Source organism: Alnus glutinosa, chromosome 12 (genome assembly GCF_958979055.1).
Source record: "Alnus glutinosa chromosome 12, dhAlnGlut1.1, whole genome shotgun sequence".
NCBI classification, from domain to species: Eukaryota; Viridiplantae; Streptophyta; class Magnoliopsida; order Fagales; family Betulaceae; genus Alnus; species Alnus glutinosa.
The window spans coordinates 11,025,165-11,097,253 of NC_084897.1; the positions used below are offsets into that span (position 1 = coordinate 11,025,165).

At 36.7% G+C, this 72,089-nt stretch overlaps 3 protein-coding genes and 1 non-coding gene across 4 annotated transcripts in view; 2 read left to right on the forward strand and 2 right to left on the reverse strand.

Moving 5' to 3' along the window:
* Positions 1 to 14,956: 14,956 nt before the first annotated feature.
* On the forward strand, positions 14,957 to 15,095 carry LOC133853099 (small nucleolar RNA Z247). Its single transcript, XR_009896218.1, has one exon. It is a non-coding gene; the product is annotated as a small nucleolar RNA Z247 (small nucleolar RNA).
* Positions 15,096 to 16,708: 1,613 nt separating this feature from the next.
* LOC133852054 (acyltransferase GLAUCE) lies at positions 16,709 to 19,220 on the reverse strand. The gene is made up of 2 exons (XM_062288724.1): positions 18,732 to 19,220; positions 16,709 to 17,693 (listed from the first exon to the last, which is right to left on the reverse strand). Exons 1-2 carry the CDS (start codon positions 19,173 to 19,175, stop codon positions 16,761 to 16,763), a joined length of 1,377 nt encoding a protein of 458 aa, XP_062144708.1. The 5' UTR covers positions 19,176 to 19,220; the 3' UTR covers positions 16,709 to 16,760.
* Positions 19,221 to 33,208: 13,988 nt separating this feature from the next.
* LOC133852334 (uncharacterized) lies at positions 33,209 to 46,502 on the reverse strand. The gene is made up of 2 exons (XM_062289076.1): positions 45,917 to 46,502; positions 33,209 to 34,023 (listed from the first exon to the last, which is right to left on the reverse strand). The coding sequence occupies exons 1-2, from the start codon at positions 46,393 to 46,395 to the stop codon at positions 33,762 to 33,764; spliced, it is 741 nt and encodes a 246-aa protein (XP_062145060.1). The 5' UTR covers positions 46,396 to 46,502; the 3' UTR covers positions 33,209 to 33,761.
* A 20,232-nt stretch (positions 46,503 to 66,734) lies between these two features.
* LOC133852399 (phosphoglycolate phosphatase 1A, chloroplastic-like) overlaps positions 66,735 to 72,089 on the forward strand; it is an 8,635-nt gene continuing 3,280 nt past the window's right edge. The window contains exons 1-7 of the mRNA XM_062289151.1: positions 66,735 to 67,081; positions 68,002 to 68,069; positions 68,253 to 68,345; positions 68,442 to 68,513; positions 69,309 to 69,380; positions 70,547 to 70,606; positions 70,799 to 70,851. Coding sequence (XP_062145135.1) covers positions 66,772 to 67,081; positions 68,002 to 68,069; positions 68,253 to 68,345; positions 68,442 to 68,513; positions 69,309 to 69,380; positions 70,547 to 70,606; positions 70,799 to 70,851 — 728 coding nt within the window. The 5' untranslated portion in view covers positions 66,735 to 66,771. The remainder of the gene's footprint in view (positions 67,082 to 68,001; positions 68,070 to 68,252; positions 68,346 to 68,441; positions 68,514 to 69,308; positions 69,381 to 70,546; positions 70,607 to 70,798; positions 70,852 to 72,089) is intronic.

Genomic DNA, 72,089 nt, shown 5'->3' on the forward strand with positions numbered 1-72,089 from the left:
ATTTATCCAACAATGCTTCCAAGTCGAGGGGGTTGTACTTAGGGAGAGTTGCTTCCCTCACTCTTGCCCATACCGTTTCGAGAGTATCGTCAGGCTGAATGTTAAGCTGGTTTCTTATTGTGTATCTCCAGCTCTTGAGCTTTGTGCCCATATCCTAGAATGCATCATATTTTACGGCTGCTAAATCACACATTGGCGGGATGTAGAAGTCCACTTGCAGAAGCTAAAAGTTGATAAATTAAAAGAAAATACCAATATATATATATATATTAACAATACGTTTTATATATTAATAATATGTTACGTACGTTTCATATAACATCTAATTGAAACATACCATCAAGGCATCCCAAACACCCTCCTTTGTACGATCCTCTACATGCGCCCAGTTGTCCTGCCCGTAGATGCACAGAGGTCTCGCTTCTTATTATCTTACCGATCTCCCTTCTAAATTTATTCGCGCTAAGTCCTATGGGTTGCGACGTTGCATTGTACTCCATGACGACCCTTTTCCCCGCGGAGATCCCCTACACCTTGTGCGGGTCAGAAATGGTCAGCACTTCGAAATAAGTGCTTCCATCCAGATTGGTACCTAACACATTAATAATTACCGATGTTAATTTTTTCGAATTGAATATTAACTACAAAACATATATACGTATATATTGGCATTTTTATAAAAATATGTACTTACTTATCGTTCGGATCTGGTCATGGTGCAGCACCTATGTAGCAGGGTCCTTGGGCTGCGCATCATGCATGTCACCTGCCCTTTCATGCAGGTCCTCCAGAGCTAGTGTCTGGCTATAGTCTGGAGGCTGTGTCTCGCTGTCAACTCCATCCGAGCTGCTGTAGGGGAATAGCCGTGCCACGTGACCAGGGGAACACACCCCTAACTCGCTCATCGTTGGCAGTGGAGTCAACATTCGAAATGAATCAAATGTGTCGTACGGCTCTTGATGATACTGGTACCCCAGTTGGGTCAAGCCTATATGATCACATGATCTAGTGTGTACAGGGGTCTGCCCTTCCAGATGAGCTGGAAGTACTGTTCGGTACCTGCCTTTATGTGCTTAGGGTCGCTAGATCCAGACCCTTGGGCCGTAGACAGTCTGATCTTGCGTGGGGACTTTTGTGCTCTGTGCTTTCCCCTAGAACTCATTGTAACCTGCGAAATATATCACGCACCCAAATTAATTAATTATTTATACATCGGTTGTCCGTTTGATCTGCCCTTCGAGCTCATCTCTGTGGTCTGTCCATCCTTTATCCTGGGTGAAATATGCACCACCATATATAAATGACTCACATATTTGATAATGAGATATATACCATTTACCAAATACAGAAATTAATTATTATCATTTACAAATGATGTAATAATTAGTGAACAATTACATAAAAAATGTAGAAATAAATAACAGGAAACCAGTCAATTAACACAAAAATCTATAAATTTTCACATTTTATTGAATCATATACGCTTGGATTGGATCTAAGTCAGGTCGGACGTGTTCGAAGTCATCCTGCGGATCATGATCCGTATTACTGAGCAATAGGAGTGGCTCGCACTCGTGGTAGTTAGCCTGTGCATCATGAGGCCCTTCACCTTGACCAACGTTGTATACGTTCCTGGGTTTAGTCCTTACAACGCAAGCCCAATCTGGGTCCCTTTCATCTTCGACATAAAAGACTTGGTCAACTTGTGAAGTTAGCACGTACGACTCATTAGTAATCAGCTCTCCCCTGTGGACAAGGTTTTCATATTGATCCTGACAAAAAAATAAATAGCAAAATCTGTATATGGAGAGAATTATTTGTCATGTAGGTGTACCATAGGAATTGATCTGTCGCCTTTTAACCCTAGAAAACTATTTGTCAAAAGGTCAAACTCTAGGGATCAATTTAACAATATTATCCAAAATAAATGTTTCTTTTAAAAAAAAAAAAAAAAACTTTGACGATCTTTTTTTTTTTTTTTTAATACAAAACATGAATGTTAGTCACAAAGCCAACATATAGTACACATCCCATAATATGTACCTAGTAAATCAGACTATGATATCTATGCAGCGAAATACAAATTTAAGCAACATAAATCAAATCTTATAAAACTATCAACTGTTGATCACAACAAAAGAGCTGTACAATAATCTATCTGTTTAAGACTTAATCAAATATTAATTATGTTAGTATTTTATATTGGCAACATTTTGGTTGACAAAAACATTTTATGTAATGGTTTCTTTTTAACAGGATTATCGGTTCTATTCAGAGTCTTCAAGTAATATGGACAGCATCTCATTTCATGCCATGTGTATGGTCACAAGTTTCTAAGAAGATGTCCATGAAGATTCCGTACAATTTCCAAGTCAGAACAGCCGGTTCCTGTACAACTGTCCCGACGGGCCTTTGAATGCGTCTGGATGCCCCGCAGTGTGTAGAATTATTAGCGTTGAAGACGTCCGGACGTCAGAGCAACATTGTCCGGACGCTAGGTCAAGCTTCTTCAATTTCCACACGGAGTTGGATTTCAGGAGTTGACACTGTTTGGAAAGTTTTTGCAAGACGTCCGGATGATGTCCAGTATTTCAGAATATTTCAGAGTTCCGTTTGAACGAGGAAAGGATTTTAGCGAAGACCGTCCGGACACTCGGTCAAGCCGTCCGGATGTAAACTTGATAAAGATAGAATTGCGCTGTTTCTGAAAGGATCGCAGAAAACCATCCGGACGAGGCTAACTTCCGTATGGATGCTCACCAACCAGATTCCGAATCTTAGTATTTTTTTAGGTCTCTTTAAGCCTATAAATAGGGGGCTTTAGGCTAGTGTTTTGTACAAAATTTGACAGTGAATTCCATAGTGCTTTGAGAGGGTGTTTAGGGAGAATCGAAGATCCACTAGCTCTCAAGCCGTTGCCGGTGTGTGCTCAGTTGTTCGTGTGAAGTCTATCTTAGGGGTCAGCCCTAAGGTAAAGGAATCCATAAAAAACCCCTTCAAGTGGATGATCTGGTTGGGAAGCGTTCGTGTTGGGTTACACGTCAGAGTTAGAGGTATGACTACTGCATAAGGGTATGTGAGTACGAGTGTCTTATAACTAGCTTTGTTTTTGGATAGTGGATTTCCTGGGTTTGGTTTCCCCGGAGTGTTTTTTTCTTCACAGAGTTTCCACTTCATAATAAATATATTGTCTTCTTTAAATTTCGCATTTAAAATATTTTGTTGCATACAAACACACACTTGGTTAAATTAGAAGTCAATAATTTATTAACAATTGGTATTAGAGCAGGTTACACTTGTGTTTTAGATTTATTTCTTGAGTGTGATCCATGACTTCTACTAACATAAATCTTCCTGAGTTCTCTGAAGATGATTTTTATGATTTCTCTAAAGATACCCTTTTGATAGGTAAACTCTTTATGAAATCCAATGAAGAACTCAAGAAGATTAAGCAAGAAAATGAGTCTTTGATTTTACAGTTATCTGAATCACATGTCTTGATTGACTCTTTGAAATCTGAGAATACCATGCTTTTTGATACTGTTGATGCACTAGAGAATAAATTAAAAGAATCAGAGGATCTCTTGAAAAAATTCTCTAGTAATAATTTAAAAGGCATGCTTTGTATTCATACAGATATTTCTAACAAACCTGATTTAATTGTTAATGATTTTAGTACTTCTACTTCAAATGCTTCTGATTTTGAATTAGATTCTATTGATATTAAGCCTGTGATAGAAGATACAACTTGTTTAGATAATTCTTGCTTTACTAATCATGTGATGCTTAACTCCAAGGAATCAGGAATACAAGGTAGGTTTATTCCTAAGTGTCATAATTGTGAAAAGATTAGTCATATTAGGCCAAATTGTTATTTGTTGAAATCCCACAAGCCTTGGATTAAGCAGGATGCTATGAGGAAAAGTAAAGTTGAAGATTCTTCCTTATAAAAATATGTCACTCCTCATTGGAGACATATAAAAGGTAAGGGTAATATTGTTTGTAAGAATGCTAACCATATTTTTGCAGAGAAAGTCAAGCAGCATTCTAACAAAAGAAGCCTGCCCACCTGTCATCACTGCGGCATCACCGGTCACATCCGACCTTAATGTCCACAGCTCTAAGCTCAGAAGAAGAAGGCTCAGAGGAAGTTGCCTACTAAGACCACATCAGGTACTCTACCTTCGGCGGGACATCAAGTTCCATGGCATCAGCGGCAACAACAACGGTCTGTTTCGAAGAACACATCAAGGCACTACAAGAAAAAGCCGCAAAAGCTCGATAGCAACCATGCCTATGAAGGGTTACTGAGCTTGTTACAAGGAATACTGAGGAGAATGGACAGTATGAGCAATACTTGATCACATCTACCACGGGTACACTAGGGTTGGGTCAGAAAGGACGAGACCATTCACCCCTTGAGGGGGAGTGGACTCACCTAGTATAGGTGCAATCTCACCATGCCTACGATTTTGGTTCCTAAATCCTAGTGCATACTAGGTATGTTTGCATTGCATTGATTGTCATATCTTATATATCCTAGTTTTGCCTTGCATTCTGTTTGAGGAACCACCTTTTCTATTCCTAGATTTTCTCTTGGTTGCCTTGAGAATTTTATGCAGCTACATTCTAAGGATGACAGAGAAAGCATGTCACTGCTTTTCTGTCTTAATATAGTAAAACCTCTCTCCCTGAGGTTAGGTTTGATCTTATCTTACATGCTTGGACTAAACTGTCTTCTTCTCTGCGTACGCATGTTTTTGTTGTTTTTCTATTTTATTGTTTTCAACAAAAAAAAAAAATTTTGGGGAGAAGTTGCAGAATTTTTATTTTTTTGAGAGTTACTTTTCAGATATTGTATGTGTTAGTATTTTGGCCTCATTCTGTGTTTGGACAAAATCACTTATGTGTAAATATGCTGTAAACAGAGATTCCACTTGTCAGAGCATCTTCAGAAGACTCTGCACTGCGAAAAAGATAGTAGATTTCAGATTCCCTGTTAGCCGTTCGGACGCCAAACAGACCAGCATCATCCGTCCGGACGACGTATCTTTCCATCCGGACCCTCTATTGTATCGAGAGGCTTCTGTTCCAGCTTGCATCTGTCCGGACGTCCATCAGTGATCGATCAGCTTCAGATTCTTTCCAAAGTTTAGATATGGGAAGATTGATACACCGTCCAGACGATGTGGTTTCCCGTCTGGACGCGCTAATAAATGAGGCAAGAATCGCAATTCAAATATCAACCGTCCAGACATCTTCCTCTCATGGTCCGGACGCACGTATAGTAGATATGGAAATTGCGTGTTAAAGATTTGCAGTCCGGACGTTCATCCCCCTTGGTTTGGACGCGCGAAGCCTTATATGGAATTTACTTGCAGCAGACGTGTGACCGTCCGGACGTCAGTGTCTCACCGTTCGGACTCGGCTCTAAAACAGGAAAGATTTTCAGCGAAATTTTCAGAAAATCCTGTCGTACAGTTGTCCGTCCGGACGGCCCAGGTTCACCGTCCGGATGGCGTCCGTATATATTACAGCAGTCGCCCATTCTGTACCTCAGCCTATAAATAGAGGCCCCTGGGCATTGAGAACTGCAAGAATTCGGTATTGAATTCCACAAGAGCTCTGAGAAGTTCAAGATCCCTCTGAAGCCGTTACAAGTGTGCTGTGCTACATCTGATGTCTATCTTAGGGGTTAGCCTTAAGGTAAAGGATTCCATTGAAGACCCCTTTAGGTAGGAGACCTGGTTGGGAAGCGTTCATGTTGGGTTGCACGTCAGAGAGTAAGGTACGACCACTGCATCGGGTTAATGTGAGTGTTACTATCTTGTATCTAGCTTTGTCTTCTGAATAGTGGAATTCCTGAGTTTGGCTGCCCCGGAATGGTTTTTTTCTTGATTGAGTTTCCACTTCGTCAACAAAAATCTATGTGTCTTTTATTTTCCGCTGTGCTTAATTTTTGTTGACACTTGTGCATACACTTTACTTTTAGAAGTCAATTTTGATTTTCAGTATGTGTTTTTGCCTAATATCTCAGTTCATTGTGCATTAATTGAGTATACTTATATATGATTAAGAGTTTATGTCTGATATCTACTAAGTTTTTCTGTGCATCTTAATACTAGATAGCTGCTTTTCTCATGCGATGAAAAATTGTGCACTATCCAAAGCTCCCTTAAGGTACATTTTTTCTCTTTGACTTTTAGCTTTTGAAAATTCTAATGAGAGAGATTTTTTTTGCTAAGATAGTCAAATTGACCAACTCGCTAGTTGAACCAAGAACCTATAAATTCTGGCATTCTTTCTAGGTTGCAGCACCAAGTGATAAAAAACATTCAAAACTGAAAAAAAAAAATATGGATAAATAAAAAGATCCACTGCTTTTGTGCTATAAATCTGTTCTTGAACTTGTCCCTATAGAAACAGTCAGTGACCAAATCATTGTGGAAATAGAGGGTCACTAAAGGACGACGTAAAAGAAAAGTGTTGTAGCTTAAGGAGAGTGTATTAGATGAGGGTGGCTAGGCCCTAGTAAAATAAGGTTTGACTTTTGACTGATCTAACATTGATTTTCTCTCTTATTTAGAAAATCTGGTTGCTTTAAGTCATATCAGTAAACTTCATACTTTATTGAGAAAGCTTTCACACACACACACACGCATTGTATAAGTTAAGTTTACTATTGAAAAATTTCTATCTGTAGTGAAATTTTTGTGCTTATTGACTCTTAACTCTCAATTATATCTTGGTATATTTTGAAATGCTATTTGACTATTTTATCAGTTATTTATACATGTGTGTTCCGAAGCTAACGTTAGAAGAAAAACTATTTTTGAATATTTCCCTCTGTTTTTCAGCTTCTAGTGTGAACTGTCCGGACAACCATGTTCTTACGTCCGGAAGTGCTCGGCTCTGTTGATCTGTTATCTGATAGCATGCCGTCCGGAAGAGTATGTTCCACGTTTGGACGGCAGCTTTTTGCTTTCTCTACCAAACACACACACACACTACTTTTTGCCTGTTCTATCATGTTGTGTTGTGTGTGTTTTCGCTCGAACTGATCCCGAGATTTTGGTATTCTCTACACATCTTTTCTCATTCCCAGGTATTTCTTTTGACTTTCCTTATTTTCTTAAGCTTTAGTTCTTTTTAGAATATTCGAATCTTTAATTGATTATGATTTGAGAGATTGTGCATGAATATCTTTTTCTACCTTTATGCTGGATGAATATTACTAATCTATGTTTTTTGGATTGCTATATCTACTTTTGTATTTCTTTATGCATCCAATTGATAGCCATCATAATATCACGTTCTTTTTGAAACTAACAGGATCTAATATTTCCTTGTGGTATTATTTTTGAATAGATTTCTGTTTAAATATTTTCAAGAATATGTTATCCAGTGGCTTCCAGCATAGTGTCAGACAGAGGGCTCTTTGGAAAACTGACCAGTGTTGAAATCATATGTTCCAAAGATCTCAAATTTTAGATGAGGTTATTCCCCCTGCTCATACAGAGTTTTCCGTAACCTTTTCCTCTAAGATCTGCACCAACTAGAGATTCAGTGGTGAATCTTCTTTATCATCTTGCAAACCACTTGTCTAGAGGATTTCTTTCTGTGGATGATCTGTTTCGGGCTAGAAGACTTAAGTGACTGAAAATTTTCAGTCTATGGTTTCTCGGCTTCAGGAGCAAGAAGCCGAAGTGGCTCAAATTCAAAGAAATATGATATCTTGAGGTTTTGGTTTTCTCTTATTGATTTGAGCTTTTGATGAGACACTTTACTATTATTCTTGTTGTTTTGAATTTTAGTAATTGTGGTTTTCTCTTATACTATGTTTACCCTTTGTCCTTTTGAGACAAAAAGGGGGAGTATTTTTGTTTTAGACCGGGAATGTATTTCCAAACCAGTTAAGTGTTTTTTGTCCTAGAATGGCCAAATGGGGAGTTTGTTAGTATTTTATATTGGCAACATTCTGGTTGACAAAAACACTTTATTTAACAGTTGCTTTTTAACAGGATTATCGGTTCTATTCAGAGTCTTCAAGTAATATGGACAGTGTCTCATTTCATGCCATGTGTATGGTCACAAGTTTCCAAGAAAATGTCCATGAAGATTCCATGCAATTTTCAAGTCAGACTAGCCGGTTCTTGTACAACCGTCCGGATGGGCCTTTGAAGGCGTCCGGACGCCCTGCAATGTCTAGAAGCTTTAGCGTTGAAAACGTCTGGACATCAGAGCAACACTATCCAGACGCTAGGTCAAGCTTCTCCAATTTCTACACGGAGTTGGATTTCAGCAGTCGACACTGTTTGGGAAGTTTCTGCAAGACGTCTGGATGACGTGGCAACACGTCCGGACGGTGTCCAGTATTTCAGAATATTCCAGAGTTCCGTTTGAAAGCGGAAAGGATTTTAGCGAAGACCATTCGGACGCTCGGTCAAGCCGTCCGGACGTAAACCTGGTAAAGATAGAATTGCGCTGTTTCTGAAAGGATATCGCAGAAAACCATCTAGACGAGGCTAACTTTCGTCCAGATGCTCGCCAGCCAGAGTCTGAATCTCAGCAGTTTTTGAGATCTTTTTAAGCCTATAAATAGGGGCTCTAGGATAGTGTTTTGTACAGAATTCGACAGTGAATTCCATAGTGCCTTGAGATGGTGTTTAGGGAGAATCGAAGATCCGCTAGCTCTCAAGCTGTTGTCGGTGTGTGCTCAGTTGTTCGTGTGAAGTCTATCTTAGGGGTCGGTCCTAAGGTAAATGAATCCATCAAAAACCCCTTTAGGTGGAAGATTTGGTTGGGAAGCGTTGGTGTTGGGTTACACGTCAGATTTAGAGGTATGACTACTGCATAAGGGTATGTGAGTACGAGTGTCTTATAACTAGCTTTGTTTTTGGATAGTGGATTTCCTGGGTTTGGCTGCCCAGGAGTGGTTTTTCTCTTCACTGAGTTTCCACTTCGTAACAAATATCTTTTCTTCTTTAAATTCTGCATTTAAGATATTTTGTTGCACACAAACACACACTTGGTTAAATTAGAAGTCAATAATTTTTTTCAAATTGCATTTCCAAAAGAATGGTTTTACAAAATAATGTGTTACAAGCGACACAAGCCATAAACAAAAGTTTACAAAACATGGACTATCCGTAAGTTCGAAACATATGACCGTCGCGAAGTGCTTCAATCTTAGTATCTCAAATACAGTGCGACTGGGTCATCATTTACATCTGTTGTACCTGTAGTCAAAGGAACAATATCTACATGGTCGTGGTATTAACCACGTCCGCATAGGTAAAAGAGTGAGTTCACCAACTCAGTAGTATAATACTCACTAAGTTTTCACATTCAACCGACATTTCTTATTCCATCATACATTTACAATAACAGCTACCATTTATAAAATCATTCCCTTCAAAACATTTCGTAGCTGATAATGTAAACACTGATATTTCATAACCAATTGAAATCATACTATGCAGCTGTAAATATAAATTTGTGTTCCAGTCTCCCACTTGGAAGTACATATATACAAACCCATCTACACATATTATCTTTTTACTTACATACTAGATGACTAACTATACTCGTATAAGAGCTTTCCAACCTTTGGGAAATACTAGCATATAAGTACATCTAAGTAGAAAGCATGTGGCTTCATACCTAACAATACAAAGACACGAATTTCCAAACCTTTGGGAAATACAAGTATCTAAGCACAATAAAGCTTAGAGTCTTTAAAACATCATATGCAGTCTAGCCATAACCATATACGTATGCTCTGTTCCATTCAAATTTTTATATATATATATATATATAATCTAGTCATGAAAACAACTTAAAAACATAAATCATGTCACACATCATCATCGTGCTACGCGTGCTCATCATCTGTACTCGTTGGTTTCTGTTTCTGATGCCTCAGGGCTTTATACCCGGTGGTCTTACACTTGCTCTAATACCTCGAGACTTTATACCCGGTGGTCTTACACATGTTCATTGTATCTGTTTCTGATGCTCTGGGGCTTTATACCCGGTAGTCTTACACATACTGTTTTCGTTATCTTGGTGCTAAAGGGGACGCAACCCAGTGGTCTTTCGTTTCATGCACATGGTATTATGCTAAAATCATCTTACATTTACTTTCATGTTCATGCTTTCAACACATATCTCTTTCATAAATCATAAACATTTCATCGGGTCATTTTCTCATCTTACTTTAAAGTTCAATCAGAACATATTTCAATCCATACTTTCATACTCATAACTTTAATCACATAAACCAAGTCTCATTCTCATTATACTTCAAAGCTCTTCGAATCATAGCTCAATTCATACTTTCAAACTCATATCTTAAACACATCAAAGATCATCATCATATCTCAACGTATTTGAAAGTATTCAAAACACTCGAACACTTAATATCAAAATATTATTGGCTCGAATTAAAACAACATATCAATAGGCAATACTATAAAATACCCAAAACATAGTAACTTTTCTCAGTGAGTAGAATACTTACCTTGGCTACTTGGTCCTGAGTTTAATTGTGGATTCCTTGAACACATTGCATGACATATTAGCATTTCTAACTTTAAACTTCTGAATAGCTCTTGAATCGCTCAAGGGCTATACCCATAGAATTTCTAGGATTCCATTTAACAATCCAACAATAAATAACACTAACCCATAAGATTTTCTTAGGGTTAGATACCAAAAACACCAACTTAAACTATTTAGACAAAACTAGAGTATGATATGTTAGGCAACCCGGTTTTTCAAAAACAAATTCTATTAGTTTTTTTTTTTTCAAAAACAAATCATATTTTATTTCACAAAGTCGAACCTCGAAATTTGCGCAGTAAATTATTGTTAAATTAGTTTTTGAAAAAATCGAACACCTAAACGTCCAGGGTTTACCTTTATTTCTCACCAAAGTAAAACCCAATGCTTGGAGATCATATAGAATGCTTTAAAGAACTTAAAGAAAAATGAAGATTAAACTCAAGCTTTTCAAGATTTACACCAAATTTAAAGAAACTTGAAATTTCGGATTTACCTCAAATCAATCGGTGGAAATGTGATTACAAAAAACGTAGATCTTTTTGCGTAGATTACGTTTCTGGGGTCGGATTTTTGAGTTTGTAGGCTTAGATCTTCAAGAACTTAGTGGTTTTGATGAAAACCCAAAGAAAAATCGTGAGAAAGTGAGAGAAGTTTGGAAAAATTGCCTAAAAATCGCCATTCAACGTGTTAAACTGAAGCCTGTCCGAACACGAAAGTGGCCTGTCCAAGCACGCGTCGAATAAGTCACAGAATTAACATTATGCAAGTTGTGTCCGGACACAACCCACAGGAAGTCATTTTTTGACTTCTTGATCAACCCGTCCAGACACGGTTCCAATTTGTCCGGACCCGATTATTAAAAACTCAATTTTAAACATTTTTTTAAGTGTTTTCTAGGTGTTTTCTTTCCCGTTAACCACGTACAGTAATATTTACTTAGTCTAAATGATGTTTTATTAATGTCTTGAACTTTACAAAAACAATAGAAAACGCATATGTCTTTATTTTCTTATTATGCTTCCTTACCTTCAAAAGAAGAAGAAAAAAATTGTTTCTCTTTGAACGTCAATTCCATGCCTCTAATATAAAATGAATGACGTTGTAGAGAGAGTAACTCATGTCTAATAGCAACTATGCATCGGTATGCGGTAAAAGAAGGGTCTAACAATGTGTAATGATATTTGCACAATAATCCATTTGTTTGATGATTAAAAAAATGCTGAAATATCATTCAGAAATGACTTCTGTACAACAGTTATGCACATATTGTGCAAGACTGTAAACACATGAGGTGGACCCATGGAGTAAGTCTCACCACATGAGTCCCAGCTCACGTGTCTATAGTTGTGCACATGTTGTGCACAACTATAATGTAATGATCACTTCTCAATATCAATAACCATATGGATTGTTGTGCACAAATTGTGCACCTAACACCCCCCGTCTAACAATAGTGACGTGTTTGTTGTACAACCTAAATGCACAATTCTTACACAACTCAAGACATATTAGTAAGACCCATATAGGGTGAGACACCATATATGAGTTTCACCAATATATCTTAAGTTATGTAAAAATTGTATATTTAGATCGTGCAAAAATCATTCTCTCTAACTATATATATTTACTGTGATTGGTGATAACAATCTGATTAATTATTTGCATTTACGTCACAGCTCCATACGCTTAGAAAAGTTTGAATCTGAATCATTCGGAATAAATATATAAGTCCATCACTTCAATCAATTACAAACTTTGTCACTGCCTTTACTTTTTTTCATCACCTCACGTGTTGTTCCGTGATTGGACTCCACACTTGCACTCCTAAAAATAAAGTAGAGTTTACGAATTTACAATGAAATACAAATATTTATGATGTCATTTTTTTTGTTAATTTATTTCTTTTAAATAAATTTAACTCTTGTTGATATTAAATAACTTTATGTTTATTTTGGACTTTCACATAGAAATAATGAATCGTGTTAGTCTCCAGTACCAATTTCTCTGGGAGGCTTCTTAATTAAATAAGCTAATTTTATTAACCATTGAGCAAAAAAATTATACTAGTTCGGTTTGTTAATGCTTTTAGTGTTATTAAACAAAGTCACTACTTCTCATTGCTATAATCACTATTTTGAAACTTAATATATATATATATATATATATATATATATATATATATAGAGAGAGAGAGAGAGAGAGAGAGAGAGGGAGAGAGATGGATGAGATGGGGGTTGGAGTGGTGATTTGGATGTATATGTGTTTTCCAAGGACGTGATGATTTGATGGTAAGAGTAGGTTTTTGTAATATGGTTGGTCAGATTTTCAAAGATTTTGTGGATGCTCTGAACCTCACCTAGTCACCTTTATCAAAAGTTTGGCCCATTACATCAAACCCTAGCCTTTATCGGCCCATAAAAAAGAATGAACAAAACCAATATATCTATCTAATCTGGGCAGCCCAAATGCCAAAACCCTCCATCAACAATTAATGTCCACTTTAACTCAAACCCCACCAAACTAGCCTGTCTGTTTTTTTTTTTAAAAAAAAAAAAAATTATAAATTCATGCAGCTGTTCACATGAGTGCCACGTAATGTGAGCTAGGAAGGGGTGACAAGAAAAAGGAAGGAAAGGATGTCTGAAGGTGTCGTCCAATTAAAGAATTTTAATCTTGTAGGCACAAGTTCAAATTAAAGAGTAATATATAAGCTATTGGAGAAAATAGTCCTATTGATGATCTATATCTCTCAAGTCTCAAATAAAAGGTACTTGAATGATTAAGTTAGATTCTTAGTTGCCTTATTTTGCTTGGGTTTGTCCCTTTTCAATAAACACATTCATGATGGAATTCAACATTCTCCTGAGAAAGTAATTAAGCAGATTTCATATACTTTGGGCTTGCATTGTGAGACTTGGTCTGATTCAATATTACCTTCTCTATGGACACCACCTTTTGCTGGATGTATCAAAGGAAACTTTGATGTTACTATCCATGGCAATTTTGTTGTGACACTTATTAGTGATGAAAAATGTAATATTATTCTATCTGTTACTCAAAAGCTGACTTTTACTGATGCACTTCTTGGAGAAGCATCTGTTGTTCTTTTGACTTCTCAGTTGGCTGCATCTTCTGGTTGTGGAAATTTATTTTTGGAGGGGGATGTTCTACTTGTTATTCTTGCTATCAACAATTAATCATCCTCTCTTCTCTTTTTGGTCTTTTGCTAATTGTATTTAAGATATTAGTTTAGTTTTATCTTCTTTTCATAATTGGAATGCTTTGAAAGTGTTTCGTAGTGCCAACTTTCGGGCACATTTTTTCTCAGTAGGCCGCTTCCAATCATGTTTTTAGATGCATTCTCATAGGATTTCCTATCTTCTCTTCTATTAGGATAAGAAGCGGGAAAGATCAACTCTTGTAACTATTCTCCTGTATTTAATTAGAAGAAAAAAAAAAAAGTTGGCTTACGTGGTATCCAAAACATTTTATGTTTATTGGGGGCATGGGTAGCGCGCTATTGTCTACATTGAAGAAAGTGACAAATTATCCAAGAGGACAAATACTACACCTGGTGTCCGGATATGGAGGACACATGTCCGGACATAAAAAGATCAGGGAGTACAAGTCCCCTGCCAAGTGCCTTGATGTCTGGACATGCTTGGTTTCTGAAAACTGATGTCTAGACATGGGCTAGGTAAGGGAGTACATGTTCTCTAACATGTTCGGACATGCCTAGGTCAAAAAGCATTACTAGAATGATTCCAAATATGGACGTCACATGTCCGAACATGGTGGAGATCTGAGAGTGCATGTTTCCTACCATCTGCACTGTTGTTCGTATAAAGACACAGTATAGTTGTCATCCTTTTCATTCCATATGGCCTCCATTTCCAGCCCCACCTCCCTCACCACTCTCAATCATCAAATCAACCTTAAGTTGTCTTGTGACAATTATATGCTTTGGCAATAATTTTTGGCCTCATATCTTGAAGGACGGAATCTTTTCGGGTATATTGATAATTCCATTCCTTGTCCACTAAAGTTTATATCTTCAACCACAACCCCCAGCTCCACCTCTTCAACCATAACCACCGACTCACCTACTTTAGTTCCCAATCCCGATTACGAAGTTTGGGTTCGCCAAGACAAACTCATCTTGAGTGTCATTATCTCCACAATCTCTGAAGATATTCTTGTCCATATCGTTGGTCTCCACACATCTCGTGATGTTTGGATTACCTTGGAAAAAATGTTTGCTACTCAGTCCAAAGCACGCATCATGCAAATTCGCTATCAGCTCGATACCCTCAGGAAGGGTGCTTTCTCTGTAGCTGATTATTTTCAAAAAGCTCAGACCTTGGCGCACACCTTAGCTGCCATTGATGAGCCTCTAAAGGAGTCCGAAACTATCTCCTACATCTTAGCTGGATTAAGCACGGATTATGATCCTTTGGTGACTTCGATTACCACTCGTGTCGACCCTATCTCCATGGAAGACCTCTATGGGCATTTATTGACCCATGAGCAGAGAATTGAAGTTCACAATTCTGCTCCAGATCTCTCTTCTTCAAGTGTCAATGTGGCCCAACGTCACACCTTCTCCTCCAACACCAATACTCGTGGTTCACACAGTTCCCGTGGGACCTCTTATGCAGGTCATGGTCGAGGACGTGACAAAGGACGTTCTTCTTCCCACAATCATTTCTCAAATTTCAATTCCAGCAATCGGCCTATATGTCAGATTTGTGGTAAGCCTGGTCATCTAGCTGCAAAGTGTTACAATAGATTTGATCATGCCTTTCAAGGTGGTTCTCAGGGTCCAACTGCTTATTACACTGCCCCACACGTGGCCTCTGATCCATCATGGTATCATGATCCGGGCTTTACTCATCACTTAACCAATGACTTGTCCAATCTCAATATGCGGGCAGATGAATATACTGGGAATGATCAGATAAGGGTTGGCAATGGGCAAGGTTTGCAAATTTCTCACACTAGTCTTGCTTCCATTCCTTCTGAAAGTAAAAACTTTTCCTTGAAAAATTTACTCTCTGTCAATAAGTTCACTTGTGATAATCATGTTTTTATAGAATTTCACCCTACGTGTTTTCGTATTAAGGATCTCAAATCGAGGAAACTGCTGCTCCAAGGCCCGAGTAGAGGTGGTCTCTACCCATGGCCCTCTCTTGTGCCTCGAACTCGCTCACCTCTTGCTCTCCTTGGTGAACATGTCTCTCTCAATAAATGACACTTTCGCTTGGGTCATCCTGCTCTTCGTGTTGTTCGTCAAGTTCTTTCTTCTCACTAGCTTCCAATCACGTCTAATAAAGCTAACTCTGTATGTTCTTCATGCCAACAGGGAAAGCTGCATAAGTTTCATTTTTCTCAACAGTCTGGACATGCATGCTTTTGACATGTCTGGACGCCACCATGCATAATCGAATTTTCAAGTCTAGCGTTCTAAAGGCAATTTTGCCTTCATTCATTCATAGAGCTCTCCTGCACAATTTTCAAGAACCTCCAGAGGAGTTTATAGAGCATTTTTGGGTACCAAGTCTCCCTTGACTATGTTGATACACAAAATACTTGGGGCTGTGTGCCAAGGCGATTGCTTGCTTGAAGTGAAGTGTCTTGGACTGAATCAAACCACGGTACTGCTGCATTTTTTTTTATTTTTTTATTTTTTTTTTATCAAAAACGAATAGAAAAAAAAAAGATGGAAAAAAAAAAAAAAAAAACAAACAAACAAACAAAAACAAAAAGTTCAAATTGCCAAAAATTGTTCTTAATTTTGATACTATCAAATTGCAAAAAAATCGATGATATATATACAAAAAATTCACGTAATTTTTTTTGTTAATATATACCATCAAAATCTTTGCATCGATCATATATATTTATAATACATATAGTCATTCATAATTACAAAGAGTTCAGTCCTGGCCTCTCAACTGATCACCACCACACTCTATATATATATAATATATATATATATATATATATATATATATATATATATATATATATATATAACTTGAAGAAGTATTCGTACAGTAGTTGAAATGATGGAATACATATGAAAGCAGCAAGCATGCATGCATGCATGCACTCTTAATTCACTCTTGCAATATTAATTAATTAATCATATATATATATATATATATATAAGAGATGGATGGATATGTATAGAGTTAATCTGTTGAGGCGGCCAGGAGGTACTTGTGGAAGAGGGTTTTGAATTTTTCCATTTCCTGGCTAGGGAGAGCCACCAAAACATTAACCCCAGCGCTACTACTACTAGTACTAGTAGTACTAGATTGACTGATTTCAGGAAACAGCAAAACAATGTCCTTCCTGTGATACACCACAGGGCAACTATACCTAGGCCTCCCCCAAGGATACGCCACCTCAGCAAATCCTAATCTCCACCACGATGAAACCAACAACTCCCCATGTGGAAAACCTTTGTACAACTCTCCCCAGTCTATTGCAGACCTTGCGTACTCACCTGTCATCCTTGTTGCCCCCTCACTCACCATCTCCACCACCCTCCCAAATCCCAGCTCCTTCAGCTCCTTACACGTGGCTCTCGCATATGCTGTCAGCACCCCGTTCCCTGAGTAACACCCCGGCAGTGCTGGCTTTACTCTCCCCCTTATGTCCACCGCATAAAGGACGGTCGACACTCTCTCCATCTCCTTCCCTGCATCGCCGCATGATAGTGCCTTGCACCGCCATACATGGGCGGTGACCACGTTAAACCCGCTGATACGCCCGCTGCCGCCTTTCGCCTTCGCCTTCTCCTTCAGGTTGGTGATGTCGGCGCCAGTGAGGCGGAAGATGTTGAAGGCTAAGTCTTCTTGGGTGGCTTCGAACACTCCAGGGTTCGACTGATCTCGGCCTAGCGGGGTCTTCAGCTTTAGCAGCTCAGGATGTGAGAATGTGACACGTGGTGGGGACCTGGCGGCCAGGAGTTGACGGTCGTTGCAGGGGGTGACGGCCAGGGGTTTGTCAGCAGCTAGGGCAGCCAGGTTGTCCAAGAAGGCTTTGAAGCCAAGGCCATCAAATGTTGCATGGTTGGTTGAAATGCCCATCGAAAAACCACCGCACTTAAATGAGGTTACCTGTACAATTATATATGATCGATATTGATAGAAATGAAGTAGCAATATTTGGACTTAATTACTCTAGTCTCCATCATACTGATTCACGAAAACAATATATATATATATATATATATATATATATATATATATATATATATATATATATATATATATATTAGCTGGAGTCGAAAAAGTAGAATATATAGTTAATGCTCCCTTAATTAACTTGTGACTCGCCGGCCGGTTAACATTAATAGCCCTTAACTTTGTTACCTACAACTTAGCTTCTTTCTTAAACTAATTAAATATTAAGGAAAAAAGAAAAAAGTATGTCGTCACTTATCAAATAAATAGCAATTAAGTATAATGAAACATGCTCTAATTTATTTTTCGAATTGCTAGTAATTTAAACAACAAATATGAGAGAGTTTTTATAGTTACGTAGGACATACAAATAGATCAATTAGGATCCTCTCAAATTACCTGCCCAAATTTGAAAGAATTTGGACGGGTGATTGTGAGAGACCACTTACATTATATATGTATGGATCAACCCACCTGATTGGATAAGTAATTGGACAACCCAATTTTTATTTGGTTAGGTAGATCCTATAAGTGGTCTCTCACAATCATCTGCTCGAATTTTTTCAAATTCAGATAGAAAATTTGAGAGGATCCTGAACCCATACAAAGATCTAGTTGAGTTTCATGTTTTGATTCGCTTAATTGCCTGAACAAGTAACTAGGGGGACAACTCAAAATTTTTTTATCGGAAACGAAAATCTAATAATTAGGTGGGCAATAAATTGTTATAAATGTGATACAATTAATGTCCACATATATATAACATGCGGTTAGAAAGCTATATTGTGGGTAGTTATGATCGATCATGTAGTAGTTGTGAGTTGTAAGTGAAGATGATGAGAAAGGGCAGGGCATTTATAAACAAACGCGAGGCACATGGATGGAAGCTAGGAACAACAACGACGTACAGTGGATGAAAAAGAGATGGAGTTGGAGATTAATTAATTTTGAAAGGAAATATTAATTAATTACCTGGAAAATAGCAAGTGGCTGATCATCTGGTTTGAAGATATCCAAATTCTTGGAAATAAGTTGTGCAAAAGCCGGGTTGGGATAAACCAAGTCTCCAATCTCATCCAGCGCATACTCACTGGAACCCACCGCAAAGCCCACCCCGCCTGCATTGCAATCGATCTCAAGACGCCCCGTTTCAGGGTTTAACTTCAATCTTCCGGCTAGGAAATCGTACGGCACCAGTACCTTTTCTAGCGTCTTTTTTAGCCTCTCCGCTACTTTCTCAGGAGGAAAGTCTTTGTTGGATGGAAAGAAATGCACGGTTTCCACGTTGAAATTCAGAACTTGGTCTATGTTTGACAAGAACATGGATTTTCTCTCTGTTTCTTGGCTGGGAAAAACTAGAGAGGAGCCATGGACGGTGACCTTGAGGTCTTGGAGGAGAGACGATGGAGGTCCCATATATGCCTTGCCTTGCCTTGCCTGGCCTGGCCTTCTTTTTTTGGGTTAATATATATTTTGTGTTCAATCTTGCATGCGCACATTTTATATATATATACATATAAATACATACAGAATTAAAGGTCCAATGAAAAGGTACGTACAGCCCATATCATGACACGTATGAGGGTGCACGAAGTTGAAAGGAATTAAAGGAGAAAAATGATTAATTTCTTTATCATATATGAATACAACAGGAGCAATTAAGTGTGGTAGGAAAGTGAGTATCATGATCGAATTGGACGGTTTGCTATTATTTCAAAAGTTGTTGAGTAGGTTTGTACGTGATGATGATAAAGGTGAAGGAGAGGCGGTTAATATAATTAATTTGTGTTGCATGCATGATGAATGATGCATGCATATACAGTTGCTAATTAATTAATAATAATGTTTTTTCTTTTTATTCTTATTAATTGTTTTAATAATAAAATACGTTTGTAAAACTTAAAGATCGAGGAGTACTGATGACTTAGTTTTACAGGCTAGCTAGCTAGCCAGCTAGATATATAGGCCGGATCGATTATACCAAAATATGAGGCAAATAATTGGCTGTAAAGGCCCTCCATATTAATGACTTGAAAAGGCCTCCATCACCCACTCCTAACGTAGGTGGAGACCAAATGAATGACAAATATATATATATATATATATATATATATATAGCTTAAATTGCATGGTTCTAACTTCTAAGAGGCACATGGAGAATATTAAAGCACCAAATCATGTCCAAACGCGTGGATCTGTTGATGTTAATAAAGCATTAATTAACAATTAAGAAATAAAATATACCATCCACTCCTTCAAATAACTAATTCATTAAAGGGCCCTTTTTTAAATAACACATCATCGATCCAACTTCAAAGCCACAATTAAAAACAAATAATATGATCGATCTTCAGTCCCTGGCCGTTCTTCCCTTCTTCCGCTTCTTCGGCCTAATTAAAGAAGTTGATCGATCACGTGTGGCAGTCGGCAGTCCGCATAGCAACCGATGGCCTTGGCCCAGGAGAGAGGTCCAAGACAATTATGGAACCCAAAATTTGTCGCTTTAATTGTTTTTATCTTTGTGTCGCGGATAAATGATAACATTTACATTTTCTATACATTTTTTCTTTTTTTTTTCTTTTTTTTTTTTCTTTTTTTAAGTACATTTACATCTAACCAAGTTTCAAATTCACCATTTAATCTGTGGGGCCCAATGTGAATCCCATAAATCTAAAGATATATTTAAAAAGGGAAAAATATACATTTCTCTCTCAAACTACCACTCAATTGTCAATGTCTCTCCAAACTACCAAAAAATGTCAATATCCGCCCTTAGACCAACAAAAATACAAAAATGACCATAATTTTTTTTCAATAAGACAAAAATGTCCTTTTAAATTAAAAAAAAAAAACTAAAACTAAAAAATTAAAAAAAATATATAACGAAAACAAACAAATTAAAAAAAAATAACAGAAACTTATAAAAACAATGTTTTTTTTTTTAAAAAAAAAAAAACAATTTTATTCTTTTTTTTTTTTTTGGTTGTATAACTTTTTGTTATTTAAGACTTTTTTTTTAATAACTTTTTTAGTTTTTTTTTTTAATTAAAATTTTAATAATTTTGTCAAGAGTATTTTTGTCATTAGGAGGGGACATTGATGTTGGGAATTTCCATTCAGACCGGCCCATTAAAAGAATCATGGGCCTTCAAGTTAGTATTGGCCCAAAGAGAAGATAGCAGGACTTTCAGGAAGTCCTATCTCGAGAGTGAGACACTAAGCAGCTATTTTCGAGAATACGTGACAAGAGGTAAATCCAGGTTAGGTCCCAAGAATACAAACAACCCGGGACCAAAATTCAACTTAGTCAGCTAAGGCTTGAGACAAGCTTGTCCCGAAAAATCAGGTATCAGTTACCCTAAGAAATCTGGATTAGATTATACTCCAAATTGAATTGAAGTAGGAGTCATAATCTGATCAGCAGTCCTATCCCTGGCAGAATCGAGATAGGACTCTTAGTCCAAATCTAGTTTGATCAGTAGTTCTATTCCCAGTAGAATCGGGATATGACTCCTTGTCCAATGATCAGATCAGATGTCTAATAAAGGATCAAAGTCCAATTAGAACTCTGACATAACTCATAGATCAAGAAGGAGTAGGAAACATAATCCAGGTTTGACTTTACCCCTTTGCCTATAAATAGGCCCATACCCCCAGGTATAAACTCAAACTGAACTTTTGTACATTAAGCAAACTTTTTCTCGCATAAGCTAATTTAGGCATCGAAGCGAGACCCCTAGAAGGGTCTCTTAATTTTTGTTGTTTTGCAGTGATCTTGGGAAGCGTGAAAAAAAAAAATCAAAGAACGTACAGCTCACACCATAGCGAAAACTATACCAATAGTTTGGCGCCGTCTGTGGGAACGATTATTTGTTTCTCATACAAAAAAGAAGATCCAACATAGTGATGAACACACATTCTAAAAGTCAGATCAACCGAGATACTAGAGTCCGACTAGAGCCGGTTATTCAGAACAACCCACAGTCTCCACTGTTCAATCCCCCTAACGGTGGAGACCAAAATCGCATAGCAACGCTGGAAGCCCATATCAAAGACTTAACACAGCAGAATACAGAATTGTTGCATAGGAGGCCAAGACAGCCCCATCCTGAGATGAGTTGGGATGAGCATGAGGAAGAACAGAGCAACAGCCATACCGACGGCCACAGTCTTCGAGAGGAAGATCATTGGGGGCACGATCACCAAGAAGATAATTTTTACGAAGTTAATTGTTGTGAATTTTAAAGTACTCGCAAGCGCACGAATCGTTTGCAATATAGTGTGTGCAAGTGCGAGATCGAATCCACAGGAAATTACGTTGCAAAAATCAATTTCTAATTAAATTAATCATATTTTAACCTAGTGCCGAATTTTGGAATTTTTATCAAGCAAAATAATAAACTAAATTAAAACTGAATAAGAACAATTAAAAAAAAAAAAAAAAAAAAACCTAAGGCTTTAGAATCCACGACGCCATATCAAACAACACATTCTTTATTTTATTCATACACCCGATAAACAATTATGCCTTATTGATTGTTCAAAGTCCAAAAAAAAATTGTATATTAAATCATTCAATAAATTCAACCATTAAATAAATCACAATGAATACCCAATTAAAATTAAATCATTCAATGTATCCGTTTTGAAAAACAAATCACAATGGATATCCTCTTTCAATCGAATGATTTGATGTATCTATCGGTTGAAACACATCGAATATCCAACTTTAAATAAGTAATTATTCAATCAAAAGACATACATCATTTAATTGAATTTGGACTTGAACAATATTTTGATAAAAAGGAAAAACGGGATTATATAAATAAAATAACTAGAACGTGCGTTATCAATGACGATGTTTCATCTTCAACCTTAGTTGAAGATTTTAGCCTCTCATGACTAAAAACAACACGCTAGCTTCAATTGAAAATATAAAGAAATAAATTAAAATGACGAAGAAAGAAAGAAGAATAGAGATTAATAACTTTAAATAAATTAAAGGAATAAAAGAAGTATAAACTTACAAAAGAAAAGAACAAGACAAGAACTAAAACAATGCTCTGAAGAAAATTGATGGTCTAAGTGGTGCCTAGCATGGGGTATTTATAACAGAAAATTAGGTTTGAACCCAATTTTTACAAAATGGCACCTCCACCCCTCAAAACCCTAATAGGAGAAAAGAATGCTAGGGTTTAGGGCCATATTTTCAAAATGGCACCTCTACCCCTCGAAACCCTAATAGGAAAAAAGTATGCTAGGGTTTAGGGTGTCAGCAGCCGTCAGAGCATTGAAATTCATGCATCCCACGTCAGCCCTAAAACCCGTGCTTTGAATGGCTCTAAAGACTTCTTCTCCTGCTTCTTTGCAAATCCCACAAAAATACTGCAATTTTATCTCAAAGTCCAGCAAAACACTAAAACACTAAGACTAACCAAGAAATCAGAAAATAACAAAGTTAAAGGTTTAACAAATGCAAATTAAGGGGTCCAAATATACAATATTTGGCACTCATCATTAATCTCTTGGAATTAAGGAACAGAAGGCCTGATCCTCATGGAGACCGACGGGAGGATGCAAGAGATTTGAGCAAAGTCATTGAAAATAAATATTGACTTCAAAAAGAACCAAGTGTGTGTTTGTGTGCAACAAAATATCTTAAATGCAAAATTTAAAGAAGACAAGATATTTGTTGACGAAGTGGAAACTCTGTGAAGAGAAAAACCACTCTGGGGCAGCCAAATTCAGGAACTCCACTATCCAAAAACAAAGCAAGTTACAAAGCACTCGTACTCACAAAACCTATTGCAGTAGTCATACCTTTAACTATAACACGAAGCCCATCGTGAACGCTTCCCAACCAAGTCTCTTACTTGAAGGGGTCTTTGATGGATTCCTTTACCTTAGGGCCGACCCCTAAGATAGACTTCACACAAACTGTTGAGCACACCGGCAACGGCTAGAGAGCTAACAGATCTTCGATTCTTCCTAAACGCCCTCTGTAAGCACTATGGAATTCGTTACAAAATTCATACAATTTACAAGCCTAGAGCCCTCTATTTATAGGTTGACAGAAAACCTAAATCTGCTTAAATTCGAACTCTGGCTATCGAGCGTCCGGATGGAAGTTAGCCTCGTCCTGATGGTCTTCTGCGACCGCCTTCCAGAATAGCGCAAGTCTTTCCATAAAAGGTATACGTCCAGACGGCTTGGCCGAGCGTCCAAACGGTCTTCGCTATATGTCTTTTCCACGTTCTAACGGAAGTCCAGAATATTCTAAAAAGCTTGACAACGTCCGAACATGTTGCCACATTGTTCGGACATCTTGCATAAACATCCCAAAAAGTGTCGACTGTTGAAATCCAACTCCGTGTAGAAATTGGAGAAGCTTGACCTATCGTCCAGACGGTGTTGGTCTGACGTCCGGACGTCTTCAACGCTGAAGCTTCTAGACACTATGGGGCGTCTGGACGCCTTCAAAGACTCGTTCGAACGGTTGCACAAGAATCGGTTTTTCTGTCTTGAAATTTGCAAAGAATTTTCATGGACATCTTCTAGAAACTTGTGATCTGTCACATGTTTTAAAATGAACATTGTCTGTATACATGAAGACTCTGAATAAGAACCGATCATCCTGTTCATTTGCAACCATTACATAAAAGTGTTTTTGTCATCAAGAATGTGGCCAATATAAAATACTAACAATTATTGTTGAGTTGGAGAGAAGGTGCACGTACATGGAGATGGAAAGGATGGACAAAAGCAGATCCGTAGTGGTGGACAAGCTCTTAATGGTTACAGACTCACCATTCACCAAATGGGTAGCAGACTATTGTCTACCTGAGAAGTTCAAGGTAACTCAAATCCTCAGTTATGCTGGAGAAGGGGATCCTCTCTATCATCTAGAGAATTTTCGGGTTCATATAGACCTTCACAGGACACCCGATGAAGTAGCATGCCGAGCCTTCCCCTCACTCTTTCGGGGAATGCCTAGAACTAGTTCAGAAAGCTACCCTCGAATTCTGTTGATAAGTTCAAGGAGTTGTCCAAGATATTCCTAACAGAGTTTTTAGCTTTCCGGACAAGGAAGAAGCCTTCAGGATACTTGTTAATGTTGCACCAACAAAGCACCGAAAGTCCTAAGGAGTTTATGGCCCAATTAAATCGAGATAAGATAATGGTCGAAGATTCGACCGAGGATATGGTCTTTGCTACCATCAATCAGAGAATTTCACCTGATGAGCCTTTGATGAAGAAGTTGGCCTAGAAGCACCGAGTACCTTACAGTGCCTGATGGATAAGGTAGAAGAATTCATCAATCAGGAAGAGATGCTGAAGGCTATGGCTAGTTCTAGGCTACCCCGAGAGACAGCCCCAGAAAAGAAAAGAATTTAGAAAAGATTATGGGGAAGAGCAAAAGTGGTTAAAGAAGTTCAAACACTATAACTTTACACCTCTCAATGCTAGGATATCAAAAGTCCTCATGGAAATCAGAAAAGATCCGGCCTTTCACCGACCACCGAAGATACCAGGTAATCCTCCTTCTAAGAGTGAGGGGCAAATATTGTGATTTCCATGAACAAGCAGATCATTACACCGAGGGGTGCATAGCCCTGAAGTTGTTAATCGAGGAGCTCATAAAGAATGACAAGCTGATTCAATTTTTGGGAGAGCAAAGGAATCAGTCAGGAAATAACAGGCCCCAGAATCTTCGGGACTATTAGCCCCAAGATCAACAGCCACAAGATTATTATCACCAAGACTGTCCTTAGCTAGATGAGAGGGATCAAGAGAATGATCCCTAGAAGAATATAGAAAGAAGATATGACCGAGGAAGTAGGAGTCCATGGCGTAGAGAGCTGAGGCAACATGAGATTATGTCTGAGATTAGGTAGTAAGGATCGTCGAGAGTCCCGGGGGAGACTTTCATTTTTAGCATTTATGTTTGCATAGAACTATACTATTATTTTTAACTCAGATTAGTTATAATAAAGACAGAAGATTCCCTAGATTTTGGGAGTATGTATATTCTGAATAAAAGAATATAGCTGACTTAAGCATCAGAGCATTCCTAGTCTAGAGACCGGGAACTCGTTGATGTCGCTTCTGTTATAGGAAAGAGAAGGGGAGAAAACCCTATTTAAAAACAAGGAGGATTGACAGCAAGACTCTCGGAAAGTCCAATCCCTGGAGATAGACAAAAGCCAGAGAGACAGTCCTGCAAAAAAAAACAAGCCAGTGAGACAACCCTGCAGAGAAAACTCTAAGGAAAATACAGGGAGACAACCCTGCATAGAAAACAAGGAAGGTAGACAACCCTGGGTTATCAGGTAACCCTCGGGTTTGTAGGTTAGTAGGTTTTTAGGAGGCATAAAGCCATTCCCGAAGGTAGGGAGAAAACCCTAAGGAAAAACAAGAAGGCAATATGGGGTAGTATTTAACCCTCGGATTTGCAGTTTTTAGTTTTTAGGATTTCAGACACCAAATGGGCATTATAAGGAGCCAAGGCTCAGGTTTTCTGTGACAAAAATTCTCATTATTTGAGCATACTTCGGATAAGGGAATTGGGTGGTAACTGTTGAGAATAATTTCACTCAAACTGGCTCATCAAAAGAATCATGGGACTTCAGGTTAGTACCGGACTAAGGAGAAGATAGCATGACTCCTAGGAAGTTCTATCCAAGGAGATAGACATTAATCAACCGAGACAGCATCACTCCCGAAAAGTCATATTCTAGGAATGAGACACTAAGCAGCAATTCCTGAGAATACGTGACAGGAGGTAAATCCAAGTCCCTAGAATGCAGACAACTCGGGACCAAAAGTCAACTCAGCCAGCCAAGGCTCGGGACAAGCTTGTCCCGGAAAATCAGGTATCAGTTATCCAAGGAAATCCATATTAGGACTCTACTCCAAGTTGAATTGATGTAGGAGACATAATCTGATTAGTAGTCCTATCCCCGATAGAATCGGGATAGGACTCTTAGTCTAAATCTAGTTTGATCAGTAGTCCTATTCTCGGTAGAATCGGGATAGGACTCCTAGTCCAATCTGATCCTGAATTTTTCGGGATCAGATCAGATGTCTAATAAAGGATCAAAGTCTAATTAGAACTCTAACAACACTCCTAGATCAAGGAGTAGGAAACCTAATTCAGGTTTGACTCCACATCATATAGGGCTGTCAATTTTGACACGACCCGACAACCCGACACGAACATGACACGAAATTAGAGGGTTTGAGTCTACCTTAAACGGGTCAACCCGTTTATGACCCGTTTAACTCAGTTTGGCGGGTCAGACAATTAACCCTTTTTTTTTTCCCCGGAAAATTCGAGAATGGGCATTTAACTTATTTCTGATTTTATGTTTTAAGCTTTTAGCCAAAAACAGTGAAAACACAAAGTGACAAAAGTCACAAAACAGTGAAAAGTGAAAACACAAAAGTTCAAAAATCAAAACTATCAAATTCAAAACCCTAACTTTTTCTTTCAGCTAAATCACTTCGACAGTTTCGCCGCCCTTCTCTTCTTCTTCTTCCATTTTCTTCTTCTTCCATTTTCTTCTTCTTCCCCTCCACGCCGCCGTCTCCCCTTCTTCTTCCTCTTGCAGTCCAGCTGGACGCTTGGACCCGCTCGAGTCGACGCTCTCTCTCTCAGTCTTTGCTCTCTAGCCTCTTCGGCTCTCTGCTCACTGCCGACTGCCAACACTCTCCCTGTCTCTCTGCCGTTCTCTCTCTCTCTCTCTCTCTCTTCCGCCGATGCCGCATCCAGTGGGCCGTTACCGCCGGTATGTTAATAGTTGATTTCCATTTTTATAGCATTTTGAATCTTTGATTTGTTTCAGGAAATGGCTTGTCAAGTCTCAGTGGTGTTGTTACTTGTTAGTGTAAATGCTTTGTAATTAATGGATGAGCTCAAGCAATGAGGAAAAACTCTCGGTCATCTTCAATCTCATCTAGTTTCCTTGTTTTTACTTTCCATTCTTTTTGGTTTTAGTACTTGAAAGTTGGAAGAGTGTTTGATTTTGGTTCTGTTGCTTGATGATTCTTGATCATAGTTTTAGTCTTATAAACGGGTCAAACGTGTCGGGTTGGGTCGTGTCGACCCGATACGACCCATTATGCTAAACGGGTTTCACGGGTATTGTCAGATGACCCGTGAAATAGCCGTGCCGTGTCGTGTCTGAAGCCCTGACCCATTTACATAAACAGGTCATGTTTGGGTCTAGCTTAAACAGGTCGCAGGTCGTGTCGGGTACCCGTTTTGCTAGCCCTAACATCATACGCCATGTATAAACTTAGACTGAACTTTTGTGCATTAAGCAAAATTTTCTCCCAAAAGCTAATTTAGGCATCGAAGCGAGACCCCTCAGAAGGGTCTCTTAATTTTAGTTGTTTTACAGTGATCTGGGGAAGCACGAAGAAATCAAAGAATGTGCAACTCACAGCATACCGAAAATTGTACCAACAATTGACATTTTTTGGTAGTTTAGGGGGACATTGACACGATTGGTAGTTTTTTGGTGGGGGAAAAATTGACAATGAGGTGGTAGTTTGAGGGAGTTATATGTACTTCTCCCATTTAAAAATGAAATGTACAAGAAATGTATAGAAGATGTAAAAATATCATTTCTTTATGCGATATATCAAATTTTAGTTCCCTTATAAGTCATAACCACACTTTCATTTGTTGTGTTATTCTTTCATCAATTTGTGACCAAAAAAAAAAAAAGAAAGAAAAGAAAAAGAAAAAAGAAGAAGAAGAAGGAGGAAAAGAAACACCTTGCACAACAAGTACAATAGCATGGCCAAATATTGGATCATCTTTCATCCAAACTTGCTCCAATGATTGATTAACCAACGCCTTCGTTAAACGGTGAGCTACCTCATTTACTTCTCTTTTGATATGCCCCACATACCATTGCTGGAGACCATTCAACACTGTTTTTGTATCCTCAATCAATTGTCCGTACAAACTCCAAAAACGTCTTTGCTTCAGCAAATTAAGCAAGTAATATTTTCAGTGCATCTCCTTCAGCTATAACACGTTGAATTAACAAGCCTCTACTAAAATTCCACAACCTTTCATGTTGTCAAAGTTTCTGCCATTGTTGGATATGAGATATAAGGTTTTGTGAAACACATACATGCCAACATGTTCCGCTCATGGTTTTGAACAATTGGGCCTACATCCATCTTCATTTTTGCTTTGTCTATCGTGGCGTTCTAGTTTTTCCTTTTTTCTTTTTTCTTTTAAGAAAAATGGGGTATTTTGGACTTTTCATTCACTAAAATCTCACACGGATCATTTTGCGTAAAAAAAGACTGATATGACTAATGAATGAACAACATTGCAAAAGTCAAATTTGGCGGTAAGATAAGATTAAAAAAAAAAAAAAAAAGCGTGTATTTTTTCCATAAAGAAACACAATAGTTGTTTTCTCGAGAATAGTCTAATTTTCAAAACAAAATTATGGATAATTGCATCATTGGTCCCTGTGGTATGCCATAATTATTTTTCACTCTCTATAGTTTAAAAAGTTCATGGGAGGTCCATGTGGTATGCAATAATTACGTTTTACTCCCTAGGTCGATTTTCTGTCCACCATTTTGACGGAATCTGTTAATCGTACACGTCAGCGCCACGTGTCGCCAATAAGATGGCGACACGTGTTCATCTTAATAAAAAAAATATAAATTTATTAAAAAATAAATAAATAAACTTATTTTTTAAAAAACAAGAACAAAAACAAAAGAGCAGGCCAAGGAGTGGCTGGGCCACCCCTAACCAATTGGGGTGGCCGCAGGGGGTGGCTTGCGGCCACCCCCAGAGATGGCCGGGGGTGGCGCGCTTGGCCTGCCTTTTTTCTTTCTTTCTTTCTTTCTTTTTTTTTTTTTTTTTTTTTGGTTTTTAAAAAAATAAGTTTATTTATTTATTTTTTAATAAATTTATATTTTTTTATTAAGATGAACACGTGTCGCAATCTTATTGGCGACACGTGGCGCTGACGTGTAAGACTAACAAATTCCGTCAAAATGGTGGACGGAAAATCGACCCAGGGAGTAAAACGTAATTATTGCATACCACAAGGACCTCCCATAAACTTTTTAAACCATAGGGAGTGAAAAATAATTATAGCATACCACAAGGACCAACGGTGCAATTATCCTACAAAATTATTTGGATTAAGTCGTACTTGTTAACTTTTGGTAATTACATCTTTATCCTATGCTTTTTTCTATTTTTTTTGAAACATTTATCCTACGCATTTGAATGCATGAGATAAAAAAATCCTGAAAAATATTTTTCGGCGTTTTAGCTCATAAGAAAAAATCACCAAAGACGTAAAACGGAATTCAGTAACCGCCACCGGAATCTGGCAACATCCAGCCGCCATCGCCAAAATTCGGCTGACATGTCCAAATTCCGGCCGTAATGGTCAGATTCCGACCAAAACTGGCCGGAATCTGAACCTCCAAAATCCGACGATGTCGTCGTATTCCAGCCAGTGCCGCCGGATTCCAACAATCGGATACCAAAATTCGGAGATCTTCGGCGGTAGAGTCGGCTACGAACAAACTCCAATGCTTGGCAGTGGCGGATTCCCACAAATGTGCGTTGAAGAATTAAAAGTTTAAATTCAAAAAACGATTTATGGTCAAAACCGTAAATCGTTTTTCAAAAATTAAAGAGGCTTTTACGGTCAAACCAAAAATGATTTCCATTGACCATTATTTTCGCCCCCACCAAACATCGGAAAATACAGAAAACATTTTACGCTGAAAGAAACGAAGCATTAGATTCAAGTAAATACAATATATAGTAATTCTAAACGTCATACATATGTCTCTTTTGTGTCTCCTTTAATAATAATGTGGCTTTTAAAATCATTATTTGTTCAAATTTCAATAATGATCAATCACAGGTCCAATGCTGATTTTAGAAACTACATCATTATTAGAGGGACACAAGAGGAACATAGGTATGACGTCTAGAAAATTACACATACAAGAAAAATGTAACTTCATCGGACATTTCCTACCGTGCATGTAAAGTCGTAGACTTCTAAGGACGAATTATCTCAAATCTTAGTCTTTCTTGCTTATTATTATTATTATTATTATTATTGTTATTTTCATATTTTATCAAACATAAATTGGGCATGATTAAGCTATTACGACTGATCCCTTTTGACATATAATTGGATGCTTGAACAGGATTCACATACCTGGGTTTAGTCAAGGTTTATTTATTTTGGGGGGGGGTGGGGGAGGTTGGCGGTTGGAAGGTTTGAAAAAGAGTCGCTCTTTTCTTATCATCTTCTCTAAAAAATTAACGTGTTTCCCGTAATTTTTATTTTTATTTTTCTTTGGGGGGGGGGGGGGGGGGAGAGAGATTTCCAGAATATTTCAATGTTGAAAGTCCTGAAGATTTAGGGCTACCAATGGGGGCAAAGATTCTCTCTTTTCCACTTGAAATGGAATTAAGATATTTAATATTAATTTTTTATTACATTTAATTGTGTAAATAATATAATATTATTTAAAATTTTAAATAATGTGATAATATATTCCATACGTGTGATCATATATATATATATATATATATATATATATATATATATATATATATATATATATTAAATTAATGAAATAAAATCTAGCCCCCTTGAATGGTCGGTCACTTTCAGACAATGAAAGAAAGAGAAATGCTATTCATACTCACACTTTTATATTTTCTTGACGTAATTTTTAAAATTATTATTGGATTAAAATTTAATTCAATAATAATAATAATTTTAAATTTAATGACAATTTTAAAAGCCATATAAAAAAAAGATTTGATTTTTTGCCACCTCAAGACACAACTCTTGATTACCTTGCTGGTACCCTAACTAGCTTTAGGGTTTTTTTTTTTTTTTTTTTTTTTTTTAAAAAAAAAAAAAATTGTCACTTAAGCAAAAATTAAGCAAAGATGATCCTGAGTTATGTCTTAAAGACGAAAATATATTATATCTTTATAAAATAAAATAATAATAATTAAAAAAAAAAACAAAAAAAAACATACAGAATAAAAATACGTATAATAAGATTCTTGGTAAAAGAATGTACAATGGGATGCCTTGCAATAATAAGCTGCGGTTTACGCCGAAGAATTCGGTACGCCCGTTGAATTAATTGTCAGAGCATTTCGGATACTTCCACAATCTACATTTTGTTTCTGACATTTAATTACTTTGTACCATCCATTTTATTTATAGGTCCCGTCTCCAATAAAGTGAAAAAAAAAAAAAAAAAAAAAAAAAATATTGTCATAATGGAATATTAAATTGAAAGAGAATACAACAGCCCTTTCCTTTTTATTATATATATATATAATAAAAAGGGCTGTTGTATTCTCTTTCAATTTAATAAAATAATTAGGCAAAAATACAATTTAAAGGCTAAAATAATTCACACACACGCTAATTCCAAAAACAAGAGAATGGAAACCTCTTGCAAGCGTTATCTTCCTAGTTCTTCCCTCCCTCCCTCCCTCCCTCATATATTCTGCTTAAACAACGTGCTTTGTAAATCTCCGGCAGCATTGATATCAGCTTGGAACAAGAATATCCAAAACAACTGCAAATTATGATAAAACTCTAAATCCCCATTTTACCTTTTTTTATCCTGATTAACCCCTGAACATCTATTATTGAAGCTGCTCATGCATCCGCAATATAATACCTGGAAAAAAAAAATAAAAAATAAAAAATAAAACAACAATTTTGCTTTATAGAAGGGAAAAGGCTAACGAGAAGACTGTATATACAAACGGGATCATTTTTTTTTTTTTTTTTTTTTTTTTTGTGGATACCCCACCCCACCAAAAGAATCATTTAATTATATGAATCATATTAAAAACACGAACCAACTCTTCCAAGTAGATAGAAAGCAATTCGATGCGAAACGGGGGGCTTTATAGAATGTATCTATTCTGATTGTCGCAATTGTGAGTATATCTAAACAATCGTCGGTTATCATCATATTTCTAAAATTACCAATAAAATCATAGGATGAAGTGGATTTGAAAAAAAATGCAAGATTACCTGAATTACACGTTACACATTTTTGTCTGCAGAATCCAAATGTCAGATTTTTCATTAACTTTTGTCATACAGGGCTGAACTCAAATGTCAGCTCGCCTGTTCTCACGATGATCTGGTATATTACACTCAATCCAGAAAACCAATTGTAGCTGCAGTTTCTGCACCGAAATAGTTAACCAGGTAAGCGTCATTTCCTTGCTTCTTCAGTTTACACCGGTGACCTAAGACCTTCAAGGATAAAGAGAGAAAACTTTGCGACATTGGCGATTAAGGAGAAAGCATCAGTAATTACTATTAAGTTATATGCACAATCAATAGTATTTACAGTATGATACCAAGCATGACCGGTGGTCATATATATTAGCCAAGCTCCTCAACTCTTATTAATATTACAATTGTAACAACATTTGGGAAAGTCCATCATCTCTCTTTGTTTATATGACCCATGGCCATCAATAGTGTCATTTAATACAACATATAAGGTAAGAGGCAGGCCAGGTTGCTTGACTACTTCAAGGTGAGGTTACACAAATCTGATCAAGCACAAGTTGGTTGTTGATCCATGACCCCGCAACCATATTTTGCTTATTAAATGAATACAAGAAACAAATGCATCGTTACTATATTCTCACCAGTATACATTTTGTTCAGCACACGCCTCATCATTCCACCTTTATATAATGACGTGCATTTCTCTCATTATACGAATATACAACACCGAGATCAAGGAAATACCTTGATGATTATGCACAAAGCATTGCCTTCCAAGACAAACAAGTCCGATGTCCCATCAGAATCTTACTCTTGCTCCACCAATCAGAGATAGTCCTCACCCCAAAATTATTGGCGTCTTTCTGCTCAGCCAACAGCTCAAAACCTATACAAATAGAAAGGTACTCAACAATTTGGAGCCCTACCTCGTTTCGTCTTCAATCTTAACTTGAGCTATAGTTGCCTTTAGTGCAGCTCTTCTTTTAGTTTGAATTTGGCGCACACATTCAGCAACAAGGATATGGAACTTCGGAGCAACCTTTTTAGTTGAAGAGATATTAAGACCTCCCCTTTTCAGGGCTCGGATGAGATGTTTTTCCGCAACTTGCATATGAGTGGAGCAGAGAAGGGGAACCGTGGATCTCAGTACAGGCTTACAACAGAGAATAGGCCCTGTCTGTGTACTGCATATAGGCAAACACGTCATTAACAAAACATTATGATTAGAAGAGGAATATCCAATATAGAGAACAAAAAGAAAGCCAGTTTGCAATTAAAAAAATATATATATCTGCAGTACATATCCCATCTAAACACAAGTTTCTGATATGACAAAGCCATAGTAATGGTCTAATCACAGCCACCAACCGGAGAGTCAATTTGGTAATAACTGGTAACCATCTAGTTCACCAAACCTGGACTTCCTAATTTACAGTATATTTCCTCTTGACATTGGGAAAACTCTGAATTTAAGAAACTCAGCACCAAAATTATTCATCTAACCTCACTGCTCCATTTAGCAATATAGAGTATCACCAACATATATCTCATTTTATGATTCTAGTCTATCAAAATTTGCATTGTGAACTAAAAGCACAAACCTATTGCATCTTCGCAAGAGGTCCAATCAAAGTTGACACATCACATGATATTGAGGTAATAATGTGATTTGAAAGATACTTTAATTAGAATAAATTATATTAACTTCATTTTGGATTCAAGAATTTGCTAGTGGATTCAAGGGTTTATAGACTCTAGATGTTAGTTATAAACGTACACTTTTATCCGATCGGTAAGTGACACATGATCTAACGGGAGGATGTGCTGTTAGAGCTAGAGCTGATTTTCTCGCCACAACTATACATCACTTGACTAATCTTCAACAATAAAACAGCAAGAGCAATCACTGACAAGAAAGTAGCAGTAAGGCAAAATAAAAAATTGGACGACTGCCTAATGCAGCCTAGGCATCAAAGCTTAAGCATGTTATGGCACTTGAATAGACAAACAAGAACACCAACAGAGGGAGCCTTTCATTCTCCCATTATAAAAGATTGACGTAGCGGAAGACTTTGTAACAACAATTAGAAGCGTCTGCGTTTTTTAATTAAAAGATAAAACAAGTCCGCAGGTTAAAAGAACGATAAACTCCGCAGTGTTTGAGAAAATTCTCTGATTATTAATAATTCAAGGGTTGATTCTTACATTCCAAACTTATTTGAATGGAAAAGTGTTGTACAACTTTCACACTTTTCCAATCTACACCATCCATTTTAATTTGCTATAGTTCACGTGTCAGGCATTTTTCATCTACACTGTTGATTTCAAAAATCAGGTTACAAGTTTCCACACCTCATAAATTCCGGACAAGGGTAGATTTTGGTTGTGTGTTGTGTGTACATAATGTAACAGTCAAAGTGGCAATGACAACCATTGGATAAAACTTTTCTCTCATCCAGCGGTTGTTGATGGACAAAATTATTCAAAAAATCGAGCTTACTGTGAGCTTGCGTGCTGATTTTTTCCCTCCAAATAATACTTTTGCCTCCTGGTAAAAAAACCACCCCCTTTTCCTCATCCCACCTGTCTGTCTTCCAAAATTCACTATGTCCATTATGTTTGTTTTTTTGACAGATTCATATTTATTTATAATTTATTCATATTAAACAATAATTATTTCAATTATTATTCCACACTAATTTTCATATCTTCAATCATTCTACACAACTTTTCATACCTCCAATCATTTCCTAACATGGTTTTCCATGAAAAAATAATCTCATATAACTTTCACCCAAACATAATTTCAAATACAATTTAAATTCTATTCATCACCCAAACATCTTTTATTTGCCTCGAAATTCGCGTACCAAATAATAATTGAATTCAGATTTCAAAAATCAAACATCCAAACGCACCATAAGGGTTTGTAGAGCTTGTTAAACAGTGGTGGGATTCTTATCGTTATTATGGCACCCCCTTGCTCTGTTCTTGCGAGCAAACTAAAGCATTTGAAGGCTGATTTGAGGAATAAAGAGGTCTTTGGGTATCTAGAAGTTCGGAAAAAGGCCTTACTGGAAGAGATTCAAACTCTTGATGGTTTAGAAGAGGAGAGAGAGTTGGCAGCAGATGAGAGAGCTAGAATTGAAAAGGCTAAAAATGATTTGGCAGAAGTGACCCTTATGCAAGAAATCAGTTGGAGGCAGAAATCTATGGCTATTTGGCTAAAGGAAGGGGATCACAACATAGGGTTCTTTCCTTGCCTTGCTAATTCTCATAGAAGAAACAATTTTATCTCTAGCCTGTGCATCGATGGTATTATTACTTCTAAGAAAGTGTTGATTAAAGACTCTATCACTCAATACTTCTCAAATCTCCTCACCGAATCAGCTCATCAGCGTCCCAAGTTAGATGGTCTAGAGTTTCCCTGTTTAGACTCTTTAGAAGCGGTTTGGCTGGAGAGACCGTTTCAGGAGGAGGTGGTTTTTCAAGCCTTGTTGAGTATGGAGGTAGACAAAGCGCCGAGTCCGAATGGTTTCACCATTGCCTTCTTTCGTGCTTGTTGGTCTATTGTGAAGGTTGACCTCATGAATTTCTTTCATAAGTATCATGAGCATCGGAGGTTTGTGAAGAGTCTTAACGCTACTTTCATTACTCTTATTACGAAGAAGCTTGGTCATTTGGTAATAAGGAACTTCAGACCTATCAGCTTGATAGGAAGCGTCTACAAAATCCTGGTGAAAGTTCTTGCAAGAAGATTGCAACTAGTAGTGGGAGCTCTTATTTCTAACAGCCAGAATGCTTTCATTGGGGCATGTCAAATTCTAGACTCAGCTCTTATAGCCAATGAATATCTCAATAGCAGATTGAGATCAGGAATTCCTGGGGTTCTATGCAAACTTGATCTAGAAAAAGCTTTTGATCATCTTAATTGGGATTTCCTTTGTTATATTTTGAGGCATACAGGATTTGGCTCTAAATGGAGGAAGTGGATTTTTGTGTGTATTTCCACGGCCCGTTTCTCGATCCTAATCAATGGCAACCCGCATGGCATCTTCAATAGCTCCCGGGGGCTTCACCAAGGAGACCCTCTCTCTCATCTTCTCTTTGTCTTAGTCATAGATGCCTTCAGTAGGATGCTTTCTAGATCAATTGATGGGGGGTTTTCTTTCTGGCTTCCGAGTAGACAATCTCAACAATTTCCCCTTTGAAAATTTCTCATCTGTTGTCCACAAATGATACTCTTATTATGTGTGATGCTAACGTGGATCAAATCCATAATTTGGATCATATTCTCCTGTGTTTCGAGGCCATTTCGGGCTTAAAGGTTAACCTTCAAAAATCTGTGGTAGTTGCAGTGGGGGAGGTCTTGCTCATTGAGGAGTTGGCTAATATTCTCTATTGCAATAACTCTTCTCTTCCATTGCGTTATTTGGGCCTTCCATTAGGTGCTCCCTTCAAATCTAAAGCCATTTGGGACGGGGCAGTTGAGAAAATGAAAAAAAAGCTGGCGAGTTAGAAGATGTATATGTCCAAGGGAAGGCGTCTGACTCTCATTAAGAGTATGCTTTCTTGTATCCCCATTTATCTTTTATCTCTCTTCCCTTTACCAGCTGGCATAGCGAGAAGACTTAAGCGTTTTCAGAGGGACTTTCTGTGGGACAGCCCAGGCGGGGAACATAAGTTACATTACGTTAATTGGACAACTGTTTGTTCCCCTATTGCGAGGGTTGGGTTTCAAAAATCTTATTTGGTTTAACAATGCATTACACAGTAAATGGCTTTGGAGGTTTAGGAATGAACAAGATTATTTATGGAGGCAGGTGTTTGTGTCAAAATACGAGATCTAGAGAAGGGGATGGTGCTCAGAGGAAGCAAGAGGTACTTATGGGGTGAGTCTCTAGAGGTGTATTAGGAAAAATTGGGAATATTTTTCCAATTTCGTTTCCTGTACGGTTGGGAATGGTCTTCACATTCGCTTCTAGCATGATATTTGGTACGGTGATAGTGCTCTAAAGAGTTCTTTCCCAGAATTCTTCTCATTAGCACGCAACAAGGAGGCTCTGGAGTCAGATTACATGGATCGATATTGTCCCCACACACCCTTTGGAATCTTAGCTTCATTCGAGATCTTCATAATTGAGAAATTGAATATTTGGATTCTTTTCTTACTCTTTTTATACTCGGTGAACCCCCTCCCGGGTGCAATGGATAGCATGGTGTGGAACCCTTCGAGCTGTCATGGTTTTGCAATGAAGAGCTACTATACTATGTTATAGTCAAGTGAGCATAGTTCATTCCCTTGGAAAAGCATTTGGAAGGTGAAGGCCCCTCCTCGCATTGCTTTCTTCTTATGGATAACGGCTTTAGGTAGAATCGTAACGGTGGACAATCTTTGAAGGCAAGGGTTCCAGCTAATGATTAACCGGTGTTATTTGTGTAAGAAGGATAAGGAAACTATTAATCATCTCCTCCATTGTGAGTATGCTGCTGACATCTGGTACTTAGTTCTTAACAGCTTTGGGGTTTCTTGGGTCTTGCCTGGTAACATTCTTCAGCTCCTCCATGATTGAAAATTTATTGGGCGTGGACATCCTAGAGAAGCTATCTGAAAAGTTATTCCAACCATTTTGATGTAGAGCATTTGGAGAGAAAGGAATTGTCAGCTATTTGAGGATAGCGAGACCAATGTGCTTCTTCTTAAATCATCTTTTCTGAGATCTTTTTTGGATTGGGATATTGTTCATGTTCCTAACTTTCCCTTAGGGAATTTGGCAAATCTGATTTATTTTATAGATTGGAGTAGCCATTAGAGTTTTGGTGTTCTTGGTTCTCTTGTATACTTTTTGTGTACGAGAAACTTACTTCTTTTTACAAAATTATTATTCATAAAATAAAAAATTAAAAAAAAAAAAAAAAAAAAAAAAAAAAAAAAAAAACTTCTAAAGAAAGTTAACTTAATCCTAGTAGTAATAATAAACCTATTCCTAATAGTAATAGTAAACCTAATCCTAGTAAGAAGATACTTCTAGAGAAAGTAAACCCAATCCTAGTAAGGAAATAAAATAATTAAATCCTAATAAAAAGTAGAAAGTGAATAAAATTGACTTTTGTGTCCTACATCAGTCTTCCCTTCTTGAAACGAACTCGTCCTCGAGTTATTCTCCGACTCATCTGGTTGAAAATATTCAAAAATATCTGTCACATTGAATGTTGAGGATATCGCCATGTCTTTGAAAGATCAATGACAGGCATTGTCGTTTATCTTCTTAAGTACCTTGTATGGACCATACTTCTTGTTGATGATCGATAAACTCCGATCAGTTGCATCACCGCAGTTGAATTTTTCATTCTTCATGCACTCAGTAATAGGTGCCACGATGCTACTGAAATTTCGAACAAACCTCCTGTAGAAGGTTGTGAAACCATGGAAAATTCTTACTTCACCTATTGACTAGGGTGTTGGCCATTCTTGGACCGCTCTCATCTTCTCTTCATCCACTCGAATTCCATCTGCACCGACTACAAATCCGACGAAGAGTAGTTGATCTATCAAGAAATTACACTTCTACAATTTGATGAACAACTTGTTGTCACGACGGGTCTCCAACGCCTTCTTGACATGATCCATGTGATCATTAGTCACACGAAAGTGCTCGGTGCATTCGATAGTCCAAAGGGCATCACCATCCGCTCTTAAAGCCCTTCCTTCATCATGAATGCAGTCTTCCATTCATCTCCCGATCATATACGGATCTGATGATATCTGCTCCTCAGATCGATCTTCGAAAAGATCAAAGCTCCAGATACATATCAAACATATTGCCTATTCGAGGAATAGGAAACTGATACTTGATCGCGATCTTGTTTATAGCTCGGCTATCTACACACATATGCCAACTGCCATCCTTCTTTGGTACTAGCAAGGCTGGTACGGCACATGAGCTCATGATCTCTCGCAGATGTCCCTTCTAAATCAATCCCTCCACCTGCTCTTGCAAGATTGCATTCTCCTTTGGTCTCATCCGACAGTACGGAAGGTTCGGGAGGCTTGCTCCCGGTACTAAGTCAATTTAGTGTTGGATGTCTCTCATGGGCGGCAGCCCCTTGGGCATCTCTTCAGGCATGATATCCTAAAACTCCTCTAACATTGGTCGTGATAGTTCAGGAGCTTCTTGTGAGGTAGAAACCGTAGCTCCCTCGGTTACCAATGCTATGATCTCTCAGGCTCCCATAACCTCCTCCATAAACTCTGGTCTCATGGTCAAAATGACTTGTTTACTCTCAGAACGGATAGGAGTACCGATTGCCTCTTCCTGTAGGGGTTGAAATATTATCTTCTGACCATCCCAAAAGATAATGTAGACATTGCCCCTACCTTTGTGTTGGGCATCCACTTCAAATTGTCACGGTCGCCCTAAGATTATATGGCACGCGTCCATCTCTACAACATCACAGAACACCGAGTCCGAGTTAATGCTTACCGATCGAGAATGTGAAACGACATCTCTCAAATACTTGTGTCTTGGTACCCTGCTTGATCCAACCGATCTTGTATGGTGATGGGTGCTTCTCGGTCTTCAACCCCAACTTCATAACCATCGCTTTAGAGACGAAGTTTTTTCCACTACCACTATCAATGATGACATCACATACCCTTTGGTTGACCGTGCAACGAGTACAGAAGATATTGTGTCTTTGTGGATGCTCCTCTCGTCTTGGAGTCGAGAGTAAGCATTGAATTACCAAGGATCGGGAGAGTGGAACTCCCTCATTGGCGTCGGCCGATTCTTCCTCGTAATCGGGTTGATCATCCCCAATCTCTCCATCCTCTCCATCTTCCTCTCCTTCTCAGGCCTCGGCCTCAATCAAGTTCAATCTACCTCCTAGGACATTGATGTGATCTATGTCCCGGTTGGCTGCACATGAAACACTTCTCTAGACCAGGTCATGCATATGGGTTGTTAGATGAAGGGGTTTGTCATTGGTTGCCTTGTGACATTAATGATGCCACTAACTCCCTTCCAAGTAGAAGTCATGGGTTGTTTTCCCCGACTCTACGTAGATTGCATCAAGTCACTCGGGTTTCGCTCTAAGGTTGTTGCTCTAGGCCTCTCCCGTTGCTTCTCTGCTCGAGTGGCTAGGCTAACTGCTGCTGTCAGCGTGAAGACTGTACGCATCGATACCTTGTCTTGGATCGCTAATCGCAACCCTCCAGTAAATCTGGCCACCTATTGCGTCTCTGTCTCCATAAGATTGTTTAGGCGGACAATCAATAACAATCATCGACAGACGCTTGGATTATGCGAGCTTCTCGTCGGCACTCTTGGTATTGTTGAAACAAACGCTGCTCAAAGTCCGGTGGTAAAAACCGCACTTTGAGGAGCCGCTTCATCTTCATCCATGAAGCCACGAGCCTTTTTCTTTGTCGACCACGCGATATCTGAAGCTATTTCCATCAAGCTGAAGCTCCTCCCTTGAATCGCTCTACCTCCATCACCCAATCTAGGAAATCTTCGATGTGAAGATGCCCGTTGAATGTAGGAAGGTCAATCTTCATCCGGTATTCGCGGGATTCCTCCCTACCGTAATTCTAACGCCTAGGTTGCTCTCCATATGCACCCACCCCTATAGCCAGCGCCTCCGTAGGCATTCCCCATACTAGCAGCGACATCGCAATGCGCCTCCATGTCTGGCGCCTCCACGTCCTCCACCCCTACCTCCATGTCTGGTAATCCTTGATTGAAAATAGTTTTCAAGAACAAAAAAAAACCATAAATTGCGTTTGGTTAGGTATTTTTTCATAAGTGGGTTTGGTTAGGTATTAAGTTCAATTTTTTTATGTTTTTTCATCTAAAATGTGAATTACCATTAATATCCATATATTTTTTTTCAACCAAACAAGTAGGGTAAATATGTCTTTTTGTGTGTTTTAGGGTTTTAAGTAATAACTAGTCATATATAAATCCCAACACACTCACACCCATAACAACTACTGCTTCGCTCTCTCCCTCTCCATCAACAACCACCTAACCCCCTTCAAATAAATCCCCCACACAGCCAATTCAGTTGCGCCTCCCTCTCTCCCTTATCTTTCAACCACCATCTCACCCCCTTCAACCATCGCCAAACCATCATCGGAGCCCCCACCACAGCACTTTCAGCCACCCCTTTCCTCAACCACCATCTCACCTCCTCCAACCACCGCTTAACCATCACCAGAGCCCCCACCATAGCATTTCAACCACCGTCTCACTTTTTTTTTTTGGTAAAAAAAACTTAGTCGAAAAGGTGGTTGTAGCTCTTCCGGCCACCCTGTTCCTCAGCTTCCTCGCCTTTATTTTTTTTATCAGTCTCCCCTGTCCAAAAACGTTTGGCCAAAATGTTGGCTGCAGCACTTCCGGCCACCCTTGCTGACCATCCTAATGATCCGGTTGCCGATCTGTGAGAAGAGAGGAAGAAAAGGAAAAAATAGAGAGACAAAAACCACAACCCTTGCATGCTGTTGGTAGGGTTTGAAGTTTGGATGGAGCACTGTGCACTTAAGTGGTTGTGCGCATGTTTTTCCCTTTCTGTTTCTGTTTCTGGAAACATAAAAAAGATGTTTTCGGTTTCGGCTACTGTCCTGTTTTCCTTTTTCTGTTTTCTACAATTTGTTTCAGAAACAAGAAGCCAAACGCCTTCAGCTGAGTCTAAAACAGTTTTTGCTGTTTTTGAAAACAGAAAAAACTGTTTTGGAAACAGCAACCAAAGGGGCCCGTTCTCATATGTTTTCATTTCATTTTTCTTTTCTTTTTTTGATAAGTAAGAAAAATTTTATTAAAAGCGCAAAATGCGATCAAGTACACAGGGAGTATACAAGAACGGCTGCTAAGAAGAGGAAAATAAAACAAGAAAATCATTATAACTAATCACTAAAGGAGCTAGGAATGCGGCCGTCCAAGAATACAAAGAATAAAAGAAAAAAGATATGAGCTCCTCCATGAATCTTTCTTTGTCCTCGAACTGTCTATCATTACATTCCATCCACAAGCACCATAAGAGGCAGCAAGGAACCATCTTCCACACCACTACACTCCGAAAGCGTCCACCCGTCCACCAACAAGCGAATAGATCTACCACCCGACGAGGCATCACCCAAGACAGTCTGAAACGACCAAAAATGGCAAAATTTTTCCCAAACTCAAATGAATGTCTTTATACATTGTTCTGGAAAGTGTAGCTAAAACCATTCTCTAGGTTTCCCGATCTTATGGGGTAAAAATAGGATGACTACTCAAGCTGGTAAGAATAAGTTTACATACCTAGTAGGAGTTTTTTTTTTTTTTTTTTTTGATAAGTAAAAAATTCATTAGAAAATGCAGGGGCGCAACCCTAGTACACAGGAAGTATACAAAAGTGCCCCTAATTAGAGGAAAGAAACAATCAAGAAAGTAAAAAATCAGCGAACGGCATACTACCCGGGCTATGCACCGACACCCAAAGATATAACATATTAAGCACATTTCTACAAAGAGCCCCAATCGGTAACTCCACATCCTCAAAAAGCATAGAATTTCTCTCACGCCACAAGCCCCACAAAAGACAAAAAGGAACCTACTTCCAAATACGGAAAACAAGACCACGACCCAGCAAAGTCCCCCAACCACTCAATAAATCCAAGACACTAACAGGCATAACCCACTCCACCTCGAACAAGCTATAAAAAGAACTCCAAACAACCCGTGCCACGTCACAATGAAGAAGGTCATCAACGGATTCCCCATGCTTCTTACACATAACACACCACTCTACCACAACAATACCACGCCTACGTAAATTGTCCTGAGTTAAAATCTTTTCTAAAGCTGCTGTCCAAACAAAGAACGCCACCCGCTTCAGAGCTTTAACACGCCATATACTATTCCAAGGAAAAGAAACCGCCTCGTGACAAACTAAAGCTTTATAGAAAGTCTTCACTTCAAAATTTCTCCTCTTAGAAAGATTCCACACCACCCTATCAACCTCCCCATGCCGAACCCGAATAGAGTATAATTGTTCAAAGAAGGACATCACCATCTCCACCTCCCAATCCTGAGCAAACCGCGTATAGAGAACATTCCAATGAACCACACCTCCTACCACAGACAAATTATCCACCACCCAAGCATCAAAAGAACGCGCAATAGTATACAAAGCTGGATAACAGAGCTTGAGAGGCCTGTCCCCACACCATAAATCATGCCAATAGCTAATATGAGACCCATCACCCACCACAAAACACAAATACTTGGCAACATTATCCCATCCCCTTCGAATAAACTTCCAAACACTGACACCATAAGGCCCCGTCACCGGTAATGAACACCAACCTCCCCTCACACTCCCATACTTCACCTCAATCACCGATCTCCATAAAGCATTGCGCTCTTGAGAAAACCTCCAAATCCACTTCCCCAATAAGGCTTTATTAAAATTAATAACATTACGAACTCCCAGTCCATCAGCCTTGATTGGAGTACAAACTCGATGCCAATTGACTAAATGAAATTTAGTCTCATCACTCATACCACTCCACAGAAACTCCATTTGATGCCGCTCTAGTAGGATTTTATCTTAACAAGCTTTTTACAATACATGCCCAATTCAGGCCAAGAACAACAAACAGCCAAGTCATAGCTGTGGTCTAATTATAGCGAGCACACAATTAGACAAACTTTAACTTCAGCATAGGTAAGTCACATGCCTCAAAATTCTGTGCATTCTCTCTCACCAAATACACCATACGATACGATACACAAGGGAAAACTACCTTTCGAAAAACCAAATAAAAGAAAAAACCTCATCTTCCTTGTGCAGTTACCCAATCTTGTCTATAATATTTGAGATTCACACCATAATTTTCATAGACATGCTCAGATTCTTCCCTAATTAATCAAGAATCAAGTGAATACTCTAGCTCTAATATTCTGAACTCTGAGCAAAGTGAACCACAAATACCAAGATCAAGATACTTCTGCTAAAAGAACCAGTTTCAGTACAATGTCTACATGAAGATGTTCTGCACTAATTTTAAAGCACCAAGGTCATTATAGCTACCCTGGGGACCCAGAAATACACTCATTAGTTCTCTCACATAATTCTTGACCCACCGTCCACTACACAGACTAATGTCAATTCAGCACCTGCAATCAAACAAACTTAATCTCAATCCCGTATATCTAAACTATTTATCGTAACACTATCTCCAGCAACTTTGGCATTCTGATTTTTATGCACTTCCTTCATCCTTTTTATCATATAGAGGAAAAACAGAGTAGATGCAAAACTAAAATAGGGCAAAATCCCCAACAAGCAATTCAACCAAATACCAATCTTTTCAATTTTTTATCAAACAAAAGAGAATAAAGCAGTAGCAACCAGTATGTGAAAGGACAGGATCCCCCACCCGGAAAAAAAAATAATAATAATAATTCAGAATCCAAATCAGCAATGAGATCAAACCTCTCAGTCTCACAATCACAAACCTTCTATAGCTTATGCTTCAAATCCAACTATTACAGACTAGTAGTATCAAACAGATGAATACCTACCAAAAAACAATATCAAACAGATGACCCAAAACATAATTCTCTCTCCTTGTCAATTTCTTTCTCAATCAAAGGGGAAGGTAAAACCAACACCACATTTAAGTGCAAATCCCTCTCCCTCTCCCACTCTCTCCATTTGTGTGTATTAAACTAACCTTCCTTCAGATTTCTCACCAACCAAACAACAACCATAATCACCCTACACAAAACACACACAGAGGCGAATGAAAGAACATAAACAAACCCATGAGGTTGATCTTACAGAAACACCTAAAAACATGTGCACATATAATCTACATTTTTTTTTATATATAAACCTACAAATGTATTCGTATCTATGCATTTTCTTGCTGGCATTTTATTATTCCACGAGATTCATCACCTTGATTTCCATTAGACAAACCAAACCCCCAACACAACGCACGTCCCCAAAACCAAACACCAACCAACACGACCATCAAATTCCCAGAAAACCCCAAAAAATCCAACACATAATGAAAAATATTACCTCTTGATGCAATAGCTGCACCCCTTATAGAGCTTCTGCTTGGAATCCGAGAGTATATGCGCGAGGCAGTACCTCGTCAACGCCATGGCCTTGGCCTTACACCCCGTCACCTCACACCGCCTTACCTCCATCGTCACCGTCGCCTCCTCCTCCTCGTTCCCTCTGCTCCCCTCCCTCCTCCTACTCTTCCTACAATCACCGTCCTCCTCATCCTCCTCCTCCTCCTCCTCCTTGTACGGGCTCTTCCCGTACATCCAGTAGTACTCCTTGTGCTTGGCCTTCAGCTCCTCCATCAGCGCCCAGTAGTGAGCCCTGTAGCACCGCGCGAGCTGCCTGGCTCGCCGGGATCGCCGCTTCAGGAGCTCCTGCCGGGTCAGGAACTCGGCAGTCGCGAGAGGCGAGTCGAGGTCCGAGTCGGCGATTCTCATGGGTGAGAGAGGGGGAGAGGGAGAGGACTGAGAGGGTCTGGACTCGTCCATGGCTGAGTCCGGCACTGAGTTGTTAGGGTTTTAATTGGGTTTTGCTCAATGAGTCAATTTCGTGTATATAACTGAAAGAGGAACAAAGAGAGTCGGTGAAAGAATTTTCCTTATTTTAATTAATTAAGTCAATTATTGGTATATTGGACAACTTTCAACCTTGTTTTACGTGTCAAGATTTGACTTAAATCCAATTGTTTAAGGAAAGACAATATAATATAGAGAATATTTTTTTCAGAAAACGGATAAAGAAAAAGGTGTAAAATTGGTAACTTCTTCTTTAAATTCTTTTTTTTTTTTTTTTTTTTAACATATCCACAAAAAAAAAAAAAAAAAGAGGAGATTTGAACTAATGATTTCTACTTCATGAGGCATAATCTCCAGCTGATTGAGCTACCCCTTTATACATGTAAAATTAGTAACTGTTTTAAAAAAAATGTTTCTCTTTTGACTATCACATTACCTTTCTCTTTTAGCTTCAAATTTCTTAAATTAGGGCTGGGTTCTCTCAAAACTATCCTACCTATTACTATGCCTAACTCCATTTTAATTGAAGAATTATATATATAGATATAACAGTTCAATCAACTCTCCATTTTTAGGAAGGTTAATAGCAGGGCACATCTTGTAGCTAAATCAACTGCTTCTCACATGTCTTCTTTAGTTTTGTTTCTAATTCTTCTTAGAGATGTACTAAACTTTTGTTTGTAGTTTTCCTCCCTCCCCTTGTCCCTATTTTGGCTAGAAAAAAAAAATGCAAAGTGGTTTTACAATAACTATTTGAGTTTAAAAAGTATCACAGGTGGTACTTATCGTTAATCGAAATACCCACTTGGTATTTCCGTTTAGATTTCGTCTATTTTTCCGATTCTGCCATGATAACTTGTGTTTTTACGTTACCTTCCTAAATGCCAAATGTTAAAGAAGAGTGGTTGACACGCATGGAAGTAAATTATGGTTTTAACGGGGGTTAGAGCGTTATACATGTTTGGTGGGTGCATTGGGACAGGTTAGTCGATTACAATAAGCTGAGCCTGAGAGAGTTGCGACGACAATGACTTTTGTGTCGGATGCTGCAGTGTGGCGAGCTCTGCTATCCAGTTGTGCATATCATGCTGCAACAGACATGGCTTGGGTTGTGGCTAGACAGTTATTGGAAATCAACCCCGCATGATGACTCGGCTTATGCGATTGTTGCCAATATGTTATCAATTGCCAATAGGTGGGATGATGTTGTGGAAGTGCGGGAGATGATGAAAGATAGGAGGGTGAAGCAGGAAGGTGGCAGGAATTGGATTGAAGTGTGAGGGAAAGTGAATTGTTCAGCCTCAGCAATAGCTTTTCAAAACCCATTTATCAAAAAAAAAAAAAAAAAACCAAAGCTCCTTGAGAACTAGTTCGTAAGATTTGGGGAGAAGAGTAAAACTAGGGTTTAATCAATGTGGGAAAAAATTCGATAAATGGGTTGGTTTGAATCCATTTGGGTTTTTTCTAGAGTTAGTATTTTATTATTATTTTCTGCATCCTGCGTGGCATAAGAAACATAATTACCACATGTAATACACAGCCACGTCATAGGATATTTTGATTTGGCTAAAATGTGTGGCACAATGGACAAGTATCACGATTATAAGTGAGGTGACACGGATATCCATAAAAAAAATGGATGAAATTTGGACAGAAGTACCAAGTGGGTATTTCAATTAACAACAGGTACCACCTGTGATACTTTTTGAAACTGAGGCGATCATTTGATAATGACCCTTACCATGGTACCAAAAATGCATTTAACCTTAACTATTTTTAGGAAAGTGGTTTCAGTTATGCACAATTTGGGCTTTGCGCTACTTCTTAGGGGTGGGTGTAATACTCTAAACAAGGCACATGGTAATTTATAAAAGAAAATTTAATAACACTTAAGAATAATAATAATTAAATAAAAATATTGAATTATGGGGATAATGTTATAAGTGAAAGAAAAAAAATAAATCCTTAATTAAAGAAAACTAGTATTATTGAAATGGAAAACAAACAATGAAAACCCTAACGTAGGCAAAGACTTAAAAAATAATAAAACTTAGTTAATAAATACCTAAAATACCGAAATCTGGGTGGCAATCAACACCTTATCCACAACCACAAATATATCGATACAAACAATCAATCGATCAGTTTCAAAGCTACATGTAAAATAATACGTCCAAAACTTAGGAAAACATGAGAGTTTTGTTATAAAAACCCCATAAATCCTAGAGAACTCATTTCTTCGTCCAGCTTGGAGAGAAATTGTGTGTGTGTGTGTGTGTGTGAGAGAGAGAGAGAGAGAGAGAGAGAAATGTGAGGCTAAGGGAGGAGAATCCACACCACCAAGGGGTAAAATCCAAACTCTTTTATATTGTCCAAGCTTAATTTTCGTTAATAAGCTGTTTAGTGTAATGATCCACCCCCCAACAATACAATATTATCCACTTTTGGCTGCTTCGAGCCAGACTTTCCAGAAGGTCACTCATCCTAACACTACTTTCGCAGAAGCAATCTTAACTATAGAATTATGATAGGTTCATAGTCATTCCACCCCTCATTTGAATTGACCCATCAATGTCACAAGACTCATTGAGGAAAGAAAAGCCATTCGGCCTCTACCACATATGCAAATTAAAGTGGTATTCCCGATCAAGGTTTTTACTAATTTATTTTTATTTTTTATTTTATTTGGTATTTTCTTGACATTCTTTTAGTACACAAAACCTGAGGTACATTATATTTATACATCATATTTGGTAATGGAATCATGATTTCCATTATACAGCTAGAACCATTCTAAGCTTGACAGTTGGGTCTCATACATGAGTTCCATGTGTGAGACGTAAGATACCATCGATTTTTTTCATTGGGATGTAACAAAACTATTACTAAATAATGCAACTTGTATATAAGGTCTTTATAACCAACCATCGTATCACCACACTTCTATCATAGCTCTACTTTTATTTTACTTTTTTAGGTTCCATTTTTTTTAGTTTAAAATAGAAACATGGCATATAATGTTGTTATCAACTTAATTGTACAACGCATTTGGAGCTTTAAGAGCAAATGATTCATTTATTGTTATCAATGGCAAAATGGTTTTATTTTTTAAAAAAAAAAAAGTGTTGTGTCTTGAAGGTAAAACTATATAAGTGGACCTCAAACAAAACAAAACTAACATTACACAAATCTACGACAGTTTAATCCTAGCTAACACACAAAGGTGCAACAAGATTTTTTGGTGGACCACTTTGTCGAACCACTAGTAGAAGCACACACGTCCACAAGTTTAGTGATAGAGCAAGAACACATCACAAAAATGGTGTGGTTATTCAGGAATATCAGTCCTTCAACTATGACAATAAACGTTAACAATATTGAACAACATTTAAGCATGACAACGTTATACAACATTATTCAACAATTACACACATATCCAGTGCTATTTTTCACAATGAAAAATTAAAACTAACTCTCCAAGACCGTGTTCTTCAAGATTCTGTATAGATTGTCTTCACTGGAGGATCTCGGTTTAGAGTGTTGAAACAATTGGAGGAACAATAAGAAGAATGTGAGCATTGATCCCCTTGAGGAGTTTGCATGAATGACATGGGTAACTTATGTCCTTCAAGGGACATAGCTATAGGCATTTTTGGAATACTGTGCGGACGTTCAATCACCTCTTACGCCCCTCAGAACACAAAGCTCCAAAATGGTTTTCAATTGTATTGAAAGAGGCTGATGATGGTGAGTAAAGAAGAGTAATAGCTGAAAGAGTAGGCCTGCACCAATACACAAACTGATGTGCGACATCTCTCTCACAGAGACCCCAATATACAACAAGATTCAAAGCTAGGAAAGAGCTTCCAACAGGCATAAGGGGTGATAGTTGTCTTCTCCAAAGTCAGAAAAGAGATCTGACACCAACAGCTTCAGATTTGAATCAAGCTACTAGAAGGAACTCTTTTCATTTTTATTTTTTTTTGAACATAAGTTCATTCTTTCGTTGATGAAGGCGTAGTTTAGAGCATCTCCAACAGACTAGTCAAATGCCTCAAAATAGTCAAATTTGACTATTATCAAGTTTTTTTTTTAATCCAGCAAATGAGGCAAAAAAACTATTTTTCTTATAGAATGAATAGTGAATGGGCTATAGAGCCTACTCACTATTCATTCTATAATTAATAAAATATTTTGAAAAACTAAAACTAAAACAATATGATATTCATGTATCCCACCCACCTTTCATTATAAAAGTGTGCACCTACATCTCCACAATAATCTCGACGGTCCAGATTGAAACCTTCATGTCAAAATATTCTGGTCTTCGCATCCAACGGTATTATTGTAATATATCAACTGCACACCGTGTAAATGGAACCACACAATAGATATTTAAGCAAAAGAGAAGTGTTGAAATTCTCTCCATGAACTACCAGTCATTATCAATATGCCACCCATTAACTGACACCCTCACCAGAAAAGAGCATCGAACAACCATTTACTTACCAAAACCTCCATTCCGTTAGAAAATCTCGTTAAATCGGATAGAATATTCTATTTTTAGATGTTAAATTTCATTTAAATACAGAAAATACCCTCAAACAATAATTTAATAAAAAATATAAAACCTAAAAATACAAATATATATATATATATATTGGTCGGAGCCACAGCCACTAGGGGTGTGCACAGGCCGAATTTTACTTATCTCTTATACCCGGCCCGCAACTTGCGAGTTTCAAACTCGTGATCCACAACCCGCATTTTTTGTTGGAAATCCATTAGGATGCGGGTATTGCGGGGCGGGGTGGGTATTTTACTTTTTCCTTTTTATTTGTTACTTGAGGCAGAGAATTTGAGAGTGAAAGAATCAGACAGAGTGATTTGCAGCAAAAGTCTTATGCGGAGTGGGGCGTAGTCTTCTTCTGCATTCTGGAGTGATTTACAGAGAGTGAATCAGTCTTATGAGGCGTGCAGTGTGTGATGTGCAAATTTTATTAATTTGCAAATGCACGAATCATTTGCAATAAAGAGTTTTACAAGTGCGAGGTCGATCCCACAAAGAATTGTGTTCTTGAAAACAATTTTATATCTAAATCAATTAAATCCTAACCTAATTCTGAAAAAGATTTGATTTTTGATAAAAAGAAAACAAAAACTAAATAAAGTAAAAATAATCAAAAGATAAAGTACTAAGGTTTTGGAATCCACACCCACCAAATCAAAGAAACATATTCTCATGTTCATCAATACATATTCGAAGTTTCCACCATACAAATCTTATGTATGTTCTACTATGCTTCAACAATTAATTAAATCATTCAATGAATCCCTTCTTTGTACAAACACACAAAAGATATACAGTTTAAACCAAATCATCAAATGTATCCGTAGAACGAAACACAATGAATATCCAACGTTTTAATAAATAAAATTTTAAGCAATCAATTAAATGAAACCATCTCAAATCATCACATGTATTCGTAAATCACAATAGATATCCAAGAATCATCTCAATAATTGAATTGAAGTAGAATAATCAGAAATCAAAAACTCATAAAATTGGATAGTATAAACTTACATGAAATTATCGTTGCTCTTCAATGGTGAGGCTTCATCCTCAACCTTATTTGAGAATTTAGCTACACATGATTATGAAAAATAAAACCTATACCTAAAGAAAAACTAAACTAAAAGGGAGAAAATATGTGGGATTTGTTTTTGGTCTCCCACCTCCTTTTCTTGAGGCTTAGCAGTCTATTTGTAGGGAGCAAACAGACCCTAGAAGCCCTAGAGATCCCATAAAAATCTTACTTCAGTCTCCTAGTCAAATTAGGAAGCAATCCTAGTACAAATCGGAATAGGATTCGTCTAGATTTGCATTGTCATATTGCGGGACACTTTTGGCATAACAAACGTCCGAATTAGTAAAATCCTATTTCACAATGATTTGTAGTATTTGGAGTTAGCTTTCCAACACTGCTAGTTTCATGTTAATTAGATACTAGAGCTAAAAGTTATAATCAAAATACTAAGACGTGTGCAAAATTAAATTTAATCCAATCCAATTTTGACTCCAATTAGAGAAATTTCGATTTAATCATTTCATTGATTTGGTTAAACATAACCACATCATCTGGGTCTTCTTGCTTTCTTCCAAACTAAGAATTTTTCACCTTAAAGCTGTTGTTTTCCTTTAACAACCTACAAAACACTAAAAATACAAATCTAACACAAAACACTAGATTAAGACACAGCTAAAGAATTAACTAATATAAATTAAGGGGTTTAAATATGTAATATTTTGCACTTATCAGCGTGGGGCGTAGTCTTCTTCTACATTCTGGAGTCTTAGAACTTAGATTTAGGCGATTGGCTGTAGCAAATGGGTATTGCATTCGTATGGCGTTAGGGTTTCGAGTTTGGGCAAATGGGGCTTATATAGGCCTCGAGGCGGAGCAGGTCCTACGGGTTTGGTATCACTAATTCCACAATCTGGCCCAATAAGCTCGATTACGTGAATGCTTGATCTGTAACATATGGGGTGAGATGGGTGGGTTTTGCAGGTTGGGGCGGGTTTTACCCACCCCTAACGGCCACCTCTAGAGGTGGGTCGAAGGCCATCCCCGGCCTATAGGGTGGCCATGCGGCCACCCTCAGGTTCGGGGGTGGCTTGCCACCCCCCTCCCCTAAGGCAGACACCCCATTTCTTTTCTTTTTCTTTTTCTTTTTTTTTTCTTTTTTTTCTATTTGTTTAATTTTGAGGGTATTATATGTAGATTTTGATTTTAAATTAGAGTATTTGAGTTTTTTAACGAAGTTGATTAATGGAAGTGGGTTTTGGTAAGTAAATGATAGTTCAATGCTATTTTCTGGTGAGGGTGTCAGTTCATGGGGTCATATTGACAATGGCTAGTAGTTTATGGGTGAAAAAGGTAATTACCCCAAAATATAATCTAAAAAAATATTACCCAAACATGTCCTTAGTTTCTTACACCCTATCCCCTACTCCTTCTAGCCCCTTCTTCTTCTTCTTCTAGACGTCATGCCTTTTCTTTTTCTCATACTGCTTCTACTTTGTTTCTCTATTTTTCTTCTCTCTCTCTCTCTAATTGTACAAGCAACCCATCAGTGTGTATGTTAATGAGTTGATGCTTCTTAGAGAAGACGTGAATGAAGATGAAGGCTGAATAATTTTTTGGTCTAGACATTTGGCTTGTTGGAGAAGCAACAAGCAGACAAGACATTAACGTGTTGCTGACAGAATGGGTATGGTATAAGGCAAAACCTAGAGAAATGCAATTTTCTTTAGCGGTCTTTAATTACCTCTTAAATCGTGAGGTTGCAAATCTAGGGCATTAAAGAATGCTATACGTAGGGGTCTGTTTGGATTGTACATTATTATTGTTGTTGTTGTTCTTTTTTTTTAGAGTCATTTGATTGTTGTTGAAATGAAAATTAATGGGCCTTACCGTGCATTGGCTAATGAGCTTTCCATATATACAAGGCTTCTTATCAAGGACAAAGTCTTAGAGTTCCAAGCCTAATGGCATGTTTGGGTAAATTGCATTTTTTAAAAATATTTTTCAAATACTGTTTTTTATAAATTCTATTAAGATTTTATCCAACTCTTTTTAATTTTATTTCAGGTTTTCTAAACCATCCAAACATAATTTCAAAAAACAAGTTCTCTCCATATTCACAATTTTTCAAAAAATCACACACCCAAACTATAGGAAAATAGTTATAAGGATCTAATGTAGAAGGATTTTGTCCTGTTAAGGTAGAAATCTGATGGAGGAGAAAAGATAAAGAAAAACAGAAATATGTTAGGATGAATTCTTACATTCTGTTTTTTTTACATTTATATAGAAGTGTCATAACTCTTCATGAAGAACTCTTCATTATATAACTCTTCATGAAGAGTTATGTCACTTTTCTATAACCTCCATGGAAGTTATCACTTTCTATGAGAATGATTAGGTGTGGGATGACCGCACTAATTATGGTGTGACCACCCCTACATCTACGTCTCCCACTTGATCACATTATAACATTTTGATGATAAACTTTAGTATAGCGTGATTACCATAATGATAATGTTTTCATCCATGCTAACTCTCATCTGTAAAACCTACAGATTGACGTCAGATCTTTATATTATTCCACGTGCGCACGTTTTTGTCATTTTTATTTGACTGCATCCTTTACCATATATTATCACACCAATAACATATTAGAGATGACTTCATTTCATTATCTTACAAACGAACAACATCAATTTTCCATGATTGAGAGTATAATCCATACCCATTCCATGATTGATGACTTCAGTCATACACAAAACCATGTGCCGACCTCCACTAAATTTTTGATCAAGTACTTTCTAGAAAATCTCTATTCTTGAGGTTTTTCTTGATACACCTTATTAGTGTCTTTTTACACTTTCAAAGCATAGATATTATCCGATCCCAACATAATGCCTTTTAAATGGATTTTCACATTTATGTGAAATGTAATATCTGTACTTCATTAGTGTCATCTGCTCTAAATTTGACCATTATTTTAACATAGAGCAGAAGTGCATAAAATCGTTCTTCCAAGCGTCCTCAGATCCTTTTGATTATGCATTAACCCATGTAGCTATCACTTAGGTATACCTCAATCCCATTGTTGCTACATGCTCGCTGAATTTTTCTAGAGACAATCATTTGGTCATAGGATCGGCTACCATTTCAATTGATGAAATAAATTTAACCTTTATTTCACCTTTCTCTACCATATCTTGAATATAGTGATAATTTATATCAATGTGTTTACCTTTAGTACTATGTACACCGCTTTTTATTAAAGAAATAACATACTTATTATCACAAAACACATTGACAGGTCTATTACTTATACATAAGTTTAGACATTCAATAAAACGTCCAATCCAGACTGCATTTGTAACGCCCAACCTATTTTCAAAAAGGCGTAAGTGGCTATATCTAATAAGTTACGTGATATTACTACATTAAAGACGATAAATCTCGCAGCGGAATATATATATATATATATATATATATATATATATATATATATATATATATATATATATATATATATATTTCTAAAGACTTAGGAATCATATAACACCTCAGAACTTATTTAAAATTCATCAATATAAATAAATATGAATAACGTGTTCTTACATAATAAATACACATTAAAATGATAACATATGTGCCACATGCGGCATTGATATTATATATATATAATATATATTTCTAAAGACTTAGGAATCACATAACACCTCAGAACTTATTTAAAATTCCTCAATATAAATAAATATGAATAACATGTTCTTACATAATAAATACACATTAAAACGATAACATATGTGCCACATGCGGCATTGATATTGTGTAATCATTGTTTTAACCTACTACAAACCTAAATGTAAAACATTACATATAAAAGAAATACGTAAATGATAAGTCTAGCATATAAACAAAATATAGACTTAGCAGGGTAGTCCATCACACAAAAGAAGCAGTAGATAGCCTCATCCACAAATATTAGGATCGGCATAATGATCTTAATAGTCCTGACATTCCTCCTATCTTGCATAATCATTTATGTGATTGTAGTTATTACTACAATCCCATACTGTAATTGAGTGAGTCAATTGTTTCGATATTATAACAATTACTGATTTATTTAGAAGCATATAATGCAATGATATAATAACAGTTTTATATGCACAGTCTTATTTATTTCCTTCTTGCACCCCTCTCTTGTTAAGCCTTAGCTCGGTTAACGTATTTCCTTGGAACCTAAGGTTCTTCAACTATAAAGCTTATTTGTTTGTTGTTAGAAGCCTACGGTCCCAGTCGACTGAAAGCTTAAGGTCTCAGCCTTTTTATTATTAAATCTTTCACGAAAGCCTAAGGTCCCACTGGTGGCTTAAGGCACCAGCTTTGCTATTAATCAATTTAGTCACAACAATTATATATGCAAAATTCCATTCATACGCATGCAATTAAACAAATCCACAATCATAATATTATAGAAATCAACATCATTCTCAGTAAGTAATTTATACTTACAGTCATTTCATGTTTTAGAAAGTATTCACACAAGTGTTCACTGTAATACAGTTTTGTACATGTGATAGTGTATTAGTATAAATGGCTAAACACCTATTTTAACAATTTTATTACTTTTGATTCTAACATAGCTTTTCTAATGTTACTTAGATAATATAACGGCATATAAAATAGGCCAGTTGCATGATCACATATTTTCATGTGGGCATTATTATGACATTTAATTAATTAACACCTCAAATACCTACAAAGTAAAACAAGCATCACAACCGCATTAGTATGCTAAAATAATAGCAACCCCATTAATATAAATAATGGGCATACTGTTTTTAAAACACACGGGCATCATAACTGTATAATTATAGATAATTTCTATTATATCCTTTTATAAAATTTGGCAGAATAACGGCATTAGTGTAACTAATGCTTAAAAACATTATTAGAATTTTAGGCAGTGTAATGACACTTTTATAAAATATTTATTTTTACTTTGGCATTATAACAACTTATTTGGTAAATAAATACACTGCTTTGAAAATATTCTTTTCAAGCACACCATTAAACCTTAAATAATCTAATAACTTTAAAATCACAAAAACTAAAACCATGCTTTTAAAACTTACCAAAGGCTTCTAAAAAAGGGCTGGAATATTGCACCCCTTTATGCTGCCCACTGACTGATCGAGAGAGTGAGTGAGAGTTTGAGAGCTTTTGTATTTTTTTCTTTGAATACAGAGGGCTGGCCGAGAGAAGTATAATGGGTTTCTTCAGGATTTGCTGCTGTTTTATTTTTAAGAAATAAATGAATTGAAACCCATACTGCAGAGAGGGAGAGACAAAGGATTCTTTGACGAATTTTTTGCAGCTTTGCTTTGGTTTTAAGGAGGAAGTGGTTTGCTGGAACTCCCTTGCTGCTGAGAGAGAAACAGAGAGGAGAATGAAGCTTTTATGTTTTTTTGTTTCGTTAGGTACTCACCGGATGAGAGAAGGAGAAACACAGAAAGAGTTTGCTACATCTCATTGTTGCTGGCCATGAGAGACAACTAAAGTTTTCCTTCTTCTTTTCTTTGTTGTAACCAAACCAGACAGAGAGAAATGAGAGTTCTTTCTATTTTTTTTTGTTTAAGAAAAAGGTGCAGCCAAGTGAGAAAACAAATAGAGTTTGAGAGTTTCTCCCTTTTGTTTTTTTTTTTTGTTTTCCAAAGAGAGTTGTTGCCGATAGAGATGGAGAACGAAGAGAGAGTTCTTCTGAGGGTTCTGATCGATGGAGAGATAGGGGAAAATGAGAAGTTTATCCTGCTCTGTCTTGCATTGAACTGAGAGAGAAAGAGAATTGCAGCGCCTCTGCAAGGGAAAAATAAAGAGAGCAAGAAGAAGAGAAGATGCATGAAACTGAACGTGAGGGGTGCTTTCCTTATATAGTTGTCTGGACGGTTGAGATCACTTGGATCAAAATTTGTCCAACGGTTGGGGTTTATAGCGTGGACAGCAAGTTGGGACAAGATATTTGATTTGATAAAATAGTGGAGGATAGCTAGTGCGATGGGATTTATCTTCTGCAATTCTCTGTCAATCGATCGCCATATATTGGGTCATCAATCATCATGTAGATCAATCATCAGTCTATGGGGATCAATCATCGTGTGGATCGATCACCCTACTGTGGGGATCGATTGTCGATTTTCAGATTAGTTATTTGTAATATTGTATCTAAAAGTTTAAGGTCTGATAAACTTATTTAATCGATTCAGAACTATAAACGTACCTCAAATATTAATGAATATTTAATCTTATAAATATTCATATCAAATATTAACGAATATTTATTCTTGTAAATATTCATATGTTCTTTTGTATTATCATCAGGTCTTAAATTACAATTTAAGATGTTATATTATATGTTTTAAAAACTGGGGCTCTACAACATTACTTACTGCTATGCTGCATGATATATACTTAGCCTCCATTGTGGATTTTGCAACACAATTTTGTTTCTTGCTAGACCAAGAAACAGTTGTACCACCAAATTGGAACACATAACTACTTGTAGACTTTCTATCATCTGCATCTCCTAGAAAATATGTGCATGTGTATCCTGCAAATTTTAGATCACTTATGCCAAAACAAAGCTTGATGTTTTTGGTACCTTGCAAATATCTAAATGTTGTGAGTTTTAAAATATTCGCAAGCACATGAATTATTTGCAATATAGTGTGTGCAAGTGCGAGGTTGAATCCACAGATAATTGTGTTGTGAAAATTAATTTATATTTAAACTAATTCTATTTTAACCTAGTTCTGAATTTTTGAGATTTTTATCATGCAAAATAATAAACTAAATTAAAATTGATAAAGAACAACTGATGAAAAACACTAAGGTTTTCAGAATCCACCTCGCCAAATCAAACACCACATTCTTGTATTTTATTTATACACTCAATAAATAATTAAGCCATATTCACTAATCAAGGTTCCGTAAAAAATGCATATTAAATTATTCAATGAATCCAATTCAATAACAAATCATAATGAATATCTATGGGAAATTAAATCATCCAATGTATCCGTTTGATAAACAAATCACAATGAATATCATCTTTCAAATTAAATGATTCGATGTATCCATCGGTTGAAACACATTGAATATCCAACTTTTAATAATTAATCATTCAATCAAAAGACAAATCAATTAATTGAATATTGTACTTGAACAATATTTTGATAAATATCGGGATTGTATAAATAAAATAACAAGAACATGCATTATCAATGACGAGGTTTCATTTTCAACCTTAGTTGAAGATTTAGTCTCTCATGACTAAAGACAACATGCTAATTTGAATTGAAAACATAAAAAAAATCATTACTTATAAAAGACAAACGTACGAAAAGGAAAAGGGCAAAAAGAGCTCACAAACGGTTCTGCCAATCCATTTCTCACATTCAGCTTCCTACTCGTGCCTCACTTCCCCCCCCCCCCCCCCCTCCCCCACACGTCCTCATGAAAACGACACAAATATATAAGTCTATAACTAGGTTTACAAAATAGTATATAAAATGGTGCCTTTGCCCTCTCTTTCATGTTCAGCCTCTCTTCACTTTGAAGAGAAAAGAACAAAAATAAATATTAAAACAAACCGTAGTGTCTCCCAGATACACATTAGCTACAACACTAAAAAAAAAAAAATCTCCCTTAAAGGTGCCGCTACTCACACGTCCACTGATTTACAAGTAGACAACCTAAAAAAAACTTGCGCCGCATGACTTGCTGTTTCTCTACAAAACAAATTGCTTTCCACATGTGTTTGTGCTGCTGCTCTTCTTGGAGAGAATCACTGATTTAGTGATGTTGTGGAAAAAAAATCAAATGAAGAGCTGCAACTCTTTTTGGAAAGAATCGGTGCTGCATGTCTCTCCTTGTGCATGATTTTGGGTGCTACCCTTTGTGCATGGGTTAAGATGCTCTCTCAATCCTCTAGAAAAGATGTGCGTGTCCCTAGCTCAGTCAAAATATGGTGCAGCACAATTTGCTTTAAATTAAGACAAAATCTTCCCTTAAACGTTTTCTTAATTTAATCCAAGCTGTCTCATGGGTTGCACAAGCAGGGACAGGCAAAGGGAAATACTGCCAGGTCAGCCCTAGTGTCGTGCTTGCATGGGCTCTAAAAAATTTCTTTTCCCGCTTCTTTGCAATTTTACAGAAATATCGCCATTTTCTCTTAATGACCCGCAAAATACTAAAATGCCAAAACTAACCAAAAAATCAAATTTTAATAAAGCTAAAGGTTTAGCAAATGCAAATTAATGGGTTCAAATATACAATATTTGGCACTCATCACTAAATATTTGCTTTACTGCTTGCTAATTTGCCTTCCCTGGATTAGACTGATATCTACTGACCAATCCTACCGCATGACAAATATCAAGCCTTGTACTTGTCATAGCATACATGAGACTACCCACTGCCTAAGCATAGGGAACTGATTCTATTTCTTTAATATCTGTCTCATTTTGGGGACACATCGTTTTGTTCAAATGTTGACATTTTGAAATAGGTGTACTTAAAGGTTTACAATTATCTATTTTAAACTTTTTAAGTATCTTTTCCAGATATTTTTCTTGATTCATGTATAACAATTTTGACTTTCTTTCTCTAGAAATTCTTATTCCCAAAACATAGTTAGTAGTGCTCATGTCTTTTTGGATTCTAAGAAAACTTTAGTTTTACTAATCATATATGGGCAATTTCCAGTCAACAATTGTCATCTACATATAATGATAATATAGTTAATTTATCATTATTTTTACAGATATAAAACACAATGATCTAGTGGACTTATCTTGAAACTATTTTCTAGTATGGTTTGGTGGAATTTCAAATACCATTGTCTTGATGATTGTTTTAGTCCATATAAAGATCTTTTCAATTTGTAGACATTTTCTTCATGTTCATCTTGTTCAAACCCCTCGGGCTGAATCATATAGATATTTTCTTTTAATTCACCATTTAAAATTGTTGCCTTTACATCTAGTTGATGTAATTCTAGATCCATTTTAGCTACAATAAACATGATTATTCTGATAGAGGTAAACTTTGCTACGGGCGAATATGTATCTACAAAGTCTATACCGGGTTGCTGAGTAAATCCTTTGGCTACCAACCTAACTTTGTATTTGTTAAGGCTTCCATCTGCTTTGAATTTCTTTCTGAGTACCCACTTGCATCCTATTGTTTTCCTTCGACTTGAAAGATTTGTGAGTTCCCATACATCGTTGTTCCTAATTGAATCAATCTCATTATTCATAACTTCAATCCATTTATCAGCATCAATGCCATACATTGCTTCTTTAAAATTCATTGGATCATCTTGTAAATTTATGTCATCTACACTTAGAACATAATGATCTTTGAGTTTAATTGATGGTTGCCTTTGTCTTTTACTTCCATTGTTTTTATCTTCTGTATCCATGTGAGATAGATTATTAGATTTCCTTTTAATACTCCCACTAAGCTGAAGATATCTCTTATGTAAGTTATTTAGTGGAGAATATATTGATGGACGCCCTATGTCTTCGGAAAATGTGAGTTCATCTGTAGGAGTGATTTGATTGGTATTTTTAAGAAATATATCATCTTTACTTTCTATCAATCAATCCTTTTTCAGAATGATAAAATCTATAACCACTACCATTATCCACATACCCTATAAACCTGCATTCCCAAGTTTTGCTTATTAAGTTATCTCTTAGAGGTTTTGGGATAAGAACATGTACTCTACATCCCCATACTTTGAGATGTTGAATATTTGGCTTAAGGCTTGTCCAATATTCATAAGGTGTGAGTGGCTTTGATTTTGTCTTAACTTTATTAAGAATATATGCTATAGTTGATAATGCCTCCCCCCAAAAAATGAATAGAAAAATCAGCATAGGCCATCATAGATCTAGTCATTTCCATTAAAGTTCTATTTTGCCTCTCTACAATGCCATTTTGTTGAGGTTTATAAGGCATCGTAAATAAATGTCGTATTCCATTTTCCTTACAGAAAAATTCCATGGCTTCGTACTCACCACCTCTATCATTATTTAAGCTTTTGATGTAGATGCCTAATTGTTTTTCAACTTCAAATTTATATTCTTCAAATTTTTCAATAGCTTCAGACTTATGTCTAAGTAGGTAGATATGTCCATATCTTGAATAATCATCAGTAAAAGTAATAAAATATTCCATTCCTCTATGTGTTTTAGTTCTTAAAGGTCCACATATATCTGAATGAATTATTTCTGATAATTCTGTTGATTTCCAATGTTTTGAAAGTCAATTTCCCTTTAATACATGATTCACATATATTAAAATCTTCAGAATTGATGTTTGGTAATAATCCATCCTTACTCATTCGGATTAATTTATCCTTATTTATGTGACCTAATCTTAAATGCCATAAGAAAGAACTATCAATTGACACATTCAAATAATCAGAAATAGATTTTTTATTATCAACTTTGAGAAAATACATATTATCTATTTTGTACCATTTACTAATATATTTCCTCTTCTAATGTACACCTTTTTAAATTTAAACTTAATAGCGTATCCTTTATTATCTAATACAGGTACAAATATTAAATTTCTACGGATACTTGATACAAACAAGACATGGTATAAAACAACAACAGAGCCATTGACAGAAATCTTACATTTTCCTTCACCTAAGACATCACTATAAGTATTGTTGCACATGTAAACTTTGCATTCACCGACTACTTTTTCTTTGAAATCTAAAAAAAATTCTCGACTTCTTATGATATGTCTTGTTGCCGACGAATCTATCCACCAAGAATTTGTAGTTGGATCTGACATCATTACTTCAGTAATTGTCATAGCAATTTCTTTCTGTTTCTTGCTGGCATTGTTCTTTGGACAATTTGCTTTAAAATGTCGTGCCTTTCCACATATGTAGCATGCTCTTTTGTTTTTGAAATTTCCTTTAAGTTTGCCCTTCCATTTTCTTTTAAATTTCTTCAAGTGTCCTCTAAATGTGGGTGCATGTGATGTATGTGCAGTTGTTTGTGCCATCTTTAAGTTTGTAGCTTTCCCTTATATTTTTCTTCTGTTTATCCTCTCTTCTTCCAACACAAGTAGTACTAGGAGTGATGTCATGGAAATATCTTTGCTGCTAAGTGTCAAAGAAGTGGCCACATACTTCCATGATAGAGGAAGACTATTAAGTATGGTTGTTACTTGCATCTTGTCAGACACTGATGACCTGCATTAGATAATTCTTTTGCAACAAGTTCCATTTGATTAACATAATCATTTTCTTCCATACGTGCATTGTTATATTTATTTAATAACGATTGTATGTGTGCGTTAGACCGATGTCCATACTTTTGATATAAGGCTTCCATCAAACCTTCTGCTGAGTCGTGTTCTTCAAAAAGAGGAATGATATTGTCTTTCATATTATGAAGAAGAGTAGCTCTTGCCATAAGGTCGTCTTCTAACTATTTTTCTTGTTTCTTAAAAACCACTTCGTCATGTTGACCATCCAATTCTGGTTTTACAAAATTAAGAGTGTACCATAGTTCTAATGCATCAATATATAAGAAATTTTTCGTTTCCACATTCTAAAATTGATGCCATTAAGGTTTTCAACCTTCGAGGTATCTATACCACTTTTTATAGCCATTTTAAAATGTGGATAGAATAATATTTAAGTAATAAAGTTTACTAATTACAAACTAATACAAATGTGTTCGTTCTCACACTTACATAAAACGAAAATAAAAATGTAAGTCTGAATAAATACAAACCAACAATAAAATAATATTAATATAGGAAATCAGTTGTCACTGGAATAAGTTATATGAGACTGATATTTGTTTTGGTAAGCTTGATAATATGCTAGAGTGTAACAGTGCATTCCCTTAGGCCATGAATCCCTCGAATGTTGTGCATCAGGTCTAACAATTTTTAAAGGATGTGGACCCTTTAATCTTCTATCAGCCGCGATCTTTGATCATGCTAAATCCGGAATAGTAAATTCAACCTGTGGTTCAAATCTATGATTTACGTTCCGATGGCCTTGATGCAAAGATTCTCCCTTTTCCCAATGTTTTGCATATTATTATTTTGAAAATTGGAGTGAGAAAAATCTGCAGTCTTCTTGCCAGTCCAATTACCTTTCAAGTGGTTTTGGAATCTTTTGAATCGGGGTTGAAATGAGCCAAAACAATCAAAATCAATACAAACACCTGAAATAGGCCGGTTTAGTGGATTTGGGTGATTCAGGCGGTTCAATTGATTCGAGCGGTTCAGGCGTTCTAACTGATGCAAACGATTCGGGCGTAATGGACCAGTGGAGAAGAAATCAGGTTTAACTCGTGAGATGGCGCGCTGGGCTAAATGGCGCGGGTCACGATCCGGGTCTGATTTCGAGCTTGGATATGGATCCAGGTCAGGGACTGGTTCAGGCTGAGAATAGGATTGGGCTTTGAGTTTCTAGGCCCAGGTTTCAAGAATGGACTTGTGGGCCGTGTGTCCACTTCGGACTGGGTAGGATCGGGCTCAAAACGGTGTCGTCTTGGAGATCCAGAACTGAAGAGGACCGTACCAATGAAATGTTGTCGCTCCAAGTTTGTGAAATGACGTCATTTCCAAAAGGACCAAAAGGTGCCTTTTGGAAGACATGCGAAACATTGTTGTTGCAAGAAGGGCCGAAAGGCGCCTTCTGGAACTGGCATGAAACGGCGCCTTTCCACTTATGTGAAATGACATCGTTTTGGATGAGTCCTTCGGGGTCAAAATCAGCCCATTTTTTGATCAAAACTGTGATGTTTTAATCAGATTTTGGGTAGTTTTCAACTTTTGAATTTGTAAATGAATTTATAGAGGAGTTTCCTGAATTTATAGAGAAAGAAATTGAAGAAAAACCTAAAATTGTGGATTCTTGAAGCAGTGTTTCTTCTTCTTCTTCAAGCGTTGATCCTTCACCTTCTCCAAATGGTGATTTTTCGTCTTCTCCAAGAGATCATTTTCCCATATGCTCAATGGAAATATATGTCTTTGATGTCTTCAATGGAGATGGAACATGAGTTTTCTAGTGATTTTTCTCTAGTAAATAGCGGCACTTCAGAAGTTCAACATTACTAGTGTATTGTAAACCACCCACAGTGATTGTAAGCGGTTCTTCTTGTGGATTGTGCAATAATAGATGAATATTATAAAAAGCAATTGTACATGCCAAACCCACGACTTGTCTAGGATTTGCCGCAGAATAGTTTGAAGATCTTCAGATTGTTGTTTCTCTTCTTCAGATTTTTTTCTTTCCCTTTTTCTATAATCTATATGGCTTTGATACCCTACTATAGGAAAATAGTTATAAGGATCTAACGTAAAATGATTTTGTCCCGTTAAGGTAGAAATTCGATGGAGGAGAAAAGAGAAAGAAAAACATAAATATGTTAGAATGAATTCTTATGTTATGTTTTTCTACATTTATATAGAACTGTCATAACTCTGCATGAAGAGTTTTACATCACTTCTCTATAAAATATAACTTTTTATGAAGAGTTATATCACTTTTCTATAACCTCATGAAAGTTATGACCTTTTATGGGAATGATTGGGTGTCGGGATGATCACACTAATTATGGTGTGATCACCCCTACATCTACACAAACGAGCCATAAGACTCGGTAGAGGTCGATGGACCAAACTAGCACAAAAAATAAAAATAAAAATAAAAATAAAGAGCTTGCTAACCTATAAAAAAAGGGCTTTACCGGGCATAGCCATTTCATCTTAATGGTAATATGGATACTCAATAGTCATTTATTTATTTATTTTTATACATAATAGAAACATAATATAAAAAGAATCAAACATTCTTATATTTTTTTCATTTAGTTTCGACTTTTGAGCAATTCTATTAGACTCGCTTTTAGCTATTAAATTTTTTAAAGCACCCTAATAACCTCACTATTTTAGCTATTCGTTTTTATTATTTCATTCTAATATTTTTTTTCAAAGATTTCTTTATTTTTATTTTTTTCTAAGAACATTTATATTTTTGTTTGTTTGTTCCTTTTTTTTTTTTTTTTTTTTTTCTTCTAACGATCATATTTTTAAATATTTGTCTTATTTTAACAGATATATTTTTAAAAATTTATATTTTTCTAATAGTCATATTATTGAAAATTTGTTTTTCTTGTCTTGTCTTTTTTTTTTTTTTTTTTTTTTTCTCCTCTAACGGTCACATTTAAAAAAAAATGTCATATATGTCCAAACAAATAAATGAAAATGAACGGTTGCATTTTGGGTGTGAAAAAGAAATAAAAAAAAAAGAGAAGCAAATTTTATTATTATTTATTCTTTTCGTGAGTGAACCGTATTCACCAACTCAAACAAAATTTACTATTTTACTGAAGTTATTGAGAATGATTTCTTATGCTTTTTAATAATTTTTTTTTTTTTTTTTTATAGATTTTTAATAATTTGATTCACTAAAATAACTATTTTTTTTTTTTTGACAGAGTCTACTTAAAATGCCCTAAACCTGAAAAAGTGAGAAAACTGATTACAACGTTGTTGTATTAAAATGAGAATAAAAAGAAAAAGTGCGAGATTGTGTGTGAACCCTATTCATCATCTCAGGTCTCAGCTCATCCACTCAACGCACACGTCATCCCAAACCAAAAAGGCATTTGAAAAGTTAAAACCTTAACTGCCTCAAACGACCACCTCAAGATAAAAAATGCTGAGCAGAACAACAGCCACAGCCTCTCTTTCAGTCTCTGCTCTTTCTTCCACAAACCCATCTCGATTTCTCTGCCATTTGAGCCCCAACGCTTCCACATTCTTGGGCCTCAAGAAGCTCTCGTGTACTTCACCAAACCCTTTATCAGACTTCGTGAGCATAAGATGGAACACCAATAAAAGCAACACAACCAACAAGTGTGAGAGGTCGAGAATGGCGAGTTTCACGACCCGGGCATCGGCGCAGCCCCTCAAGAATCCGGAGGAGCTCATCGAATCCGTCAAAACCTTCATCTTTGACTGCGATGGTGAGGGAGGGGTCTTATTGTTTTTCATTCTTGAACTTTTTTTTTTCCCGTACAAGTTATATTGACGAAAAAGAGAAAGAATATGTTTAATACTGTTGAATTGGATTTATTTGTTCATCAGTCTATTAGTATGTGTGTTGGGACGCGAGGACGGTTGTTTCTTGGGTTTTTCACAATTTTCCTTTGCTTTTTTGTTCTTTGATTCTGCCATCTAATGGAAGCCTAATGATTTCTTAACTGTAACGTTGGCAGTCATTCTTTTTTTGCCCTATAAGAATTACACATTGTAACCAGCAATAGAGCAAGTCAGTCTTTAGGTTTCCAATTTGTACAATGGGTGTGCCCAGAGTGGAAGCAGAATAGAGACATTTCTGCCCCCCAAAACCTTTTAGCAACCTCTGAAACATGGTCGGACATTCTAATGTTATGTGCCAGTAAAGAAAATGTAGTGCCCCAAATTAGATAATTGTAAGAGATGGGAGATCGAAACTTGGGGAGTATTTGATGTACATGTTGGATTCCAAGCTGACAGTGTTTAGCAGTCTTTCACTTTTCTCCACTATCTCTTGATGTGTGAGACTTGACACTCAAACATGAAATCCAACATCAAGCATTACCATTACGTGTTCACATAAATACATTTCCAATTTTAGAGTGACTAGGCCTACAATTTCTCATAGAGAGCTTAAACTTAGTGCTAAGATATTCGAGAAAATTTTTATTAGAATATTTCATTTATTGCCTTTTCCGTTGGAATCAGTTCCTCTTCTTAGTAGCTATTAAAGTTTCTAATTTAAATGATTAATCATGTGTCTGCAGCCTCTTTTCTATTTTTTTTTTTTCTTTGGGAGATTGATAAGGTTAGATATCTAATGACAATCTAATTAAAGCTCTTATTCTTATTTATAATTAATTTGCAGGAGTCATATGGAAAGGAGATAAACTAATAGATGGAGTCCCAGAAACCCTTGATATGCTCCGTTCAAAGGTTTGTATATGAATGTAGGTGTTACATTGCATGAATTCATATGGATATGCAACTCTTTAGCTTCATTTAATTTTATTTTTCTCTTCACTTCCTTGCAAAATGGTCACAATTGGAATTGTTGTGACAAAGTCTTAAGAGGCAATGAGTCGTTTATGGTCATTTCTTGAATTTCTTTTTCTTCAGGGCAAGAGATTAGTTTTTGTTACCAACAACTCGACTAAGTCTAGGAAACAATATGGTAAAAAGTTTGAGACACTTGGTCTGAATGTCGGTGAGGTTAGTTCATGATTCTTTTCTCCCCATGTTTGTAAAACTTTGTCAACTATAACTTCTTTTCTCCCCATAACTTCTAACGCAATTGAAATATTTCAGGAGGAAATTTTTGCATCATCTTTTGCTGCTGCTGCATATTTGAAGTCGATTAATTTCCCAAAAGAGAAAAAGGTATATATATTTTAATTCATAGGGGTGACAAAAGAAAATATGCTATTAGACCAGCTATGTGGGGCCCAGCTCCATATGTCTAGTCAAGAGCAGTTATTGCAAAATGAATTCTTATTATCATTCAATTGTGGTCAAGAATTTTGCATTAAAGTTTTCCGTATAAAGTCAATATATCAAGAAGGTCATAACAGGAGGTTGTTTTCCAGTAGAGGTAGTGGAAAATAGCCTAGTGTGTAGATCTACATCTATATGCAAGTATGTAAGTATATAAATGTAGACCCAGAGCCTAATTCATGCGTGCTCAGTAGTGTGCATTCTCTACAGTAAGAAAATATGTCCAACAAAAGAACCACAAAAACTTCCATGTTTTGGTAGTGTGCTCATAGCCATCTTACAGCCACACGAAGGATGCCAATACATCCACTATCTGTGAGATATATGATTCTGAAGAGGATACTTTACTGTGCTATGCGATGGGTCTTCTACGATTATCTTCCTTCCATTTGTATTTTTTTCTGGTGTTCCTCTAAGACCTTAATTTCAAAACTTATATGGTATCACTTACACATTCTAATGAATGCTTATTAAAATTTATTTGAATACCATTTTCAGTATTTGAGATCGTGGAACTGTAATTACTCTTTGCTTATGGGTTAACCTGCTACTCTTCACAATTTGTGCTTGTCCATAAATCCACCAATGGTCAGCCATGTTTAGAAACCTTGTTGACACATTGTATGAATATGGTGGCTTTGGATAAAGAAAATAGAGGACTAATAGCTGGTCATGATTTAGGTGTATGTGATCGGTGAGGATGGCATCTTGAAGGAGCTTGAGCTTGCTGGATTTCAATACCTTGGTGGCCCAGTATGTATGAAATTTGCATCGAATAAGTTTCACTTCATGCTCTAATTAGTCTGAAACCTGTAACTTTCACCTGATATTGTCTGAACATTTGATTTTGTTTTCAGTATGATTGAACTGCATCACAAAGACCAGTAGGTGCAACATATTTCTCACTACTGACATGTAACATTCAATCAAACAGTTCGAAGATCAAGTTAGAATATGGTTCCTCTTATTCTGCTTGCAAAACTTTATGCTTGATCTGTATGTGTCTCTCAAAGAAATAAATAGTCCAACTCTGATGAAATAGCTTTTATGGAGTGTTCTCTCTTGAGATGATTGAAAAATCAAAATATAGGAAGACTTTTAATTTTGCTTAACTCTATGGAAGAACTGTGAGAGTTGAAATGATGATATTGACATGGATGGCGGAGAACTTGGTAAGAAAATATTCGGAAGGGCTTGATCCAAATGTAGCATTTACTAATCAAGTGACAACAGTAAATGTATCCTTAATTGCTGTATCATGTGTGTGTGTTGTGTGTGTGTGTGGGGAAGTGTTGTTATGTAGAGTAATATTTTAGACTTCTCTGGTGATGTCCAAAAACCTTCCTTGAGGTTGTGATTTCAGCTTCACCTGCCTCCTGTAAAATTTTTTCTTTAACGCAATTAAAGTCCTATTTTCTCTTAATTGATATATTAGCTTAATTATGTAAGATAATCGCATGCAAAAGCTGAGAGGTGTCCTGACAGCTCTGCCGGTAATTCTTTACCCCCAGAAATACTATTTTCAAAAGAAAAGAAAAATTCTGGAATTTAAATCAGACACAGTAAGAGGTGGCTATTTAAGTATCACATATGGTCCATATGGATGAGGATTTTATGTTAAGATGAGGTCCTAGACAACAGTTGCTATCTCATAACAGGAATAAAGTGATGTTTTTAGCATACAATATCAGATTTCCTAGTATATCTATCGGTTTTGCCCATTTTGGGTTGGGGGGTGGGACTGTAATTATATGATGCAAGATTAATTTTACAATTTATAATAAATGTGTTCACATATCACTTTAATCAATGGAATTTTTGAGGATATTGGGGTTTGGCATATTCTAATTTTTTGATGAATGTGGAACTGTTTTATTATTTATATCCTTTTTTTTTTTTTTTTGATTTAAAACTTTCAGGAAGATGGTGATAGAAAGATAGAGCTAAAGCCTGGATTTCTCATGGAGCATGATAAAGATGTATACTTCTGCTCTCTCATGCTTTACAATTGCTTTTCTAATTTGAGTTTTTAAAAGAGTTCTTACCAATGAAAATGAGAAAATGTATTTTCAGTCTGAATTATCGTTTGCATATTCTTTTGCTCCTAAAAGCAATTGTTTCATTATGATTCAATTTCTGCCGTAACTCCTGTTCCTTGTTGCTTTTTTCAGGTTGGGGCTGTTGTGGTTGGCTTTGATCGTTATTTTAACTACTACAAAATCCAGTAAGCTCTCGGGCTTTTAATTACAAGATACACACACACAAACATTGATCTTGGGAAAACAGCCATTGCTTTTGTATTGAAGCATAGTGTATAAATTACTGCTTTTGGAATCCTTTGTTAGATTGTTCTTCCCTGTAAATGCATCTCTGTGACAGGAATCTGGTCTAAAATCATTGTTGTCAAGATTAGTGTTTTTCACTAAAGAGAGAGGCTAAAGATCTATATATTTCTGGCCCTCACAATCCATGGATATATAGGAACAAATACAATATTCTGGAGTATGGGCACCTCACCATAAGACAACTCATAGGGATACCCACCAATGCATCTCATCACTCTTACACTCTCCTTCAAGCTGAAGCATATATATTATATGTATATCCTATAAGCCTCGCATGGAACAAATGAACTTCCCTCTGCGCTTTTAATGAATTTGAATTACTTTTTTAAAAAAAAACCAAATGAACTCTAATTGATTACAACATATGGGATTTTCAAACACATTAGCAAGTTGGTTTGTAGGCTGAAAAACCACCAAAGGCCTAAAAACAAACAAAAATGATTGAAATACCATGAAACCAGGTGAAAAACAAACTGAAGCGGTCGGAAAACCACTGAATTGGCCGAAAAACAAAGTCAACCGGCCGAAACACCACTGAAATGGACAAAAACGAATAAAACCAGCTGAAACCACAAAATTTGTCAAAAAACATACTGAACTGACCATAAAACCACAAGAGAGAGGCTCAAGATCTATATATACTTCTGACTCTCACAATTCATTGATATATGTAGGAACAAATATTATATATGGAATATGGAAACCTCACCAGTACACCTCATCACTCTAACATTTGTTAAAGGAAAACTTAGAATATCACTTGTACATACAAAGTTGTTGACAGAAGTTACTTCTTTTTCACTCAGAAGGGTGTACTGATGTTTAAACTCGTGGCATTTGGTATTTTAATTACTAACTCCTCATTATGAATTTCTGTGTAGGAAAGACACTTGGGGCTCATTTGGTTTGCGGAATAGGTGTCTAAAATGGAATGGCTTTTAATTTGATAAGTAAGAGAAATTTTATAAAAGATGTAGGCGCCCTTGAGTATACAAAAGGATGCAAAAACATAAAGAGCAAAAAAGACAAGAGAAACAAGAAAAAAAACCCACAAAGACCCAACCACAATAGAAAACCCAAAGCACCCCAACAAAAACCCAAAAACCCTGTATAACAT

What these genes read in the sequence shown, in the direction of transcription:
- LOC133852334 (XM_062289076.1), bottom strand. Translation starts at nt 46,395, where the DNA reads ATGGACGAGTCCAGACCCTCTCAGTCCTCTCCCTCTCCCCCTCTCTCA. An exon ending in TGCAGCTATTGCATCAAGAG is followed by an intron (nt 34,024 to 45,916) that starts GTAATATTTTTC and finishes GCCTATATGCAG; the next exon opens with TACACAGACAGGGCCTATTC.
- LOC133852054 (XM_062288724.1), bottom strand. Translation starts at nt 19,175, where the DNA reads ATGGGACCTCCATCGTCTCTCCTCCAAGACCTCAAGGTCACCGTCCAT. An exon ending in AGCCACTTGCTATTTTCCAG is followed by an intron (nt 17,694 to 18,731) that starts GTAATTAATTAA and finishes ATAATTGTACAG; the next exon opens with GTAACCTCATTTAAGTGCGG.